At 44.1% G+C, this 72,089-nt stretch overlaps 1 protein-coding gene across 1 annotated transcript; it reads right to left on the bottom strand.

Moving 5' to 3' along the window:
• Window positions 1–13,954: 13,954 nt before the first annotated feature.
• gon4lb (gon-4 like b) lies at window positions 13,955–49,066 on the bottom strand (the record flags this gene model as incomplete). Its single annotated transcript, XM_080540945.1, is given in 36 exon segments — window positions 13,955–14,812; window positions 14,971–15,073; window positions 15,374–15,454; window positions 15,456–15,612; window positions 15,783–16,433; window positions 16,986–17,211; window positions 17,726–17,836; window positions 17,917–18,225; window positions 18,604–18,747; window positions 18,931–19,128; window positions 19,360–19,523; window positions 19,923–20,196; window positions 20,439–22,514; window positions 22,985–23,101; window positions 23,674–23,824; window positions 24,668–24,818; window positions 25,034–25,214; window positions 25,502–25,588; window positions 25,898–26,120; window positions 28,592–28,701; window positions 28,938–28,978; window positions 31,090–31,194; window positions 32,128–32,338; window positions 32,598–32,774; window positions 33,024–33,146; window positions 33,396–33,491; window positions 33,815–33,865; window positions 35,553–35,603; window positions 35,775–35,849; window positions 37,195–37,436; window positions 37,665–37,766; window positions 38,546–38,787; window positions 42,396–43,237; window positions 44,487–44,767; window positions 47,827–47,923; window positions 49,019–49,066. Coding segments are annotated over 36 exon segments (8,412 nt in total). The 3' UTR covers window positions 13,955–14,698.
• Window positions 49,067–72,089: the final 23,023 nt, after the last annotated feature.

Raw genomic sequence — 72,089 nt, 5'->3', positions numbered from 1 at the left:
CTCTCCAAGTGGTGTGCTCTCCGATTTATAGCACTACATCTGGACTTGCATCATTTTGGAATAATGTGTATGCACACTCACAGTATGCAAATTGGAAATAGATCTGCAATTATTTTTTTCATCTGTTCTTTTTGTTTGATGTTGTGTTTTCTTTAATATGTTAAATGTAATCTAAATATATGACATCTAACAGATTTGTTTTGTTGATTTTTTAAGTGCAATATATTTATTTCTGCTCTGAAAAAATAATGTGTAATGTACTATTTTACGCATTTAAAATAGATGTTATTTGTAAACCATGAGAAATATAAACTGTATCACTCCCCCCAAAAGGCTCTCTGTGTTATTTCTTTGATGCAGGAATGACATTCTATGCTATTCACAGTCAAATGTATTTCATATGTGTAAAACTACAACTTCACTTAACTAAAACAACTACTTTTCTAGAACATGTCACTGTGTTACAACATCCAACATTTGCTATGTTATCTACTTTAGTATCTGCTAAGGCATGTAGCGCAGAAGGGTAATATGATCAGATTCAACGATATTAACAAATGAAACATTTGAGTTAATCGGTAGAGCTTTCAGTACCTTTATTCTCCCTCTTGAAGATTATGGAGGTAACGGTCTCAGCCAAGGTGACATATTAACAACCTTATCATTCACCTTCAAATCAAGTATTTCAAACTCACTTGCCCATCAAACACAAAGCTGAGCTGCTCTTCGGAAAGGGTAAGATGTTGGAAAATCCTATAGCACCATCTAGTGGTAGATAGAAAGTATTCACAGTATTGACCCCAAAGACACAATCACCAACCCTATCTTAATACACATTATGTAGTTACAGTGGAATGAAGGATGTGGACTCTTCTTTACTCGGTCTCTTATCCAAGCTACTGCATTAATGACACCAGTTTCATGAGCTCCAAGATAGACTCAGGTTCTGTTAACCACCTGTCCCATTTCTTCTCTCACTCCACACCCTCAGAGGCAGTCAAGCTTTGAGTCAGGCTCAAATTTGTATGAATTCCATTGGGCTTGATGCTGTTCAGGATGAGTATGATGCAAGCTTTATAGTGTTTACAAACCAGATTTTGATGCAGCCATCTGTCCGAGATTGGAGAAGGACAGGCACCCCTCTCTCTACCCTCTCTCCTATATTTCTAGTGAGACTCCACTCCTAGGCCAGAACCACAATGCACCTCTCTCTCCCTCTCTCCTCATATTTCCAGTGACACTCCTAGATTGTATCCACAAAAAGAATCCTATCCTGGCTATCCTCCCTCTCTAATGCCCATCGTGTGCACCTAACTAATAGATAATTAACGGCCCTGTTATTGAAATTTGGGATGTAAAACAGAAACTTGATTCTGAGAAGTATACAGTATTTTGGCAGCACAGAGGCTAAAAAAATAGGTATGGAATACGTTTGACATAAAGGAATGACGAGAAATACCTAATGAACTCAGTAGGCATATCTGCAAGGTTAGGATGCCTTATCTTCACCCCTGAAAACACACCACACACCAGCTTAGCTTCACCCCTGAAAACACACCACACACCAGCTTATCTTCACCCCTGAAAACACACCACACACCAGCTTATCTTCACCCCTGAAAACACACCACACACCTGATTAGCTTCAACCCTAAAAACACACCACACATCAGCTTAACTTCACCCCTGAAAACACACCACACACCTGATTAGCTTCACCCCTGAAAACACACCACACACCAGCTTAGCTTCAACCCTAAAAACACACCACACACACCGGCCTCTCTTGACTTTAGCACACTCAGCATCATCTATAACGCTGACCCTCCAAGTATGTCACTCACCCGTCTACACTATGATGACCCCTCTTTCTCCCTCTAGACACACACACACACACACACACACGCACACACACACACACACACAATCCCTCTCTCACTCCAGAGCCATCGAAGCCACAGACAAACCGACGGATCGATTGCACGACGTTAGTCGCCGTTTCACCAGGAAGACGGGGCCACTTCTACCCCTGATAAGAATCAGTAACATCCTTTGAAAATAAATAAATAAACAAATAAATAACATCCAGCTCACGGCTGATTGGATTAAAGGGATAAGGAGAAGGGCAGGCGAGCCGCTGTGAGGTATGGGCCAACAAATTGGAAGGAGCAGTTGGGCCAGAGAGTCATTTTGGGGCATCGCCGGAATAATTTACACAGTGAGGAGCTCAGGCTAAATCCAATGTAATTTCCATCAATTTTGCATTTTTTTGTGTGTGTTTGCTTTTAGCAGTCGTTTAAGATATTTGGGGGAGAAGAGTGGCCGTGCATTACAACGTCAGAGATGGTTTAGTAGGCTACAGCACTGAGAGGTTGTTTATGGTGTGGTTACTGCGGTGGCTTATCCGCCGCGACAGCGTCAGAGACTACAGTGCTAACTCAGGTGCCTCAGACAAGCAGTATCTGCAGGAAGGAGGATCTCTGACCTCATCCAAGGAGTCAACTTTGTAGGTTTGTACGTTTGTAGGAGTTTGTCGTTTGTAAGTATCAACACATACATAGGAATTATTGGTGAGCATCTCACAATCAAACCAGACACAAAGAGAATCAATGCTAAAAAAAATATGAAAAATAATGTGTCCCTGTAGAGAACCCTTTGAATAACCCTTTTTGGTTTCAAGTATAACCCTTCTGGGTTACATTTTAGAACCCTCTGTGGAAAGGGTTCAACATGGAACCCCGAAGCGTGTGGGGCAAAAACATAATATGTTCAAATACTTTTGCTTCATTTGATTTAGTTGTACCTGGTACAATGGAACCAATTCGTCCATTGTGACTTGGTAAGTATAAACTCCTAAATCAAGAACACCTAAAGGTGCGACACAAGCGGATTAGCCACGTCAATGACTCCACATTCCCTTCTGTTACCATTGCTCAGCATGGTTTCAAACAGAAGCCCATGTAACAGAGTTGGGAATGTATGTTTAGTTGTGGTGAATGTAGATGAGTTTCGCCGTGCTTGAGCAGCCCTGGTTGTTGTTGGAGCCCCCCTTTGGAGTTTGGGTGTACTGCAGGTCTGCACGTTCTTTTGTCCTTCTCTTGTTGCCGTACTTACGGTGGTACTAGAACATGGCCGCCATCTTCATGGGTATGTGCGCTATGTAAAATGCTCCTCGTGTTTTGTTGTTTGTATGGAGAATCTTGTAATGTAGGGTGAAAATGTTGGTGTAGTACTGTGCTGTTTGTTTTTACATGTATTGTGATGATGTTAAACAGAACATTTATTGTATGTTATTTTGAACGCGCAGATTCACAAGAGTTGCAGAACAGAGAAGAATTGTGTTTTATATGTCTTCTCTGCAGGTATGTTGCTTCACATGTTGTTTGTAATTGTTATTTGTAATGTTTGAGGGAAATTTGTGTTCGTTCTGTAAACAAATTATCCTGACGTGAAATATACATAGACGGTGGTACTAGAACATGGCCGCCATCTTCATGGATTCACAAGAGTTGCAGAACAGAGAAGAATTGTGTTTTATATGTCTTCTCTGCAGGTCAAATAAAAGAATTGAATGAAAGAAGTTTGGCTGTTTGACCATCGTTACACTGGTGCCGTGACACGTCGATCTCAAGATCAGCTGGACGCCGATCTCCGTGGATGCTGCGTGGATGCCAGGTCTTAGTGTGATAGATCAAGTGTGGTCAGAGTATTATAGTAAATGGTCATTCAGTCTGAGGTCTGTGATTATATCAGTTTAAAAAGTGCTTTGATTGTTTTGGTTTTTATGTCCTGCTGTAACTTTATATTTTTTTTTAAACATTATTATTATTATTTTTTTTTTCATTCAGTAATATTACACAACGCAAGTCTGTACCACTATGGCTCAGAGGCCAGGTTTTAATGATGAGATTTTTGCCAGTCCAGTGTTGCCTATGGGGAGGGGTGCATGGGGGGCATGTCAGAGCAGAGCAGACAGTGCTGTCATAGACATTGACAGTGACAGTGACATTGACATTGACAGTGCTGTCAATAGTAGGGAGGTGGGGTGTTCCCAGTTGTTTACTGACAGTGGTAGAGGCACAGGGTCAGGTCAGGACCCAGGTTGTGCTGCTGTCGGACAGTTTACAGGGGAGGCTCCTCCCACATCCACACCCAGTGTTAATGACACTGAAGCTCTTCATCACCTTTCAGACATGATGGGTCAGTTAGGTGCTCAGATTGGCGAGTCCATTGTAACCAAGTTAATTTCAGCTGGTGTAGTTCACTCAAGTAGTATGAGCAGTGCACACCTCAACTGCACATCGCCTCCAGATCCTGTAACTGATCCTAATGTTGTTAGACAGGAGGTTCCGCGCGTTACTGTGAATGTAAAATCAGACAGGGAACCACCAATGTTCCGAGGTGATAGTTCTGATAAGTGTTCAGTCCAGGACTGGATTGACATGTCTAAAGCTTATCTGAGAAAGCAGAAATGTCCAATGCATGAACAGGCTGAGGAGATACTGGCAAGGCTGATGGGTAAGGCAAAGGATGTCGTGAGGGTTGGTTTGCGTAGCGATCAGACACTTGATGTGAAGCAGAACCCTGATCTCATCTATGATATCCTTCTCAAGTACTTCAGTGATGTGTCATCATGCCTCCCGTTGTCAGATTTCTATGCCACTCTACCCAGACCCAATGAGAACCCTGTAGACTACTGGTTGAGGATCAACAAAGCAGCTGATGTAGCTGGTGAGGGCCTTCGCAGACAAGGTAGGAGGATGGAGAACGTGGGTGAAGAGGTAGCACGGATGTTTGTCAGGCATTGCCCGGACTCTGGACTATCCCGTATTCTGGAATGCAAGGCTATTGAGGAGTGGAGCTCACGAGACATACAGTTAAAGATTGATAATTATCAGAGAGAGCTGAGAGCCTCTGGCAGGACCGGTAGTTCTGTGCCATTGAAGAGCCATGCCACCGCCCTCCACACTGTGCAGTCTCATCCAGAGCCTTCGATTCAGTCTGTGTCTGAGCAGTGTTCCACCCAGTACCCCCCTGCTCCTGCCCATAGTCCAGTGTACCACACACAGTGTCCGCCTTCTACCCTCATTCCTTCCCAGGACCATGCTTTAGGCCAGCTTCCGTGCCACTCCTCCGCGACTGCTGTGGCCCAGAACACTCAGCAATCTGAAGACAGGATTCTTGCTCGCATTATGGAGAGGCTGGAGCAGATGATGGGGAAAGTGCAGCAGCGTGACAGTGCTCCTCGTGGTGGAAGATACCAGGGTGGCGCCCGTGAGAAGGCCTGCCGAGTCTGTGATGACAGTAGACACACTACCATCTCACACTGCATGTCAGAGAGGCTGTGCTTTGTCTGTTTAGCCCCAGGTCACACAAAAGTTGAGTGTTCCACCAGGTCGTCCCGAGCACCTCAGCCTCAGGGAAACTAGGTGGCCTGTATTCAGAGGGAGAAAGTATAGGTCGCCAAGTAAACTCCCATTGTGAGGACGAATCTAGTGCTGAGACAGTGTATATAGCTCTCAAAAGCTCAAGTGATAACTCTGAAGATATTGTTTATCAGAATACGCATACAATTAGTGGTAGTGACAGCCTTTTCTACACACCTGTGACAGTTGGTAATACAGTGACTCTGAATGCTATGCTAGACAGTGGGTCTATGGCTTGTACAATGAGTAAGACGGCAGAGGGAAAGCTTAGAGAGGTTGGAGTTGCTACAGAACATAACCAGTTCAGTTCAAATGTGGTGCTTGTTGGCTGTGGTGGTCGCCGTGTCAAGCCTGAGTCAGCTTTCAACGTGGAAATGGAGGTGTATGGCTGTAGGATTATGGTTCCCACTCTGGTAGTTGAAGGCCAGCATGATGAGTTGATACTAGGCACCAATGTTATTAAATATATCCTCCGGCAGTATAAGCAATGTGATGGCTACTGGAAGGCTGTGTCTACGCCCTGTCCTGCTGGCGATCCAGAATCTGAACAGTTTCTCTCGATGCTCGCTGGTCTGAACCGTTGGCGAGGTGACGTCATACCTGACAAGATAGGCACAGTCAGGTGCAACTCAGCCGTGTGTCTTGAGCCTGGTCGGGAGTACCTGATGTGGGGCAAGCTACCCAAGTCCACTATTGTGTCTCCTGGTAGCGCTGTGATGACAGAGCCCACATCGTGTCGCTCAGCTCCAAGAGGGGTTCTGGTGGCCAGAGTTGCTACTCCTTTGTGGGGAGACGGATGGGTTCCATTGAAGCTGATCAACTCGTCCGACAGGCCCGTCTTGGTAAGACGCAATGCTAAATTGGCCGACGTCTTCTCCTGCATTGCGCTCGAGGACATGGATGAGACCGGACCTGCTGAGGTCCCACTACTCAGTTGCTGTCAAGTAACCCCGTCCAGTGAAAATGCGGCCCGCACTGTTGATGAGGAACTGAAGTACATGGGATTGAGTGGGCTCGACATACACTCCTGTGACGTGTCTGAACAGTGTAGAAGCAAGATGGCTGACCTGGTTGTGCGCTACAAGGACATCTTCTCACGCCATCACCTGGATTGTGGAGAGGCAAAGGGCTTCATACATCGCATTCACCTCTCAGATCACAGGCCATTCCGGCTCCCATTCAGACGAGTGCCCCCCAGTCAGTATCAGAAGTTGCGCCAAGTACTGAGTGAGATGGAGGAGAAAGATATAATCAGGAAGTCAACCAGTGAATATGCATCTCCGTTGGTTCTTGTATGGAAAAAGAACGGAGATCTCCGTATCTGTACAGACTTTCGCTGGCTGAACAAGAGGACCCTGAAGGATGCTCACCCTCTCCCTCACCAGGCCGACTGCTTAGCTGCACTTGGAGGTAACTCCTTGTTTAGTACTATGGATCTAACCTCAGGGTTTTATAACATGCCACTACACGAGGATGACAGAAAGTACTCTGCCTTTACAACACCTATGGGCTTGTATGAGTATAATCGCCTCCCGCAGGGCCTCTGTAATAGTCCTGGGAGCTTCATGCGTATGATGACTAGCATTTTCGGAGACCAGAACTATCTGAGCTTACTGGTTTATCTGGATGATTTATTGGTGTACGCCCCTGATGAGAGGACAGCTCTGGAACGCTTGGAGATGGTGTTCAGTAGACTGCGTGGTCATAACCTGAAATTGGCCCCCAAGAAGTGTTTTTTTCTCCGGAAATCCGTCAAATTCCTCGGCCACATAATTAATGACAACGGTGTGTTGACTGATCCCAGCAAAGTTGAGAGCATCGCAAAGATGACAAGTGCTGACCTGATGGAAGCGGACGGTGTAACCCCCTCACAGAAACGAATCAGATCTTTCTTGGGGATGATCAATTATTACCAGCACTTTGTGCCTAGCTTCTCCGCTATTGCAAAGCCTCTCTTCTCTCTGTTGACGGGCCAGAAGAGAAAAGGGAAGGTGAAACAGTCCAAACAAAGGTCACAAAGCAGGAAGTTGAAGGTTACTGACTGGACCCCCGAAACGGAGCAGGCTTTCCAGAAGCTGAAAACGGCGCTGGTTGAGACGGCTGTCCTGGCTCACCCTGATTTCAGCCGTCCCTTCATGCTGTCAACGGACGCGTCCCTTGATGGCATCGGTGCTGTCCTGTCGCAGATCCAAGAGGGTGAAGACCGAGCGAGGCCAATCGCATTCGCCAGCAAGTCCCTCTCTCAGTCTCGGTTGGAATTCCTAGCCTTGAAGTGGAGTGTCTGTGACAAGTTTAGCCATTGGTTGAAGGGGCATGATTTCACTGTTTGGACGGACAATAATCCATTGACTCATATCATGACGAAGCCCAAGCTGGACTGCTGCGAGCAACGATGGGTGGCTAAGTTAGCGAGCTATAACTTCGACATCAAGTACGTGCCAGGCCCACAGAATGTTGTCGCTGATGCCTTGAGTCGTGTGCCTTTCGTCAAGCAGAGAGTCAGTCACAGATTACTTGAAGAGCCCTACAAGAATCTCCTCTCCGAAGTCCAGGATGTGTCGAGTGCTTCTGTACAGGACGCCTTCCGGTCGTCCAATGATAGTGGTGACACTCCACGCCAGGCAGAGAGTTACGCTCAAAGTGTCCCATCACCTCTGCATGTCCACGCTCAGTCTATGGAGATGGATGAAGTGTCTGTTGTTCTACAGTCATATGACGATCTGTGGGAGGTCGGAGCAAGAACGCGTGCTGTAGCAGTCTTGCACCATTTGCCTCAGTTAGTCCCAGGTGGTCAGGACTCACTTCCTGCTTACAGTGAGAAGGAACTCCGGGATGAACAGCTCAGAGACAGAACTCTCTCTCGAGTCTTGTACTATGTGGAGAGACATCGGAGACCCTCCAGGAGAGAGAGAGATAAGGAATCAGTCACAGTCATGAGGTACCTGAAGCACTGGGAGAAACTTGTTGTGAGCAATGGGATACTCTACAGAGTCTCGAGGGATCAAGTCGTGAAGTCAAAACGCCGCCAGTATGTGGTTCCTGAGTCTAAGAAAGTTGAAGTTCTGAGAGGTGTTCATGACCATGCCGGCCATCAAGGTCAGTTCAGGAGTCTTGGCTTGGCCAGACAGAGGTTCTTCTGGCTCAACCTCGACAGAGACGTAAGAGACTACGTCCGTAACTGCCAGCGGTGTATTGTCAGTAAGACTGTTGAACCTGCTGCGAGGGCGCCTTTGCAGAGTATCACATCAACCAGGCCACTTCAGCTGGTTTGCATTGATTTCTGGTCAGCGGAGGACTCAAGGAACAAGTCAGTTGATGTGTTAGTTGTTACTGACCATTTTACAAGAATGGCCCAGGCATTCCCCTGCAAAGATCAGTCAGCCAAACAGGTGGCGAGAGTTCTATGGGACAAGTTCTTCTGCGTCTTTGGGTTCCCAGAACGTATCCACAGCGACCAGGGAGCTAGCTTCGAGAGTCAACTAGTGAGTGAGCTGCTCAGAGTCTCCGGTGTCAGAAAGTCGCACACAACCCCGTATCACCCGATGGGTAACGGTAGTGTGGAACGTTTCAATAGAACTCTCGGTAACATGATCCGAGCGCTTGAACCAGAGGCAAAAATCAACTGGCCGAGGCGTTTGCAAACTCTGACGTTTTGATTGATTTTGATTGAAAACTTTATTAGAAGATTTGCAGAAGTAGGTACATGAAAGTACATATTACATACAAGGTCAACTAACAGGATAAAAACCCAAGAAAGCCACTGGCTTATTTCAATTGGGGTCCTTGATTCATGTACAATAGCACAGCGCATGAGTCAACTGGCTATGCACCTTTCTATCTGATGTTTGGGCGTACTCCTCGTCTCCCTGTCGATATACTCTTCCGGACAGTCCTGAATGATCCAGCTGTGGTCAGCTACGACAAGTATGTGATGTCTCTCACGAAGGATCTGAGAGAAGCTATGGTCATAGCCCAGGAACATGTCATAAAAGAACAGCACCGTCACACAGAGCTCTACAACAGACGAGTGAAAGGGCCCACCATTGACGTCGGAGACCGTGTGCTGTTGGCGAACAAGAGAGAGAGAGGAAAGAGAAAGGTGGCTGACCGTTGGGAGTCTACTGTATATACTGTGGTGGATAGGAACTCTGAGACTCACACATATAGGATACAAGACACTGTCACTGGACGAGAGAAGGTAGTCCACCGTAATCTATTGTTGTTGGTGAACTTTCTGCCGGTGTATGATACGAGTGTGATCTCTGACCCAGTTTCATCCCTGTCTGCTGTTCATACATCAAATGAGCCAAGTGACATGTCCGTGTCGGAAGTGGAACAGGATTCCTTGCCTGGGGAAGTGAGTAGAGGAACCGCGTTCGAGTCGGAGAGAGTGGATTCCTGTCCTGGGAGTGAGGGAGGGGAGGTTGAAGACATGGAGTATGGGGGTAGAGCTGTTCGGGAGAGGGATGTTCCCTTGACTGTTCCAGAGCCCAAGGATCCCAAGGGAAGAACCCTGGAGTGGGTCACCCAGTTACCATTCCCTGACCACTCACGGACAGAGGCTACTAACACTGTAGTGTCTTCAGTCTCGTTTGCCCCTCAGAGGGTTCCCGAGCAGATGGCTGAGGAGCAAATGGTAGATCAGTCCATTAACTCTGATTCTAGATTTGTGGTTAGCGCTGATGATTGTACTGATGTTTCTGGTAACACGAATCAGATAGATGATGCTAGTGACACACAGCGTACTGACACTCTAGCTTCTGTTACACAGTGTGAACATCCTAGTACAGTCACACAGGTCAAGTCCAAGTTTGGTCGCCTTATCAAACCAGTTGACAGATTGATTTATACTATGTCAGGACAAGACATTATCCAAGACACTAAGTCAAACATTCGAGCTGTTTGTAGGTCAGTGTTTCAGGATTTCCACAGTTAGATAAGCCGAAGCTCAGTTCAGTGCATGTATACACTGTGCACACTGACATCCTATGACATATAGGTTTGTTCGTTATTCTGATTGTTTCATAAGAGGTTGTGGCCTCTTGAAGGCTAGTAATACACAGTGAAAAAAAAAAAGGGTCTTGTGGGGTGTAGAACGCATCCTACCGCCAGTAGTTGGTTGGAGAGATAGGTTACCTCTCTTTCCACTTCATCCTTATAGGATACTTTTCAAGTTGGCTGTCCTGTCCTTTGGCGGCCCTATGTAATAGTGTAAAAAGTAAAAAGTAGTGTTTAAATGTATAGTTGCTGCTCAAGGTTGGCGAAATTCAGGGGAGGTGGGTGTAACAGAGTTGGGAATGTATGTTTAGTTGTGGTGAATGTAGATGAGTTTCGCCGTGCTTGAGCAGCCCTGGTTGTTGTTGGAGCCCCCCTTTGGAGTTTGGGTGTACTGCAGGTCTGCGCGTTCTTTTGTCCTTCTCTTGTTGCCGTACTTACGGTGGTACTAGAACATGGCCGCCATCTTCATGGGTATGTGCGCTATGTAAAATGCTCCTCGTGTTTTGTTGTTTGTATGGAGAATCTTGTAATGTAGGGTGAAAATGTTGGTGTAGTACTGTGCTGTTTGTTTTTACATGTATTGTGATGATGTTAAACAGAACATTTATTGTATGTTATTTTGAACGCGCAGATTCACAAGAGTTGCAGAACAGAGAAGAATTGTGTTTTATATGTCTTCTCTGCAGGTATGTTGCTTCACATGTTGTTTGTAATTGTTATTTGTAATGTTTGAGGGAAATTTGTGTTCGTTCTGTAAACAAATTATCCTGACGTGAAATATACATAGACGGTGGTACTAGAACATGGCCGCCATCTTCATGGATTCACAAGAGTTGCAGAACAGAGAAGAATTGTGTTTTATATGTCTTCTCTGCAGGTCAAATAAAAGAATTGAATGAAAGAAGTTTGGCTGTTTGACCATCGTTACACCCACACGGACAGCATGCAACATTTTACTCTCTTCGTTGAATAACAGGATGTAACAATAAACTTGAGACTTGAAGAGCAGAGCAGGGTCTGTTAATGTGTGAATGTGGTCACACAGGGTGTCAGATGCCGGTCTTTTGCTCACTCCGACCTCAAGGTAGCATTGGAGGGGCTTCACTTGGATGTTCATGCACCTGATTTCTGATTAACTTCCAGAAAAAGTCATCCAAGTGACCCTAGGACCTGACGCTTATGCCCCTGAGAGCTCATTGATGGAAAAATAATTGTTCCCATTTCTGGTATGAAATGGGAACAAAAGTTAAATAATGAAGAATATTATATTTAATTCCAGTGGGAGCAATTTTGGCAGCCAAATATCACAATGTTCATGTCACTGTTACAGCACTCCATGTTTATTTGTGTGTCTTCAAAAGAGCGAGTTCCACTTTACAAGCATATAACTTTTATGTTTTTGACATGTGTATTTGACCTAGGTCTAAAGTGGTTATTTTCTTGTTAACTTACGGTGGTAAGAACTGTTTTGAAAGGACACTGGTATGTGCTAAATGCTAGCCAAAGAAAGCTCCAGATTAGAAATATGACTCGAAAAAAGTGTATGGATGAACTTAGTAAGTGTAAAATGAGGTCTATCATTGAAAACCTTGAACTATCCCTTTAAGAGTCTGTTGATTACTCTCTGGGGTTACATTGGGATTGTGTAGGCCTAGAAGATGCAACTATCATAAAACTGAGCTGCTGCTAAATAACAATTTTTACAATATCATTGTAAATTCAATGTATGCTACAGTACACTGCATTATTCATGTTATGCTGTCTCCAGGCGTACCTCCATCCCCCCGAGTCACATCCTGGTTAGTCACTACATGTCAGGTTCTTCCTTCTTCCTATGGCAGGTGTCTAGACCACCCACAGGTTCCCTACAGACAACCAGGTCTGATAGGAGAGAAAGAGAAGAGTGCTGCATAACAAGGGGTTATTATGTTGATGAAATGTTGTACAAGCCCCCCAAACACACTCTCTTGGAAATCTATCCCACTGATAAGGGGAGTCCAACCTTGGGGTGGAGTCGAGGGATTGTAACCTGATTGGATCAGCCGTATAACGAAGTGAAAGCCCCGTCAAGCTGCTGTCATGCATAATTAATTGGGCGTCTGCAATGAACTACACAAAATCCATTCTCATTTGATTAGGGTTTTTTGGAGGACTCCGAAGTGCATTGCTGTCTGTGTCACTTCCCACTCACCTCCCTATCTGTGTGTGTGTATCCAAGGAAAGGAAGACAGCCCAGACAGCAACATTATCACGGGCCAAATCTGGCCCACATACACCAGTGTGCCCAACTGTGGCCCTTATCACTCGTATTACGACCCAGAAATGGACCATGCTCCACTTGACATATTTAACACAAATCTTTCCACAAAAAGGAATGAGACAGAAGATGAAATATGAGTTAGGCAGGGGGTGTTTTATCTCCTAAATATATTCACAGGTAAAACAACCTGGATTATGGGATCCAGCGGTGTGTGCTGAGGGGGGGGGGGGGGGGGGTGTTAGGCTCAAATCATTGATGTTATAATTAATGTTTGTGTCACAGGGTGGGAAAACATGAGTTCATTTTGGGAATAACAGGGTATAAAGACACACGCCAGTAGTTATTCTGCTAATTAAGAGCTACACCTGTAGCCAATGATAGATTAAGAGGATGGTTGGATAAAACCTGTTTTGTGTAGTTGGGTCTCTGGGGGCTGATTGGAAAAAGCTATTCTGTCTGTCTGTTCTGACCTGAACCGGTCCACTCCACGAAATCCCGTTTGTATGGCTGTTTGTTTTCACCGACTTGAGACCTGTGGGCCGATCCATCCCTACTGTGGGAGAGAGCAGTGAGGAAGCAGGCCGTACCAGAGAGATGAGTTAGGATCGCGTTCCAGTGGGCGGAGGACACAGACCCTGATGAACGCACTACACAGACCCTTAGCGCCGCCCAGTAAGGAACATTTGCCTGTGAAAAGTACCTGTATTTCTCTACTGTGCTTTGCTGCTTGCCTACATTTAAAGCAACCATTGTCGGCACAGGTCTCGAGGTAGGCGTTTGAGGCAGGGCCATCACCCGGTGGGGGAGCACTGTAGGGAGCAGTCATTCTGTGAGTCAGAGCAGGATTGGACTCACCGTACCACACCAGAAGCAGGAGCGTGCTGAGCCTGATTAGAGACTATTTTCTTTTGGGGATATGGTTCTTGACTGGAATTGAAAACATGTCGCCATTCTCTTTACATTGTTGTTTGGTCTCTTCCCCCTCCCTGTTAACCTCTCGGTAGCCCTGACTTAAAGGTCCCTTAGGCTGGTAGAGTGGGGCCACAGGGTGGGAGACTTATTAAGTGAGTTAAAACTTACATGTCTTTTGGTCCTCTATTAATGACTAATGATGTTTTTCCTCCCTCCCGACCCTTGTATTTGTTTGTATAATTGTGACATTATTGTGTTTCAGTTGTTTGTTGAAAAACGTAATTAATTAAGTTAATTAATTTATAATTATTAATTAATTAATTACAAAAACATCGAAAAGGCACACAAATAAATTAAGTTGGCTTTAATTTGTACAAAATATAACTGGCATGTCTTTTTGTACGCATGTCTCCTGTATCGTGCCATACATTAGCAAGCACAACCTAGGGAATTTAAAAAAAGATGACCCATAAAAAAACCACCCCTGTACATCACTGGCCCCATCCTCAATCTTGCACAGTATTTACAATATTTACACATTTTGCACTGTTAGTAACTAAGGTCTTAGTCTGAAATAGTGCTGTGATTCAATGATTCTTTTAGACACATTTTAAATAACTTGAGCCCACAGAGCCCACTTTTATAATACCTGTCTGTGGCCACATGGAAGAGCTGCCATCTTTATTTGAATTGCTGGTTTTGCTTCAGCTGAGTCAGGGCTCAGGTGATTGAATATGCGTTTGTTTGCAGTTTTTGTAGGCCTTGATGTTGCATACACCTCCAGATTTCACTGGCTTTGACTGGGTTCACAATAATAGCTTAGATATGGTATAAATATACTGCAGTAACAAATAAAACATATCCTGTGCCTCCTCCCAAGTGATATGCCTAATCCCAAACCACTACCTCATTATGCATGTTTAGTTATCAAAGAGGATTAAACAGATGTAAGCAAGATTGTGAAAACTCCACCAAGCTAGAGTTAAGGGTGGTGCTATAACCATGAAGCTGTATGTATACCTATCAAATCCTCTTAGATCTCCACAAACTCATAGTGTGTAAGGGGCTGGGGTCAACCCATCTCTAGTCTGTTTGAGCCAGTTCAGTCCTGCTCCTGGTCCAGGGCTGTCTGCTGCTCCGCTCCCTCGTCCTCTGAGCTGACCTGACGGGCTGCCGTGTGGAATAGACGCATCAGGTCCCGAAACCGGCGAGAGACCTGAAGAAGAATGAGGAGGGAGTCTGAAGACTAGGGTACATTCACAACCATGTTATACCACATGCTGCATAACTGGTCGAATTTCTACATTAACATTAAACTGCGACATAATTCAGATTCCATTTAGTTGTGAAAATGTTATGAAAACAGCCTTTCACCTCATTGGGTGTTTTGTTCCTGAGCTGAGCAGAGATTGCTTGAAAGGTATTCTGGTTGGCTCCTTGCTGCTGACAGATTGTTAAAATGACACGGTCTGCCTCTCTGTAAGAGAACAGGAGAAACGGAAAATATTGGTAAACGTGACAGATGTAATAATCACTAAAGCAAGATAGAACGTAACCACCACCAATCTACAACTTCAGCTGGCTAGCTAACTAACTAGCATAATAAGGTCATTCACAATCTGGAATCTTAACAAGATGCAAAGGAAAAAAACAACAACGTACAAGTCAAAAGCTTCTTCAATAAAACGCTCAATAAAACAGCACACTAACACAAGTGTTGAAGTGGGATATTACTATGAGGTAGTGCAAGTTAAATGTCTAGGAATCCCTCTTTTACCTTGTCCAAAGGATGACCTTCTCCCCACTAGCAGTGAGGGAGATGTTCTTGGCGCAGACGGTGGGGTCAGATGGGGGGCTGGGGTGAGGTTGCAGGAGAGTGGAGGGGGTGAGGAGAGGCTGCAGAGGAGTGGAGGGGGTGAGGAGAGGTTGCAGAGGAGTGGAGGGGATGAGGAGAGGCTGCAGGGGAGTGGAGGGGCTGGGGAGAGGTTGCAGGGGAGTGGCGGGGGTGAGGAGAGGCTGCAGGGGAGTGGAGGGGCTGGGGTGAGGTTGCAGAGGCGTGGAGGGGGTGAGGAGAGGTTGCAGAGGAGTGGCGGGGGTGAGGAGAGGCTGCAGGGGAGTGGAGGGGGTGAGGAGAGGCTGCAGGGGAGTGGAGGGGGTGAGGAGAGGCTGCAGGAGAGTCGAGGGGCTGGGGTGAGGTTGCAGAGGAGTGGCGGGGGTGAGGAGAGGTTGCAGGAGAGTGGAGGGGGTGGGGTGAGGCTGCAGGAGAGTGGAGGGGCTGGGGTGAGGCTGCAGGAGAGTGGAGGGGCTGGGGTGAGGCTGCAGGAGAGTGGAGGGGCTGGGGTGAGGCTGCAGAGGAGTGGAGGGGGTGAGGAGAGGCTGCAGGAGAGTGGAGGGGGTGAGGAGAGGTTGCAGAGGAGTGGAGGGGGTGAGGAGAGGTTGCAGGAGAGTGGAGGGGGTGAGGAGAGACTGCAGGGGAGTCGAGGGGCTGGGGTGAGGTTGCAGGAGAGTGGAGGGGCTGGGGTGAGGCTGCAGGGGAGTGGCGGGGGTGAGGAGAGGTTGCAGGAGAGTGGAGGGGCTGGGGTGAGGCTGCAGGGGAGTCGAGGGGCTCTCCATCTCTCCAGTGAGAGGGGTGGGGGGGCTGGTGGCCATCTCCGACCCATCTCCATAACCCCTGTTCTTCTTTGGTGAAGGGCTGTGTTCTCCCTCCCCGTCCTTCCACTCCTCCTCTTCATCCCCTTCCTCGTCATCCGCCAGTTCGTCGTCTTCCTCTTCTCTCTCCTCGGCGAGGGGGAGTGAGCTCTCCTCAGCACCCTCACATGAATGCACACCTTGCTCTGCTGAAAAGGGGTATGTGTTATCTCAAAAAGTCAACCATGCATGACTGATAGCTGACAAAGATATACTGTAAATTGGGAAGTAAATTGCTTGGGAAATAGGCGAGCGAAATTGGTAAACACCGGTATATCCCTGGTTTCTAATTCCTCACACAAATTGGCGTAGGCACCCTGTCTCCGCAGTAGCCAAAGACAGCTCCATATCCTCTGCTTTATATTGATATACAAGGGTCATGTCTGTGTATGTTTTCTCCTGCTTTCTCCTGCTCTCTAAGACTGTGCCTTAGAAATTGGTGTTATGATTCTGTGTGTAGTCTGAAGCTAATTATCATCACCATTAATGCATTGGAATGTCTCATCCGGGTAAACCCAACTTGCGTCATAGTTATGGAAACAGTGTTTTTTTCTCAGCAATTTCTCTGAAACCGACTTGTTGCGACGCAGATCTTTGATCTGAACTGGCCTTTACAGTGACAATAAGGACACCAAGTCCACTTATAAATAAATAAGTGTTTCACCCAAAAAAATCAATCGATTAATCAATAAACATCTTACCAGGCTGTGGACTACTGGCCCCACTGTCAACTTCTTCTTTGACTTCAGAGTCCGCCCCTTTCTCCTCCTCTCTTTCTTCTTCCTTGTCTTCTTCCCTGTCTTCCTCTCTCCTCTCTTCCTCCCTCTCCTCACAGCCTGTGTCGGCGTGGAGGTCAGCAGCGGGGCTGGCGGCTGTGGGGTACAGGGGGTCAAGACTCTTCATGGCTCTGGAGACGCCGTCAGAGGGCTGAAACAAGAAAACGGAATGCACACATGACTGAATCAGGCAATATAGAAAATTGCATTGACATGAAAATAAAATAACTTAATTTGCTCCTTTGAGTTGCATTTCATGTATGAAAGGCGCAATATAAATAAAGCTACTTACTTACTCCTTTGCAAATATATTTTGTAATGCTATTCTAACCCCAATAATTTGGGGAGAAATGTCACCTGTGTGTGTGTGTGTGTGTGTGTGTGTGTGTGTGAGTGTTGTGCACAAACTGGCTTTGTCTGTGTGGCCAGTTAGCGAAAATATTATAAAAAGCTCAAAATAAAACAGAAGGGACAAAAAATAAAACTCATTATATAACAATAACATGAATAACACTCGTGAATCTACATAACCCACCCTCATTCCCAACACACAGCTTCATTGACAACATAGCAAACACATCCTCATTCCACAAACACCTATGTACCTATGCACAAACACCTTAACATTCCCTTGTTAACCGTCTGAAGCTAGACAATCAAGCTACCTTGTTGCCATGGCAGCGAGAGCATCCTTTCCTCTTGTGTCTACGAAGCTTGGTGTCATGGCTGGCTTCATGACAGAGGCAGGGGCAGTCCTTTTCTGGCCAATCGCATTCCTATGATGGAAGACAACCAACTAATAAGAGAAATATCTGAAGATACAGCTAAAACAGATTTTATTCCTATTTCCTCAAACCTTGTAGATGCCATGGGAACCCATTTTCCTCCTCCGACTTCGGATCGTCAATGGTGGAATCTTATGCCCCTCCTCCTCTTCCTCTAGGTCAGGGAGAGTGACTTCTTCAAAACCACCACTTGCTCCTCCCCCCGACCCCAAACTGACGACCTCGCTTGCTTCGACCCCGACCCCTCCCTCCTCTGGCCAGCATGCTTCCTCAAACTGCCCTGGACGACTCGAGGGTGGGCGGAGCTCATCAAAGAATACCCAGAATTCCCCTTGCAGATGGGTGTGGCCTTTCAGGAGCGAGGACATCTGTGTTTTCAGCTGTCATAGGGTGGAAGGGGAATTTCTTACAGGGTTACTGTGAAATATAACCTCAGAGTAGGGTTGGGCGGTATCCAATTTTTTTACACCTTTGAACTATTAAACTATGAAACTATTATGCAATTTATTATATACAGTATGTTTTTTGTTTTGTTTTATGACGGTATTGAAACTGACAGCGTTGCTAATAAAAAAATGTTTATGCGGTACACGGTATTACCGCCCAACCGTACCTCAGAGTTAAAAAAACGAACTTATTTTTTTAAATAATTTTACTCCTGTTGATTAATTTAACATATACAATCATTCAAATGTGCAGATCTGTAGTGCATCAAGCTGCACAGACATGAAGCCCTTTGTGGTGTGTCCCTGACGTACCTCCTCGATGCTGGTTGGGCTGAGGTCGGGGCCCCCCTGCAGAGCCTTGACGATTTTCTGGTAGTGAGACGGATTCTCCCCAAAACTAATCTCCAACTGCCTCAGGAAACGCCGACTGCGCTCAAACGCCTGCTGTTCCTCAAACTGGATCGGGAGAGAACGACGGAGAACAGGGAGAAAAAGGGTAAACGGGAGGAGGGGATTCGAAAAAGGAAAAGGGAGGCAAGGATAAGAGAGGACATGGATTGAAAGCATCATTTTAGAAATCATTTATCATCTTGTTTTTGGATCAAAGTTGATGGGATACAGCTATAATGACGCCCTTACAAGGCCGCACTCCAGTGCCTGCTCAGGGAGCAGGAAGGCAGCAAAGTCCCTCAGGAGGTCCGGCCACTCCCCCAGGACCGGCCGTAACTGGACAAACAGCTCCACGGCACTACGTCCCTCGCTCCCCCTCTCAAACTCATACAGAAGCCCCAAGACCTCCTCCATCTTCCCTGGGACGTCCTGAAGGGCCTCCCGTACCTATGGAGAGAAGACGGAAAGGTGGAGGGTTAAATGGACAGCATCATCCATTTCACTTCCCACAAATTGCACACTTTCTATGAATACCTTAAAAAAAGATACCTATGGATCCAGAGAGTCAACACCCTAGAGGTATTTTCAGACAGAGGCCGATTCATTTGGATATGAAGAAAAAGGGAGAGGAAGTCACTTTAGACTACGTAGGTGCACCCCAGAGTGTCCGCTCCTCACCCTGTTGAGGTAGGCCTGTGCAAAGGCCACGTCTTTGCTCTCTCTCAGCGGGTCGTTGTCCAGGATGTGGTCATCGTAGAGTAGCAGCAGTTTGGACGTATCTTTGCTGTCTCGCTCTTGCCGCCGACTACGCCTCAGACTTCGAGGTGGAGGCCTGCCTCTCCCTGATGCCACCAGATCGTAGAGGGAGACAACGTTTTGAGAAAGGGGATTGAGATTGGTGAGACCCGAATAGCAGAATGTTTTGATGAACACTGGTTGGGCAGACTACTTTTCAATTGCAAGGCAAAGCGGCTCGGGTTGAGCTGGGACACAAAATAAGTACAGAATGAATGAATGAATGAATTACAGAATGAAAAGTCCAGGGCAACGGTACTGAGTACTACAGGTAGTAAGTGTGAACCGATTTGGATTCCAGAGAACATTTTACTCTCAAGCCAATTTCTTGCCTACTCTTTAGTGTTATCAAATCATGTACAGGTAAAACTTTGCTTCTCATAAACACACTTTGTAATATTATTTTGTTGTGGCTCTCTTCCCTCACCCCTTGACCTCAGACTGACCTCTGCCTCGTCCTGCCCCCTTCCCGCTGGCCCGGGGAGTTCCTTCTTCTCCGGGAGGTGCATCCTCATCTCCAGGCACCTTACTGGCCCCGCCCTCACATGACTCCAGCTCCTCCCCCTTGGTGGGCCCCTCCTCCTCCTCCTCTGAGATCTCCTCCTGGGAGTTCTGAGAGACGGGGGAGTTGGGGGAGGTTGGGGACGTAGGAGAGTTATCCTCCTCTGAGTCACAGAGTCTTCCCTCTGAGGCCAGCCAAGTCAGCTTCTTCATGGTCTCCTGTGGGAGGCAAGAGGGAGGATTTTTTAGTCATTGAAGTGTAACATGCTATATATTCAAAACATTTTGCCAGAATTCAACAGTTAAGGCCTGTTTTCAGCACTCCAGATTATTTATTATGATCTCTAGGCACAACCAAACATATTCATGGATTTCTTTGCTTCATTTCTGTGTTTTTATGAGTAAAGACTATGCCCTGAGGAAGAGGAAATGGACTAGCAATGTTGGGTGTGTAGACATACCTGCAATTCTGGCACTGAGAGAATAGACTCCTCAGAGGCTGATGACATCACCTCTTCCTCGTCTTCATCCTGAGTGAGGTCATCAAAATCCTCCTCTTCCTCCTCCTCACCTTGCCTCTCCTGCTCCCCATCTCCGTCTTTCTCTCCATCGCCATCCTTCCCTGCACCGTTCTGTCCTCCATCTCTTTCTCCATCTTCCTCCCCCTCTCCCTGTCCACTCGGCTTTCCCTCTCCTCCCTGCTCTCTGTTACCCTCCCTTCCTCCATTTCTCTCCTCCTTTCCCCCACCATCACTTTCTCCTTCCCTTCCCTCCCCCTCATTCTTATCTCCTCCTCCTCCAGTTGGTACTTGTGCCGCAGTCTCTCGGCTCATCATGACCGTGCACTGCACAACACATTTCCCCCCCTCTCCTTCTCCTTTCTCATCATCTTCCTCTTCTTCTCCCCTCCTCTTCTTCTTCACTGGTAGGCTATTGGGACTGTGTGTTGATGCAGCTGCCATGCACCACCTCTCTAATCCCACCTCCATCCCTTCCTCTCCTCCCTCTATCTTGTTCTTCACCCCATCTCCACCTCCTTCTTTCTCTCCCATCATTTTCTCCAGGGCATCAGCCTGGCTCTCCAGACTTGAGCAGGGGCTTCCAGATGAAGACTCAGAGAGCGTCAGGAGAGGTCCTTCTGAATCTACCCATCCCTCCCTCTCCTCCTCATCTTCCTCTCTTATCTCCCCCTCTTCCTGCAATCCCTCCACCAACTGATGGAGCTGCTCCTCTAAACTCGGTCCTGGTAAATCTCTGGTTGGAACGCTACCGGTTGGCAACCGGACACTCAGTGCTTGCTGGTAGTCCAGGCTACCACTTGGTAAATATGTGGGCGGCGAGAGACTCAAGGGTTTGCCAGGTGCAACAGTGGCGAATTGTCGTTGGGGTGCAGCCGACTGACCGAAGGGAAGTTTATCGCACTGATGAAATCCATTCTCCAAGGCTTTGGACGGCACGGACCCGTTTGGGACCAAGCAGTTTTTGGGCACCCAGAGCATCTGTGTCGGACCATTGGACTCAGTTTGGACCAGGACATATTGGGAGCTTTCAAAAACGGAGGTTGTTGATGGGTCGCAGCCAAGCTCACCGTTGGCCTCTTCTGGGAGTTGGGAGGTGATAGGTGGGGGGGAGGATGTGTGGGAAAAGAACACTGGGCTGGACCTGGGCTGAAGGCCGCTCTCTGGGGGAGTGGGCGGGTAGTTGGGGCCTGCATCAAATCTTGGGGGGGCCGGCAGGAGGGGCCTGGCCAGAAGGTCCTGCCGTGGGGTGGAGCGCGGGTGCCGCTTGGCCAATCTGGAAGCAGCATAGGTACGACGGGCAGACTTAATAACCAATGGGGAAGATCCGCTGTTTGGCTTTGGGGGAGCCGGCTGGATGGGAAGCAGTTTGCGTGGTGGTACCCAGAAGTTTGTCATCTCTGCTTGGTTGGACATTGTTTGTATTACACATGCTGCAACCACACTCTGACCTACAAGGGGGGCTCCCATGGGGGCGGGAGGCGAGATCTGGACCAGGTTTGGGGTCAAGGAGCATGGAGCAGGTGACAAACCAGAATCAGCAGTTTCTTGTCTGAGGTACTGAGCTGGATGGAGCCCAATAGGATGAGTGGCAGTCAATGGAACAGCTCCGTGGGCAGGAGTGGCAGGGCCCTGGGCCAATGGCAGGGCCGCTTGGATTGGAGTGCAGGGGGCCTGGGCCAATAGGATGACCCCTTGCGAGGGAATGGGTCCAGGGACTTGGGCCAGGAAGCTGACAGCGTCTGTAGGGGCTTTGGCCAGGGGTGGGAGTGGGGCAGCGTGGGTGAACCCGTACAGGGGACGAGGGGGTTTGGGTGGGCGCTCACCTTTGTAGGTCATGATGGGATGTAGGCGCAGGACAGCATTTCTGGGGCAGGACGGTGGGTATCGCATTCCACGGGGGAAGGTGTAAGGGGGTGCTGGAGGAGGATGAGGTTGTGACGGGTTAAATGCTGGAGGAGGCTGAGGCTGTGGCTGGTTAAATGCCATCACTGCCTTGTGTATGATAGGTAGACTCTTCTGCAGAGGAAAACAATTCAATCACACATCAGCAACTTGAACTCCTGGAATATTCTCACAATTTTCAGCTCTATTATATTTAACATCATTCAAATTGTTGCTAAATTATGGCCTGCTGCCAGGAAAAAATGCTTATAACAGCTCTTTTTAATTGTGGTGTCAAAAGGGCGTTATTGAACCCATGCAGACAAACTACCAGCTTCACTTAATGTCTAGGAACACTAAATTGGTTTAACAACATGTATTCCTACTAGAGCTCTAACACAGTCGAATGACAGACTAGACTAAAAGCATTATAGACAACTTCACATCCAGGACTGCTATTTCAACTATGCAGTTAACTATCAAATGTAAATAAACACTTTTTGGGGGATGTTGAGTCAGAGCCATCATAGATGCTGAAATTGTACTTTTGATATGACTTTTCTTGTGTGAATAGTAACTAGTAAAACAGTAAAGGAGCTTCATACCTTAAGCCAGTTGGGCAAAACGGATGGCTCTCTCTCCACCGGGGGGCGCTCCTCCCCTGGCATTACCCTGAGAGAGGCCAACGGGAGGTCAGGGAACACACTGAGCAGACAGTACGACTAGAGGGAAGAAGAAACAATGTCAGACAGTTCATCCAAAATGTCGGTACAAAGAAATTGTAACATGTTTGCATAAGAACAGAGATGCCCTTAATAATCAGTTACGGTTCAGATTATATTTTTATGGTTACGGTTAGGATTACAGTTAGATACCAGGTGGAACACAAGCTCTGCCGATGGGGCACCTTTGAGAGATGACATGATGAGCATCAATGGATTTAGCCACATTTGGGAGCTTCTATTCATTCTATATTTTAGTAGTATATTAATGAGTCCCAAACAGGTATTAATATTATAGTAAATTATAATTATAAATTGCAATTTATAATTAATACAAGCTACCAAATGGGGTTACAATGAATTGGGTGCCTAACCTTGACCATGTTCTCACAGGCCTAAAGCTGGCCATATCTAACCTTGACTATGTTCTCCGGTGCCTAACCTTGACTATGTTCTCCGGTGCCTAACCTTAACTATGTTCTCCGGTGCCTAACCTGGACTATGTTCTCCGGTGCCTAACCTTGACTATGTTCTCCGGTGCCTAACCTTGACTATGTTCTCCGGTGCCTAACCTTGACTATGTTCTCCGGTGCCTTGGGGTAGCACATCTCCCTCACATGCTTGCGTAGCTGCTCCTGCTTCTTGCCACGGATGAGGTAGCGACTGATGAGCTGGTAGGGGAGCTCCGTCTCACTGAAGTGCTTTAGAGCCAACACTAAGAGACTGGAGACAGAAAGGACAGAATGAGGGAAGGATCATTATTCATATTTGGTCTAACATTCATTTGATGGTCTTCATAATCATCCTTTGGCGCATGGTCGTCAGGGCCATAACTACCTCTGCTCTCTGTGGTTTCAATAAGAGTACTCAGGCCTTCAAGTAGAGATGTTTTTGAATATGGATGTTTAACATATTGTTTACAGGGTTTTTCCTGGCTCAAAATAAGGCTTGTGGTAGGTGGAGGTGAAGCAAACAGGCTCAAAAGAGTTTTTGCACGAGCTTACGTGCAAATAAATGTTTTGTGTGCCCGCAAACCCGGTGCTTGTTCTTATAATCTTTGTGCTGACATTATAACAAACATAAAAAATTGGAACATTGTATTGAAATGTATTATGTAACATTAAAATATTAGTAAATATGTGACTTGCTCCATAATTTTCAGTCGCTTTGTGTCAACTTCCAATAATGAGCAAAAAAGAGCCTGGAGAAATCCACTCCTAACATTTACTCAACCGTGAAAGGTTATTTATTTGACATTTGTTTAGAAAAAGTTCTGTCATCACTTTCATAGCGTCTTCAACCACACAGACAGTGGTGCTGGACAAACACTCTTAAGGCATTTATTATATACTGTATATGCGTACATTGGGCGGACACCATTGCTATTTTCAAATACCACGGTATACGGTATTACCGTATTACTGCCCAACTTTAGTGTCCAATGACATCCTCCTTCTCAAAACAAAGCATGTAGCCTACACAGTGACACTGAGTCTGCATGCAAGCGTGTCTGTGTGTGTGAGTGAGTGAGTGTGCAATGTGCATTATGTTCATGTGTATTTCTACCCGTCTTCCCCGCTGGTGAAGCAGTTCTTGGTGCGCGGGGGGTGCAGAGCCGGGTCCAGGCTGCAGTGGGGCAGGAGCTCTGGGTAGAGGAACACTGGTCTTGTGGCCAGCAGCCAGGCCGTCGCAGGGGGCAGCAGGGCATACGTACGCACTGCATGGACACAACAACACAGGAACATCACATACCACCCAACCACTCACTAAAGCCTCACCTCCTAATATATGTTACTGTATAACATGCAAATAAATAAACAATGCAATAAATAAACAATGCAAATGCAAACACACACACACAAACACACACACACACACACACACACACACACACACACACACACACACACACAGCCCGCCTGACCAGTTTACCAGTGTGTGTTGGAGGGGAGGTGGCCTGAGGAGGAGCTGAGGGTTTAGGAGCTGAGCCCTCCTGATCCTGTATCAGAGACAGCGACTCCTGGAGGTTACAGGCCCTAAAGACACTTTTGAAGCCAGGGTTCTGGGAAGACCTGCTCTCTTCCTCCCGCTTGGAAAACATCTGCAGCTCCTCCTGGTGAGACAAGGGTTGAGGAATGAGGAAATGGAGTGAAGGGGGAAGCAATGATACCAAAACGGATGCAACCTATGCGGTGTGCAAGACAACAGACAGAGAGAAACAAAGACATAAAAGAGAGAGGGAAAGAGAGGGGTATAGATAATAGAAGACTGAATAAGGAAGAGATGGTTAGAGAGGGAAGAACAGAGAAAGGGAGAGGAATGGGGAGACCGATACAGAGGACAGAAAGCACAGGAGGGATGGAGAGAGAGAGAGAGACTCAGGTGAAAACTCAAACTCACTAGGTACTCTTTGGTGATGTGGGCCTCGTGGTGCAGGGCCTCCACAGGACTACTAAGCAGATGGACCTGGGTCAACAGCTGGATGTGCTGAGGCGGGGGGAGAGAGAGAGAGAGAGAGAGAGAGAGAGAGAGAGAGAGAGAGAGAGAGAGAGAGAGAGAGAGAGAGAGAGAGAGAGAGAGGGAGAGAAAGAAACTGGTTTAGTCAATACAATAATTATTACGGTAGTCAATAATTTCAATTTTATTTCATAATGCCATTTTTATGGTGAGTTTTGTATAAAACAAGGGAACCATCTAACCAATGTAGAAATTTCGGTGAACTATCCCTTTAACGAGTCTGGGGAAAACTCCCCTAAAAGGTTGCTAGGTTGTTTTCCCCAGTCCACCCCAGGCTACCTGTTGGACTTGCTGCTGCAACTGGAGTTTCTGAGCTGAGTGGAGTGTGAGGGCAGGGAGGGGCAGAGACGGCAGAGGCATCACAGGGAGGGATCTGGAGGCGTTGGCAGGGGTGCTGCCGGGGGGGGCGTCCTGGAGGGCTTTCCTCTGCTGCATGGCCTCCAGCTGCTCCCGCACCGTACGACGGCGCTCTGTTAGCATGTTAGCCAGCGGCTCCTCAAACCTGTGCAGAGAGTGGGAGTGGTCATAGGGGTGAAGGGTGACTATGGGGGGGTTATTCGGGGGGGGGAGGGGGAATGCTATGGCACTACTCAGTACAACACCACCGTTACCGCCAGTGACTTCTAAACAGAGGTCAGAAACATTCTGAGGGTCATTCCCACCTCTGGATGTAAATCCCACAGACTGGTGGGATAGATACAGTCAGATTCCCTAGAGTGCCAAAACTGATCTGGCACAACACTTCTTGAGCTTCCCCGGGACATCGGTCTATCCGACCAGGTGTTTACAGCAGCTGGCCTTACTATGGCTGGCCTAACATGGTAACATGGTAACATGGTAACATGCTAATATAAAAGCTGTAAGCTCAGGGGTGAGTCGGGTGCGCAGTTTGGAGAGGTAAATATATATTAGGCTTAATTATCATTGTTGTAGGTAGGCTATGACGGCGCATAAAATTGCCGCTCTCGTCCAAAGATGTGTCCTATCACAAAATAGAACATTGAATCACGTCTGGATTAGAATTTGTATAGACAAAGAATTATTAAGTATTCAAAATGTATAATTGTTTATCTATGCAAGTTCCAGTGATACACTGTTATATTTTGCACAGAGCAGCAATTTGTCGGCTATTTTAAGCCCTTCATGATTCTGTTTTTGTTTCACTATCAAATGCCTTAGATGTACAAATAATTGAGGAAATTTAAAACTTTGATTGAGGAAAACACACATTTTGTATTTTCTATGTAATAAGCTACAATTTGCTTCTTTTTTCATTTTTATTAATCGACTGATTGATTGTTAAGGTTATTGACTATCGATTAAGAACATTTCTTAAAAAGTGCAACCCTTTTTTGACCACGAATCTGCTGTGAAAACAGCTTCTAAATGTGTTCTGAAGATCAGAAGCTCACATCTGCGGTCTAGTAAGTGTTAAATCCGGGCTTCAGCTACTACAACAGGCCATAAAGCCACACACGGTTAAACTCCTGGTTCAGTCTGACATTGCTGGATTGACATATGAACGTCTCTTCTCTCCTCCTCTCTATCTCTCTGTTCTATCACTCCTTCTCCTAATGCTGAGTCAGTGTTGTCACTGTCACAGAGCTGTTCCTTGACAGGTGGAAAAACCCTGCATCACATTGCCTCTAACATTTATAACCAATCATTATAGAGACACCATGACGCCAACAATCGGCCCCATACACAAACAGACGTGTGCGCCAACACAAACACGCACCTCCGAGATGAGTGATTGATTAAGGGACCGTGGGAGAGGATGATTAGAGTGTGTCTGGTCATTAGCGTGCCTCTGTTCCCGTCAGTTCAGGGAATTGCATTGAATATGACACGTTGCACACACTCAGGGCTCTCCACAGACATCAAACTGGGCACAGGTGCACTGAACATATACACCTGGCATAATGGGTGTGAGTGAGAGAAATAGGTGACTAAGTGTTATGATGTGTTTTCAAGTGTGCATAGATAAATTGTAGACATTAAGCATGAACTCACTAGTCAGCTATATGTTGTGAAACTGCTGGCTAGGCTGTCCCATATCTGGGTCAGGAGGACGGTTGCTCAGTGAGGAAAAGTGGGTCAAGTAGCCAGCGAGGAGAGAGGGTCAAGAGGTCAATATATTTAGGGAAAGGCAGGAATCATATGACTGAGGTTGCCAGGGAGAACAGCCCGTTAAGGGGTAAAGAAGGAGAAAAGGGGATCTCATGTTAGTGAGTTGACAGCAGAATCATGATTGACACTAAACAGCTGATGGCTAACTCAGCAGTAATTTGGGCCATAAGACTGTGCGCAAGGGAGAGAAGGCTCATTCACGTTGTGGTGCATGGACGATGTGAATCTCTGATCAGATGAATAAATATCTTCAAACTGTCCAACCTGAGCTGACCTTGGTGATGTCGATTGATTCATTCATTGGGGACAAAGCATCATCATATCACTAAGCATCGACGAGCGACTTCAGGCGAGCTTTATAAAGACAACAGGGACAAAAAAGCAAAGAGCTACCGAAAAAAAACTGACCACAGAAAGCAATGGTAAAAAAAAAAAAAAAAAAACACAGCCATTCTCTAAACAGCTTATTGAGATAATCATGTAATTGTGACTTGTAGCTCTTCTGTAGGAGTTCTCTCAACCTCCACTCTCTTCAGAGGGAGAGAGAACCCCTCCAGCTCATTTCTCTGCCTCCCTACCCAAACAAGACACAGCACTCCTCTGCTGGCCTGTCCCAAAGGGAGGACTGGATAGAACGTCAACGATGTGAGAAACCAACACATCTGCAGCAGTAGTCATGTAGCCACCAGCACATTACAGTTAGGCGTGTGCAAACGCGCGCACACATAGCAGGCCTTTCGTTAGCCGGTAATATGAAGCTTTTGGTAAGTAAAAACAATGAAAAGCCTATAAATACAATTGCTGCTAACACAGAAACAGGTGGAGGGTGATGGTGGGTTTTACCGGATGGCTTGTGGAACGTTGAACTGGGGAGCACTCGGAGGTGGTGCCTCTTCCTCCCTCTCATCGTCGTCCTCATGCCCTTCGTCATCCTGCTCGTTCACTCCCTGGAGCTGATGGGGGTTTAAGAGGGAGGGGTTTAGAGGGAGGAAGAGAAAATGAGAGGGATGTAGATAGTGAGAGAAAAAGAGAGAGATGGTGTCTCCACTATTCCTCCCATCTTCATCCTCACTTCCTCCCCTTAAATGTTCTCCTCCAATGCTTTTTGAGAAGCAAGCAAGAGCAATAGAGGGAAGACCACTAGGACGCAACCAGATAGACTTGGGGTTTCCCACAATTCCCTACTCACCGTCTCAAAAAGCTCCTCCATCAGCTCGTTGACTTCCTTTTCTGAAAAAGGACGAAAAGTAGAAGTAAGTGAGTAATAATAAGGACAGAGAAGGATGATATTATGTTTCTCATTTCTTTGACGTGGTACATAAATGTTTTCAGTTGGGCTGGTTGCAGTTGAACATGCTGGTGCTGACAGGGTAAGGTGGGCCACAGTCCCTGTGATGGCGGAGGTTCCACAAAGGTGGACAGATGGGGCTTTTCCACTAGAGGGCTGATCCGGGTCAGCCCGGGCTGGCCTGCTTCTTTGGCGCTTTTCCATTTGTCGGCCTGGGTCGGGTCGGGTCGGGTCGGGTCGCTTATTTAGCTACCCATCAAGGGCAGGAACCTTTTTGAGACCCGGAACCTTTTTGCCAGGCTGCGTGTGACGTGTGACGCTGCACACCGTTGATTGGTCAATGGAAATCGTCATCCCATGTTCATAGATTTTTTCGCTAACCGCCATCTTTAAATACCACATTCGCTCTTGGAAAATGTCACTACAGTTTCTGTAATAGCTTATTAATAAAGATTCGAAAAATTATGCTGACCATCGTATTATCTTAGTTTAATGTCATTTCAATGCATCATAGAACTTTTATTTACAACAAGCATAACACAAAAATCGCTATTATGCACCGTCTTTGCCCGTGAATAACACCGGCTGTGAAGGAGGTACAAACACAATACTCCTTTGCTAACTTCACCATCGGTATACGGTCATTTTGAGCCCTGAACCACCGCGCTGACACCCCGAGAAGATATGCTTTTAACCGTAAACTCAATGAACCGGGAGTTCACCCGCTGCTGCTCGCAGCACCGCGCCTGCTGGTTTAAACTCCTGTTGACAGCGGGGGGTGAGAGAAAAGTTTTAACAGGGAATTCGCTCCGCGCTGTGTCGACCGTGATAGGAGTGTAGGATCGACACCATTCAAATGGTTTTGGATTCCCTGTCCTCTGCCCTATCCGGACACGTTTGAATTGTTATCCTAACCCACGGAAATCACAGTTATTAACCCGCAAAGGGCACCGTCTTTGCCCGTGAATAACACCGGCTATGGAGGTGGTACAATCACAATACTCCTTTGCTAACTTCACCATCGGTATACGGTCATTTTGAGCCCTGAACCACCGCACTGACACCCCGAGAAGATATGCTTTTAACCGTAAACTCAACCGGGAGTTCACCCGCTGCTGCAAGCGTATCTATAACGAACGCGGAGATGGAATGAGCCCCGCGTCAGTCAGCCTTTCCGTAGAAATACATCGCTCCGTTATATATCTAACGTTACATGTTTTAAGGCATGATAGTGCTGCATTATGTTGATCTATTTATATCGATCTATTCTTGCCAATTCCTTATTACCAGTGGAAAGGGGGATGGCAAAACACTTTGAATGGGATAGATAGGACTTTCCGTTCAATGAAGCATGATACTCGCGAGTTCATCTCGCTTTTCCCCCCGTTGATGTATTAAACAATCTAAGCAATCTAATCAGAGCAGTTGTTATTATGTAATATTATTGATGGATGTGCCCTTTTTGATGGACAGGAGTGAGCGGATGACTTGATGTGAGCAGACTAATGCCGATAGTCTTGCTCCGAAACCGGAGCTGTCTACAGCGGATTCAAACTATCGTAATTCATGAACTATATGCCCAATCTAAAAAATTCAAAGAGTTTCTGAAAGCAGAGAAGTTGCACTTTTTGAACAGTTGAACTTTTTTAGGCTTATTACGGTAGTTCACCAACAAAAAAAGCACAGTGTGTCAGGAGAAATAAAAATAGAATTGTGTCGGCATTTCCCTGGTTGCGAGATCTAAACTAGTCCACTAGAACTGAAAGCGGCAAGTTACAGGCACTTAACATTACATGTTGTAAGGCTGATCTGTGCACGATAGTGCTGCATTTTGACAATATTCTTATCGCATTTCCCCCTGCTGATCTGTATAGCGGGGGGAATCTTCTGACACTGTTATGACGCGTAACTCCGCCTACTATCTCCTGCTCCTCCTACTCGTTCCTGGTCTGTTGTGTATAGTGGAAAACCAGAACTGTTCAAAAGCGTGCCGAAGCGAGCCGTGCCAAGCCGGGCCGGGCCAGTCAATGGAAAAGCGCCAAGAGAGACTCACTGGAGATGCGGACAGCCCGGTCGTTCCTGTAGTCCTCCCGGTCAGGCTTGTCTAAATCCTCCAGGAAATTATACTCTGGGTCGTCATCATCATCATCACCCTCTTCTAAAAGAGAGAGAGAGAGAGAGAGAGAGAGAGAGAGAGAGAGTCTGTGTTTTTTTTTTATCACACCAATGCACAGACTGTACTTAAAGTTGTCCATTAAATGAATAGCAGGTAAGTATGGACACACTACATGGCCATAGGCACTGCACCAGAGGGAGGGAGGGATGGAGGGGGGGAGAGAGTGAAAAGAGGACAAAGGGAAAGCGAGAACAGGATGAGAGCACTCTGCACTGTGTTCTGTGACAGGAGTTGTGTTGTGCTAGAAGTCCTTAGACAACAGGAGGCGAGGACAAGTGGGGGAGAGGTCAAAATGAGCAAAAACATGACAGGAAACAGATGCAGAACCTTTAAACCTGTGACACACACACACACCTCTCTCACTCACCTAAAGTACATGTACACACACAGAGTGAACGCAGTCCGTCTACCTGCTAGAATGTTCTCGTCTGAAGGTTTATCAGTTTAGTGTACATTTTTTATTAATGTAGCTGTTCTGTAGGAGTTCTCTCAACCTCCACTCTCTTCAGAGGGAGCGAGAACCCCCCCAGACATGTCTCTGCCTCCCTACCCAAACAAGACACAGCACTCCTCTGCTGGCCTGTCCCAAAGGGAGGACTAGATAGGTCAACGATACACACGTCAACGATACACACATACGCACACGATTCCAAGCATTTCCATATATAAGCGAAGTCTGTATTTTACTCATTATCCCCCGGATGTCATGGCTCTGTGTAACATAGATATGCAACAAGATATATATGTAACAATATGTATGCCGTCTACACAGTCCCCTCACACCCACACCATGCCCCAGTGCCGTCTACACAGTCCCCTCACATACCTCAGTCCCAACCCACCCAGTCCCCTCCTGTCCCCCCAGTCCCACCCACACCGTCCCTTCACACACCCCTGGGACGTTCGACCTCTGACCTTCATTGTCCATGTTGGATGTGACGAGGCCCATCAGCCACTCGCTCCAGTCGCGGTCCACTAGGCCACAGTCGTACATGTCGGCTGTAATGTCCGGGGCGCAGAGCTCCGCCTCCAGCTGGCCCAGGGGCACGTCTCGGAGGGTCCGTTTGGAGCGGGTGCGGCACGACACCAGGCCGGCCCCCGACGCTGACGACGCCCCGCTCAAAGGCTGTGGAAATAAGAGGGAGGCTAGATTGAGAGACTAGTCGCTTAAAGCCTCAATAGTGGAGCTTTTCCACCCCTTTATATAAAATCTACAACCCAATGACATTGTTTTTCTTTCATGAAAACATCTTTAATGAGGGCAATATTTGACCAAAGATAAATTGTGATTAACTTAGAACTTATCTCAGCAAACTATGCGATTAACTCAACATGAACATGTTTAATCATTTGACCTGGTATGGTTCTACTCCTAGTCTTAGTACCTGGTAGGGCTCAGCACAGACGGAGCTGAGAGCCAGCTCCTCCTCCACGGCGTGAAGCTTCTCCATGAAGGTGCAGTCAGGGGCCCTGAGGGGCCGTAGGGGGCCGCTGGTGGACGGGGGTGCTGGGGGCCCCATGGGAACAGCCTCCACCCTCAGGTGTCTGGACTGCTTTAGCTTCTGAACACAAAAGCAGGGATGACATCATGTTTAACCCTAATCCCTCACATTCTCATTTAAAGCGTTGCCAGGGTAAAGTCTTTCTACCTTGAAGTTTGATCTTTTTAAAAACATTTTGCAATGAACATGCTGTGTGCGTGCGTGTGTGTGTGTGTGTGTGTGTGTGTGTGTGTGTGTGCGTGCGTGTGTGTGTGTGCGTGTGTGTGTGTGTGTGTGTGTGTGTGAGAAAGGCGGATTGCAGTGTGTTACCTGTCTGGGACTGTAGATCCTCTCCTCCTCAGATTCTGAACATGCCACAGGGGTCCTGGGCCGAGACCCTTGTGCACATCGTGGCGATGAAGCTGTGCTGTCAACGTCACTCTCCAAAAACGACTACAGGGAAAACGTCACAGAAAGACATACTATCTCAGTTATTAAGCCAACCATCTTCCCCATAATACTGAGTGATTCACAATAATTATGAAAACAAGGAGCAAAAACATAAATGTGCAACTAAAACCAGATTTGGTTATGAGCTTTGAGTGTGTCACATGCTTTGTGAGAATCACAGTAAACGATACCACAATACATCGCATTTAATTGTACGAAATACCGATAGAGCAGAGCACCGTCCGTCCTCACCTCCTCTGTCTCGTCCTCCTCATCCTCGTCAGGACAGTACTCTTCATCTGAGGAGTCCTCTTCCTCCTCGAGAGGGATATCCACAAACTGAGGTGGCTGGGGAGAGAGGGATGAAAGAATAACTGAGGTGGCTGGGGATAGAGGGACGAAAGAATAACTGAGGTGGCTGAGGATAGAGGGACGAAAGAATAAGGAGAGACAACACTGACAACAAAGACAGGCGACATGTCAAGGCGACATAGAGATGGATAGAATTGTAAATGTGTTTAATCTATGATCTGAGACCAATCTTACCCAAACTACCCTCTCCAAGACAACTTAAAGAATGTAAAGGTGTTCAGAAAAAAAAAGGTACATGTCCAACTTTATTCAAAGCAAGGTTACTTGACACCAGGAATCTAACAGAGTCAATGACGCACCTTTACTTTCTTGGCCCTTTCGATTGGCGACATGTTCCAGGTGGGGATGACCTGCAAGGGGAGAATAACATCTAATAAATTACATTTTGCAAGGAGCTGGCTTTTATCCAAGCGACTTACAGTACCGTGAGTGCATACATTTTCAGTATGCAGTAGGGATGCACGATATTATCGGCACCGATATTTATCGGCCCGATAATGGGAAATTAATGTGTATCGGTTTTTTAAATTTTTTGCCGATATTGAGACGATTTTTTTTTTTTTTTTTTTTTTTCCCCTAGCACCAGGGGAGCCACCCCTCCCAAATGTCGTTGTTTGGTACCTGTACTATAGCAACGACAATAAATACCATTCATTCATTCATTCATAATATGAAGCCGGAAATATTTCTGCTTCCGGTTTCCGCGCGCATGCTGCTGCGCCTGCGTACAGGCACGCAGTGTATAGACGAGAGCGAAACATGAGAGCTTCCCCGGTGTGTCTGACATTCTGCAGAGTTTCTGAGGCAGATAGTGCATTTGCAATTTGCAACACATGTTCGACAAAAGTTCGGAGAGGAGGGCAAAGGTCTACGAGTTACAACACAACGAATCTCATAAGTCACCTTAAGATTCACCATTGCAAGCAGCACGCTGTATGGAAGGAATATCAAGCAGAAGGTAGCCTAGCCGCAGTGCCTATTGAACAGGCATTTGAATTGTATTCAGTTTGTATATTAGGGAACACCAATGGAAAACGTGTCTATTATTTAGGTGAGAATGTGAATGTAGGCTATACAAGACAAGTTGTTTACAAGGAAAACATGCACTTTTTGTTTTTCCATGTCAGTGCAATTTATTTTGAATTCTTATGCAAAACGTTTGATGGGCTTTATCACAACCTACCTCATCCTCACGCACTAAAAGTAGCATAGCCCAGCCCTTTTCAGTTGCTTTATTAAGCATACTAGTGTAGCCTACTATGTGCCTTGTATCATTCTGTTTATCTGCAGACTAAGCAGCCATTTGGCACTAGTTTCTGTACAAGTTCTATACAACTTTTGGTTCTTTAAAAGTCTTTATTTTTGTATTGACTGATGCACAAGGTGCACTTTATTTTTGACACTTTTTTGATCTAATTACTCTTAGGTGAGCCTTTTTTGTTTTCATAAAAGGAGGCCAGATCTTGGCTAAAAAAAGCATTGTGCACTGTATAACAGATTCTGTTTGTTAGAGGAAATAATAAATGAACATTTGAAGACTCAGAAGTGTTCTCTTTGTTGTGTTAACAATAGTGATGTAAGTTAGATTTGGTGAGATCACTATGGAATATTAAATCATCAATCTTTGCTCACTACATAGCCTTTCTTACCTTCAGGTGTGCATGAACTACAGGTTATCAACTGTGAAATGATATCTGAATGGTCTTTATTGTCATTGATATAGTACAGGTACCAAACAACGAAATTTGGGAGGGGGAGCTCCCCTGGTGCTAGGAAAGAAAAAATAAAATAACAATAATAATATCGGTATCGGTAATCGGCCACAAGAAGCGGGTAAATATCGGTATCGGTTGGAAAAAATGCATATCGTGCATCCCTAGTATGCAGTCTATGGTCCCAGCAGGAATCAAACCCCCCAACCTCAGTGCCATGCTTTACCAACCGAGCCACAGAGGAGCACATACGTACTCCACTTTAGTCAACTGAGATGTACCCAAGAAATCTATTGTTATTTTCTCATGTGAAAGGGACACTCACCACACCTTTCTCTACCACCTCCTTAAGTCTGGACCGTGTCATCTTGGGCTCCTGAGAGAGAGAAAGGCAGTGAGTAAATCACATTGAATTCAAATAGAGCAAGAAATCGATATATAACCCGCAAGTTCATTTCAGTGACAGTAGCAAACGTTTTCTACAGCAAGTATGAGTAGTCATGCATGATGTGATTGTGCATGGTACTTGCAGGAAGTGGACACTCACAAACATGGGCATATCCTGTGTGTCCTGGATAGCAGCTTTCATCATGGCCACCACATGTTCATTTGTGATCACCTCCTGAGAACAAAGATAATCGATTTAGACAAAACGTTTCTTCACTGATTTGTTTATGGAAGGTCTCAGAATACTAATGTACTTCAGTGTTTCCCCTAGGTTTGCTGCCTTGGGGGGGTGGCATGGACCGTGGCATGGACCCCCCCCCCTCCCCCAGGGGGTAAGACCCTGCCTCATACCAGCGTCATGTCCAGGGGTGTACTTGTACATTAAGCCGCCTCACGCTACGGAAACAGGAGATAGGCTCCTGCCCTATGGGCCATTAGGCTGCAGAACCATCGGTTCTCAAGGCTACTTACTTATGTGGTCTTGACTACCTGTCCACTTTCTCACCTGGTTCTTGCTCTCTCTCTCTCTGGTGTGCCGAGCCGACACCATCCTGCTCTCTCTCCTTCTCTCCCTCCCTATCCTCCTCTCTCCCTTTTGCTGTCAACCAAAAGGTAAACAAAACAGCCAGAGTATTTATAATCTAATAAGAGGCATAAATTGATCCATATCAATTTATAACATAATTATAATTGAATATTGGATTGCTGTGGGCAATCCAGTCAGATAATGTCATTTTGACTTTACTCTCTCACCTGAAAAAAAATTGTAAGTCCAACTATAAAAAACTGACATTTCCAATGCTTCAATCAACTGTCCATGTACTGTAAATATGCCATTATGGTATTACCATGAAGCCCAACTCTAGCAGAATAAGAAAGATAGTATATCTACTTTAAGTAAAAGAATAAAGTGCCTCCAGTTAGCTCTTTAGCTGGCAAGTGTGCAAGTGACACTATTTACACTATTTACACTATGGAACTATAGTCAGACACTTTCTAGTCACGATAATAACGACCAATTTTAACCAACTTTCTCTGTCAGAACACTCAGCAATTATATTTGCTAACGTTTCAACTTGCTTACTTTCAATCTGCAGACATCACAGCCGGCAAAAACTCTCGCGTCTCGCGCGCACACTTGCGCAACATCTTGTATTATTCTCCAGCGCTGGCACAGCGCGAAGTGTGGAGATAGGTCTGGCTATGCGAGACTACGGCGGACTAACGTTACCAACGAGCCTATGGGCTCGCCACTCGCCAGATTCGGGTTGGGTGCGTTTAAAAAAACGCGGATATTTTAGCCTGCTTGTCAGATGTTTGGTGTCTCCGTCAGTAATAGTTCCTCTTTCTTGGGGGGGCGGGGGGTTCCGTTGGGAGGGCGGCCCGCCCCCCCAAGGCAATGGTAGGGGAAACACTGTACTTAGCAATAATAGTCCATTATATTATTGGAAATGTCAATGTTTTGACGTTCCCTGGGTAACTTAAGAAAGTTGTTTCTTAAAGTTTCTTAGTATACTCACGTGGAGGATGGTGCGGACGTTGACAGAGGTCAGGTTGAGTTGCTGTGACTTCCTTTCTAGGTCAATGTCCAGCTGCCCCAACTCACTGTCCTCATCCTCACTCTCAGTCTCCTGGCACGATGATAGTTCGGGTGTGTTTCCTGCCCCGGTGTGCCCCTCTCCTCGCCCAGAGACTAAAACTCTCCTTGCCTTTGCACAATTCTTCCTATTTATCATCCTCTGGCCCCCACAACTCTCTCCATCTAGTTTTCAAATCAGAAAAACAAACTAAGTCAAAAAACTACAACTTAAATTCAGACTAACATAACTACTAAATCCCATGTTGCTACTTCATCATTAAAGACCACCATATTAGATTGTTTAGGCCAGACCTAGCTGGCTACTTCTTACCTTTGGCCTGCTATGGTGAATGTAACAGAACATTCACTGTAGTAGTCACTTAAAAATGTGACCAGCATTGGGTAGCTCACCTAAAGTGATGACCAGGCCCAGTTCTGTGTCCTCTTCAGCCTCTGATTCGCTTTGTGAGGGACTCAGAGATCGTTGAACCTCCTCCCCATTCCTAACTTGGCCTGCGGACACAACACAGCGTGAGAATAGACAATGAGAATTTAATTTAATAAAACAGCAAGGTATCCAGCCTCTGATAACAATGTAAGCCAAGATCTTTGTTCCTCCTTCCCCAACAAATTAATTCTACCTTTAGATGGTAGGTTAGGTTTATCAATGGATGTCTAGGCCAGTTCGTAAATACAAATGAGTTAGGCCTAAGTTTTAAAATATGATTTAAGTATTATTATTCAAATATACAGCCACTTTATTAGGTACACCTTTCCAACTGCTTGTTAATGCACATATCTAATCAGCCAATCATGTGGCAGCAACTCAATGCATTTAGGCATGTAGACATGGTCAAGACGATCTGCTGAAGTGTGATTTAAGTGACTTTGAATGTGGCATGGGTGTTGGTGCCAGACAGGCTGTTTTGAGTATTTCAGAAAGTGCTGATCTACTGGGATTTTCCTGCACAACCAACTTTAATGTCAATATGGACCACCAACCACCTTTCGGAGGAATGTTTCCAGGACCTTGTTGATCCGGTACTAGCAAGGTGTACCTAATAAAGTGGCCGGTGAGTGTGTGTGTGTGTGTGTGTATATATATATCATATACACTTCAATGTAGTCCTATCTTTACTAGACAATTCCCACACTGCGTTGTTAAACACATTACACTTAGGGGTACTACACTTGGGGGTACACCTATCAGATATAATCCCTCGGCTCTCCCAGATGTTAGAATCCCACACTCTGTCAATACATTTTCCCTCCATCATCCCATCCCTCCATACCTGGTGCAAAAGGCCTCCGCTTGATCCTCGGAGACAGCCCATCAGGGACCACTATTCCAGAGCCCTTCCCGTTAGTCTGGGTGAAGATGAGCTTCCTTCTTTTAGGTGGGCAGTGCAGACCACCATTGGAAACCTGGGTCTCACAGACAGTTTCAGCTCTTTTTAAGTACCTTTTGGTACGCATGTGCCTCTGTTCTGGAGAGCTGGATCTGTGTTTCCGGGCCATGTTCATGCTTTCAGGCCTAAAGTGAACGTGTGGGAACGTATGCAAGTGGTTTGAATCAGATGATAAGAGGTAGGGTGTTGTTGGGTAGTCAAGTGGTCCGCCAGGACTAGGCCAACACTTCCCAAAGTCCAGGTCGGGACCCCATGTGAGGTCCCTTGTTGAGACAATCAACCTAACCGCTATGATTTGATAAATAAGACGCAAACAACATGTTTACATTTTTGGCATTTAGCAGACGCCTTATTCCAAAGCGACTTACAATCAATACATTTGAATACTAAGCATGTGAATCAGCAGTCCACTATTCGTTGCAGGAAGAGTACTCTAGCTCGGGCCCGGGGCCACTGATAGAAGGAAAAACCTTCTCCCTATTATCGCCTTCTACTATTTTTTTTTTTTTTTTTTTACTGGAGAAACTGAGAAACAGTACAAGGGGGGCAGTAGAAGTTCTTAGGGACACAGTAGAGGGGAAAGCGGGTGTCTTTAGGAGACGTAGTGGTGAGGGTCAGAAGATGTCTCAGGAGGAGCAGTTAAGATGTTTACTAGAAGTAGCAGGCACGTAGCATCATAAGTGGTTGGTTTTCTAGATCGGTCTTAATGTTGACAACAAGGTAGCCTGAACATTATGATTAGGAAAGTCACCTTCTTTGCTGTCCTTATGCTATACTCTTTAGGAACACCTTATCCAGGGGCTCCCAGTCTTGCCTAGCGAGCCCAGATTGACATAAAGAAATGTTCGTGACACATGTATTCTAATGAATTGAAACCCTAAAACACTGCGATATAGGCTACAGTCAGTGGCAATACACAGACAATATTATACTCAATACGGCTTTTATGCCTGCCCTGTTAGCTATAATCAATGCACAACAACAACAGAATCGTTCGGTCAACACCGTCGATGCGATATCCAGAGATGTTGATTAAACCGCTTATGATTACAACTCAACCCTTCAGCTAGCTAGCGTTAGCTACTGTTGTTATTAGCTTGCTAGCTAGCCCTGTCCAGCTAGCAGACCAAACTCAAGAGGTCATCCGTTTTAGTGCCCGTGTCCTTGTCATTAAAGAACCGTGTTTATTTAACTACACAGCGCTGTCATATATATATAAAATACATGTAATAAACAGCGAGAACGATGTCTTACCCGCAAACGGGCATTTGTAGCCATGAGAAGCAAAGACAAAATCTAAAAACAAAAATATTACGGCGCCCTTTAGCGGTGTGTCACACACAAACTCGCCCGACGCTCCTGACTACATGTTTGCATGTATGGTTCCTACTCTATTAAAGCCCTAATGTATGGCGTTGGTTCAGTGGGCTAAATTCAGTACCAGTCTAGTACAGTATCCTACAAAGTTGTTGAAAGGCATAATTTATAAATTAACTTAATTAAAGGAACCTCTTTAAATAGTTTATAGCCCAATTCAACTTAAGAAATAATGCCTATTTGCCTACTATCTATAACCTAACTGTCAGCCTGATATTGATGGCCTAGATATTGACCAATAATCATTCTGACTCTCAACAAAGGCTTTGTGCTCAGTCCCTTGCTGTACTCCGTGTTTACCCGAGACGTTGTGGCCACGTTATTAGTTGTGACTTTTGTGAGATCCACCCCTCATACAATACGGAAGACAATTCCTTGAAACAATTCCAAGAAACTTTGGAGGTTTGCAAAGTCTTCTTTTGGTAAAGGTTAAAAGGTGGTTTGGACTAATAGATAGTCTGATAGATGAATGGATAGAGTGTAAATTGGTCATTACATAAATGAGGGGGCTAAAGTGTGACCTTTGGGTCAAACATTTTAAAGTGGTTTGTTGTCAGGGTCTCCCCTAGGGGTCTAGCACCACGGTCTACAGATTCAATTTAATTGTCATTGGCAGAGTACAGGTACACAGTACAGAGACAACGAAATGCATTCGCCATCCAGCCAGATAGTGCAACGGTATGCAATATGAATGAATGAATGAATGAATGAATGAATGAATGAATGAATGAATGAATGAATGGTCTTTATTGTCATTAATACAGTACAGGTGCCATACAACGAAATTTAGGAGGGGGGGCTCCCCTGGTGCTTGGAAAAAAGACTAAAAACAAGAGGGCCAATATGTACAGACAAGGGCGAAATATGTATAGTAATCCATACAGTAATACAGTAATATATTTGAAAGTATGTGATTAAGGTGAGAATAAATTCTTGTCTACACTACAGACACAACCTGACTATCCATTCTGTTTGATATTTATTCATTCTGTTTATTCATTCTCAGGTCCAACATTTCACCACTAGAGGGTAATGTTTTATCTTACATAAAATGTATGTCTGTGTGAGGCAGCATTGACTCAATGATGTTGCTTATGAGTCTCTGAAGCAACATGTTAGCCAGTACAGGACCTCACCAGCAACAGACAGGAGTGCTATCCCCCTACTATCGCCACAGATGGCCTTGTCACCCTTGTTCTTATAAATGACAATGATGTTTACATCTCTCCATTGCTGCGGGATGTTCTCCTGCCTGGGTGATGTACTGGTAGAGGGTTAAGATAAGGGCTACCACAAGATTTAATGTCTATGAACTGGAGTAAATGGACCGAATGAATGAGTAGGAAGGAAGCCCCCCCCCCCCCAACCCTCCCCGATCCCACCCCTCCCACCCCCCTCCCTTTGTCTCTTACTTTTCTATTTCTATCCCTATAATTTCTCTCTTTTTTTAAAAAATATTTTCTCTCTAGTCTCTATTCTTTATTTTCTTTATTTCTTGTTCTCTCTATAAAAAATAAAAAAACAAACAAAAATGATGCAGGATGAACTTAAACAAGTGAAGAACTTGTAAAGTGTGTGAAATGAACTTGTGAAATGTAATGTAAAGTCCTGCAATAAAGTATTAAAAAAAAAGATTTAATGTCCATCTGTCGAAAGCGCTCAACTCAGACAGACTTATGATATAAGTGCATAACAACTGTAAAGCCGGTAGTTTAGTTTTTAAGTTAGCCAACTGCTTGTGGGCTCTATGAATAAGATAAGATAAACTAGATAGACTGGAATAAATACAGATACTTAAAAGTAGAGATCACACTGCTATAAAAGTTTATTTTGTATGTATTTACAATAAACACTAACCAGCCATATGAACAACATTCATGCTATATCATATTCATATTATGAAGAGGGGAGTCCGGACAGCAATCATTTCAGACAAGTGGTGTAATGCTAAATGGATGCATTTGCTTGGAGGAAAAATGAGAATTATCTAGGTAGGCTATATGGAAAATTACGTAATATTTTTGCAAGGATTATTATTATTATTGTAGCACTACACCTGTTTCATACTGTTTACTGTTAGGCTGGCTGGCACTGGACCCAAGGAGGTGATTCTGAGACAGCGTATGCAAGGAGCCCGTGGGCGCGTTTATTCAAAAACAGGGGAGGGGAATGCGTGAAGTGTGTGGTGCGTTTAGTGGGATGGTTGTGGGATGTGTCACTAACGTGGGTGCGGGAATGGTAGGCAGGTGTGTTGAGTGTGTGTGTGTATCAGCAACCAGTCCAAGTGGAGGGCAGGGGAGCGCGAGCCAGGCTGACTCAACAATTCAGTCTTCCTCTATTTACAACCCTGTCTTGCCAGGACACTTTTCCTTCCCCACTGAAATATGTGGAAAACATGTCCTGCACAGTGTAGGCAGCCCTCCCTGCTCGATCGGCCCCAACAGGTCGTAGTCGCAGAGCCTGCTCCAGCCTTTGCCCGCAATCATCAGCCTCTTGCTGCAGGGCCCTGGCTTCCTGAGGGGTCAGTAGGTAGTTGTGCAAGATGCATGCTGCCAGCACCACCTTGTCTACATGTGCTGGCAGCATGTTGAGCCTTGTATAAAGTGCCCTCCACCTAGCAGCAAGGATGCCAAAGGCACCTTCAACGACCATCCTCGCCCTGGATAATCTGTAGTTAAACACCCCCTTCTCCTTGGGCAGATCTTTCCCTGGATAAGGCCTCATGAGATAGGTCCTGAGGGGAAACGCAGCATCTCCCACCATGACATAAGGCATTTCCCCCAGTTCACCAGAGCCTGGCAGGGGGGTCTTCCTGGGAACATTCAGTGTTCCCGCTTCCATCCCCTTCCCGAGCCTTGACTCGGAATAAATCCCAGAATCACTGTTCCTGCCGTAGCCTCCTACTTGGATGACCCGGAACCTGTAGTCTGCGTCAACCAGGGCCAGTAAAACAATAGAAAAAGGTTTTTTGTAATTAAATTGCTTGCCATCGATAGCTCCTAGGCAATTTGGAAAGTTCCATCTCGACCAAAAACGTTTCGCTATGTCCTTCCAGGCATCCTCTGTTGGTGTGGGCATTTCTGTCTCCATCATCGATTCAATGATGGCGTCACACGTCATATGCTCATTGCCACTGTCTTTCGTCCTAGGCGGTAGCTGTAGGCTAGGCTTGCAAAGGTCTCGCCAGTTGCCAAGAACCTGTGTGCAAAGACAGGATATTAGTACATTCTTTAAGTACACAAATTCATGAACATCTAACCATTATGTTTCAACCAACAGGTGCTGAATGCAAAGACAGATGGAGATCACTCAGGGACCAATTCAGCAAGTTCAAAAACAAGCAAAAAAGTCTCCCCAGTGGCTCGGCTGCAATTGCACAGAGGGAGTGGAAATACGAGAAGATCATGGCATTTGTGATACCTCATCAACAAACTCGGACGTAAGCTATTAGTTAGCCTAATATTATACTTAACTCAAATATGTGTTCATTTAACTTCCATGCTGGCTATTATGTTATAATGTATCCAAATAGTAATATACATGATTTTCCTCCCCATTTGTAGTTCAAATGGCAACTTGAACCTCAATGAACCTCAATGTTCATGGGAGACTGAAACATCGCCTTCCTGTCTCCTTCCTGTGCACGAGTGAGTTCTGGCGAATAGTAGTACACCGTCTTCCTACATTAAATGCAATTATTGTAAGTCGCTTTGGATAAAAGCATCTGCTAAATTACTAATGTAAATGTAATGTGATAGTGATGTAGGCATATCTGCAAGGTATGAAGAACCGGAAACCAGAGGACAGAGTCCACCACCCAGTCAACTCCCGCCCCGGTTCAACTCACAGACTGGCCTTTACAGGACAGAAAAGGCGCAGAGCAACTTCCTCATCAACATCAATGCCAACCCTAGGTGACACAGAAGCCAGGCTGCTAAAGATACTAGAGGAACCATCCCAGCCTCCACATGTGCCTCAAGAGAATGATGAGATGTACTACTTTGCTATGAGTATTGTTCCTATGCTGAATAGTTTGAGCCTCAGGGGGAGACGTGTTGCGCGTTTGCGCATTGTTAGCATGTTAGACGAGTTTGCCCACATAGAAGCACAAAACCAAACACTCCAACCTCTTTCATGTAGAGACCAGTCATCTCACATGGAGGAGGCTTCGGATGGTGGGATTTTATAATCTTAACTTAATTATTTAGTCAATTAAAGGCAATATTCTTTTCTGCTTTTTTTTGTGCTTCTATGTGGGCAAACTCGTCTAACATGCTAACAATGAGCAACGTTTTTAGTCTTGACTTGAACATATTTGCTGACGTTGCGGGCTACAGTGTTCAAAGTGTATTTCACTGCTATATAATCTAAATACCGGTATGTTATGTTCTACCTATTTCTAAGTATTTATTGATAATAAAATTGGCCATTGTTACCTCAAAGTCACTGCCAGCCGTTGCGCTGGCTCTATGGAGTCCCTGTACTTTGTGTTGATTCTTCTAAGTGCAGGGCCAGCTATGGCGAGCAGGTGGTCCATCTGGTTAGGGGTCATCCGAAAGTACTCCCGGTACCTTTGTTCATCCAGCTGGGGCTCTTGGACCAGATGATAGAAAGCTCCCTGCTCTCTTCTCCTCTGGTTCAAGGGATGAACCCACCATCTTCTCCCTCTTCTCTGAAGCCTTTGGAGGAGTAAAAGAAGAGCCAGTGCTTTCCTGCGATTATAAGCAGCTGCCAGAGATGGGAAGAAGAGAAAAAGTATATTCCCAATGTAATTGTAATTGGTGTATTTATTTATGTATTTATTTATTATAACACTGAGGATGTTTAGATACATATCCATTTAGCACACATACACATTTTGTTGTAGGCTATATTCTGTTCTAATGGGTGATGCTTTCCTGAAGTAAAAAAGAAAAAGCTAGCATACACAATTACGTTACTCTGAGGTACTTTTGCTAGAGGTGTTTTTTGTCCTGTGATGGGCTACCTGCGTCAGTACCACGGACAGCTCCAAGTACGACATTCAGCTCTATGTCAATACAACCCAACTTGTGTCCTCAATAAGTTCATTAAAACCGCTAGCATATGTGGATAAATTAAGCTATACGTACCCATAATTGATGAAAGAGATGTTGTAAGAGAATGTAGGTGCTCTCCTGATCCAGAAATTCCCGCTATGAACGTCTCTGTTAATAACCTCGCGCTTCGCGGGCTCCTCTCGCTCGGTGGAGCATAATGACAGTATGACAATTCCTACTTGACTGGGGTCACGTGACTTTATTCCCTTATAGATGATCCACAGCTGCTCAAACTATCAACTGCAACTCTGTTGATGTAACTAGATTTATGGTTAAGGATAGGGTTAGATTTAAGGTTAGGGCAAGGTTTAGGATTAGTGGTTAGTTAGTTGAAATGTTGTTGACAGTTAGTTGAACATCTACTGAACTAGCAACTATCTATTTGGGAATATGTAGATAAAATATTACCCTGATTGGAAAATGTTCTGTATGATGTTGTTATTGTTGTGGACATATTGCAGTCAAGGGTGAAATTACTCCCGTATACAAAAAATGACAGTGGAGCAGGTAGAACGTTGACGGTGACGCAACGCAGCAGGTGGAGCTTGGCCGTAAGTAATCAGTTATGGTGCTTTTCCACTACGTTGCAGACCTGGTGCTGACCTGGTGCTGACCTAGGTCAGCCCGCTTCGGTCCCCTTTTCCATTCGTCGGTCCGGGTCGCTTCAGTCCTAGGTCCCAGGTACCACATCCGAGCAGGGACCTGGGACCTGGGACCTGGGACGCACGCAGTGACGTGTGACGCTGCACACCGTTGATTGGTCAATGGACAATCGTCATCCCATGTCCCATCCCATATTATTTCTTCACAACCGCCATCTTGAAAATACCACATTCACTAGGAAAATGTCACTACATTTTCTGTAATAGCTTATTAATAAAGATTCGGAAAATTATTCTGACCATCGTATTATCTTAGTTTAATGTCATTTCAATGAATCATATAACTTTTATTTACAACAAGCACAACACAAAAATCGCTATTATGCACCGTGTTTGTCCGTGAATAACACCGGCTGTGGAGGTGGTAAAAAAACCACAATACTCCTTTGCTAACTTCACCATCTGTCTACGGTCATTTTGAGCCCTTAACCACCGCGCTGACACCCCGAGAAGTTATGCCTTTAACCGTAAACTCGATGAACCGGGAGTTCGCCCGCAGCCGTCCAGCCATTTTCACCATTCACTCATGAGTCAAATGCCGGTTTTAACAGGGAATTCGCTCCGCGCTGTGTCCACGGTGATAGGAGTGGAGGATCGACTCCATTCAAACACTTTTGAATTCCCTGGCTTCTCCTCTTTCCGGACACGTTTGAATTGTTATCCTAACCCCCGGTAAACCGAAGTTATTAACCCGCAAACGGCACCGTGTTTGTCTGTGAATAACACCGGCTGTGTCAAATTCCGGTAGATTCGCGTCTTGTCGCTGTTTCCCGATGATGATACTACAGTTCATAAAGCAGACAAGTGAAGGCAGTGGTTTTAAGGGTTCAAAAAACATGACTTTATTATGTGTACATAGCTTCCTCTCTCTCTTTCTCTTTCTCTCCAAAAAAATCACTGCTGTTGCTGTGTACACCCGGAAGCTTTTTGCCAGGCTGCGTGTGACGCGTAACTCCGCCTACTATCCTCTACTCCTCCTACTAGTCCGGGTCGGTTTGTGTATAATGGAAACCAGAACAGATCAAAAGTGACCCGACCTGACCCGACCCGACCCGACCTGACCCGACCCGGGCCGACATATGGAAAAGCGGCTTAAGTGAGCGAAGGGTGACTACTTTACAGCCAGCCGCTACACTGGCGGAGGAGTTTGCTCTCATTCACAAGTGTCTTTATTACACGTCCGAAAGTTGTGAGAAAGTGTTTTTTCTGTCACAGGCCGGGTCACATAGTTGCCGACTGTTTGATGTTAAAACAAAAGCAGCAAGCCCCACTTTCACGTTCAGCAGGATCAGTTTCGAAACCACCGAAGGGTGTGGGGTTGATTAAAACTGTGTCTACCAGTGGCCAGCCCACCAAGAAAAGAGGTTCCATGGTCGAGCAGGCTGTCCAGACGGTGCCAGTGGAAAGGGGTGCCCAGAGAAGGGGTCAGCCTGCATCTCAGCAGCAAGGCAGAGAGTCTGCTCATCCTCCCCAGCACCCAGGCCGGGATGGTCCCCAGCCTCAGAGGAGTACAGGCTCTAGTGGTCAACCAACCTCCCAGCGTGTCACAGCCAAGGTCCAAGGGCACGGTAATAACAAGGACGGCAGACCCAGTGTGTGTGTGTGGGGGGGGGGGTGTGTGTGTCAGTTGGTCAGGTGTTTAGGTGACGGTACCTCCTGTGTAAGATTTTGGTAGGCCTCCATGATGCTCTGTCGCTGAGCGTTGTTCCGATTGGTCAGGATTCTCACCAGAGTGTTCACGTCAATGACTACACACACACACACACACACACACACACACACACACACACACACACACATACAATCACATCAGCATTTGAATACAGATTCTAAAAGCCACAGCCGACATGAGGCACTATATCGACCTCTTCCTGTTGGGGGGGTGGAACTACTACATAAAACAAGACATTCTCCAGGGCCTTTCCTAATAAAGGCTGATCTAATATTCATCTCATGAGGAGCATTCATTGACATCATCCTTAAAAAAATCAATGTCCTGTCAGGGTGCAGAGTGCTATGGGGAACTGTGAAATTCATTGTACTGTACCTTTACTCTCCAGGGCCATCTGAAGAGAGCGGGCGTCCTCCTCTGCTCTGAAGTCAGGGAATTGTCGCACCATGCCCAGTGTGCCCCACCACATGACCTGGAACAGGAAGAGAGAGAACTACGTTGCTGAGTCACTTCCTGTCTTGAAGCAGAAAACGTCTTGTCTCCGCCCTTTTCCTTTCACAACTGGATTATGGTGACACAGTATATAGGTTTGCTTCTCTGTCCACTTTATCCAAGCTAGACCCCCTGTATCATTCGGTTCTAAGATACATCACCAATAGTGCCTTCAGGACCCATCACTGTACACTGTATAGTCTGGTTGGATGGCCATCTCTTTCTGTCAGAAGGCTCCAACACTGGTACACTCTTGTGTTTAAAATCATCTCTGGCTTCTTACCGAATTATCTGCGCCTGAAGTTCATCCCTATACCGAGTGGCTCGGGTCTCGTAGATGGCTACAATACAAGGTGCCACTTATCATGAACAATGTTGGAAGGGCAAGCTTGTCTTATTATGGCCCTTGGTCTTGGAATGACCTACAGACTACTTTTAAATTAGAGGCCCTTATTTCCATAAGTATCTTCAAGCGTAGATTAAAGGATGTGGTCACCGCTCGATGTACCTGCTTTGGTTAGACTTCTCAATGTTTTAATCACCTTGTAAATACCCCTACCATTGTTTGTCTATTGTATTGTTGCCACTGTCTTATGTCCTGTCTTGTTATTTGAACTGTTTTTAAGCTACTATTTTGACCCTGTCTTGGCCAGGTCTCTCTTGTAAAAGAGGTTTTAACCTCAATGTGACTTCCTGGTAAAATAAAGGTAAAAAAAAAAAAAAAAAAAAGCAAGGTTCTGAAGTGCCTTTATTACAATTCCATGCTGTATGTCTGCGTCTATATTACTTTATAAGGATAATGTGAAACGGCATTGTTTCAATGCGGCGGCATTGTAAGGAATAGAAAAACAGAAAGCAAGAAGACAGTCCCTTGTGCCCGAATCCAAATTAAACCTATCCCATTGGCACATGTGTGGATTTGAAATAATTGCAGCAAGTCTACCTACAGTTTTGTCACTCACCAGAGGGCAATTTTTCCCTTTCCAATATACCTTTATATCTACATGAAGGCCCTAAATGCTAGAAAGAGTTTGAGAGAGGGAGTTACTGAGACAAATGATTCTGGTTCACTTACGCTGGCTTTTGGAGGTTGGACCTCTAGGGTTTTAAGGAGATCTTCCATAATGGTTGTGACAGAACTGTCACAGAGATAAAGGTCAAGATAAGAGTTTGTGTGAACATTTTCTCCATCTTTATTTTGGTTTTAATCAGCCACCAAATAGAATTCTATATAACATCCTATAACGAAGGGCCAAAGCGTAACTGTTGCTTGCATTAAAAAGAGTAGACACAGCATCCATTAAAAAAATATGTTTGCTGCCCCCTAGTGTCGCATATAGCGCACAGCTAATTAAGTTATCAACAACACAGTGCCATCAAGCAGGGGGCCATTCCACTAAAGGTGGATCAGTATAGCGGCGATATAAATAAATGCGGCGCTCAGGCAACTCGAGATTGGAATTCAAGCCTCAGGTGATTCCTCGAACGAGGATCAGCCTTGTGTGATGAGTGTTCACAGAAGACAGGCTTACAAATCTTCGATATGGGCGCGTGCACGCAGACATAAAGAGCCCCTGATCTGTCGAAATGAAGATACTCCACTCTGCAGGGGTACTACATTTGCGCAGCATTCAGAATTATTGATTTTTATGAAGACGGAAAAATAAGATGTAAAATAGTGCAATACTGCCGCAATTAACAAGGCGAGGGAAATGGTTTGGCAAGAAATTGCTGACCGATTAAATGCGTAGGTCATACTAGCCCCAGTTATTGTTATATGTTCATATTTTAATAAATGAATATTACTACTGTGGTGATATCCGCAGCAGGCTACAAACCGTCATATCGCCACAATGGCCTAGTGGTATCGACCGCTGCCACAGGTTTTATTCGTCATTTTATATCGGTGGTTCAAATCCCTCTTCAGACGCACTTTTTACTGCATTTCGTTGTCTGAATCTAATCTAAAATGTCATCTAAAAAAGTATGTAGGCTATAAAATGATGGTGCAGGCTAATTTACAAGAACTGACACGATTACAATGGTGTTTGAAGCCTTTGCATGAAATCTTCGGTTAAATGTAAAAAAAAAGGAAAAAAAAGAATCACTTAGTCAAGTCTCGAACACGCAACCTTTGGAACTCCAGCCGGCTGCCTTTTTATTTTATTTTTATCTTTTATTATAAAAATATTCTTTTAAATACAATCATAGCTATACATATTCATACATGTTCATTTTATAGCCTTCATTGTATTCTAATTCAAATAAAATAAATTAAAAACCAATAAATAAAAACAAAACACACCCATACCATTTTGGTATGAGATGCATCCATCTATTATTCCGTCAGTCCTTCATAACCAAAATAACCCTTTAACATAAATCAATAACAAATGAATGCAACAAAAAAAACATCTTCAAAAATCTAAATCAAACTCCAACCCTCTATCCACCCCCACCCTTATAAACCCACAATCCCTAATAAACAACTACTCAAAATCTTTTTGCCCTGTCTTGTGCATCAGTCCCACATTCTTCCTGACCAATCCCTCAAAGACTTTCCACACCGTTATCCACTTTTCCTCAAATCTTGCTAAATTTCTCCTCAAATAAATTGCATACCTAGCCTGTGATAATACATAATTTAAACACCATATATTCACTCCCCTCCTCTTTCCCTCCACCCCAAAAACCACCATCCTCCTCCACCCCCCAGTGCTTCTTCACTAGTCCTTTCAACCTTTCTTCGAATCCCATAATTTCTCTACATTCAAAAAGCATATGCATTAAGTTCTCATCCTGTATCCCACACACATCACACTCCCTCGAAACTGTTCTGTCTACCTGATGCAACACCACCTTAGTATAAGCCCTGTTATGCCTGAGCATAAAATCAAAATGTGTACATTCTAAACTATTATATTTTTTAAAATAAATTCCTCCATATGTTCTTCACCTCCAATCCTGGGAACACCTGCCTCCACACCTTCTCTGCCGCAGGCTCCTTCACTCTGCTCTCCAACAGTGCCCAGTAGCACTCCTTCACCTTAACAGCTGAGAAGTCCCGCACTGTTTCCCCTTTCCCTAGTCTTAACCTAGGTAACTCTGTTTGCTCCTTCCCTCTTAACTCCCTATCTAACCTACTCACCCACTCCCCTGGTATACTCTGCTTTATTTTATTATACATGCTCACTATTTCTCCCCTTCTCATCTCCTCATCTGTTTCCCTAACAACTTCTATAATTGCCTGCTCTGATAGGAACCCTGGCACTACCTCATACCTAAAATCCCTTACTCTAATCAGTCCTGCCCTCCAGAAACTCCTAGATTCTAACATTTTCCCCTCTCTTCTTATTACAGGGTTCAATAAAACTGGAACATTTAGTATCTCCCCTCTCTTCTCACACTGATATCCTACCTCAGGCAAAAAACTACCCCAGGCTTTAAACACCTCTTTATAGAATTCCGGCACCCTATCATACATCCGTGCTTTAAAGCACATCAAGCTGTGGTCACGCTGGTTTATGAAAGAGTTAAGCGGGGGAGGAGCTTTGTTATGCAGAATTGTATGGATGAGACAGATGTTTTTGTATTTGATCTTCACCACAGCTTTACACCAGGAGAGGCAGGAGGAGGTAGACATCAGAAAACGGGCTCATTGTCATGTATGGGATGGAACAGGAAATGGTGTCATACCTTACAGCCAGCCCGTCCAACAATTGTGTACACCTGTCCAATCTGCTCAGATCTCAAGAAGTAGATGGGGTCACAGGTTGATGTAGAATTGGGGGAAGTATTTTCTTAACACTAGAAGAGTGAGGGGTCATGGTGACCCCTGTGAGTATTTTTTTTTAAATATCTTTGCACTCGATAACATTTCAGGACCCTCCTTTCATGACTTTTACTAGATATCTGTGTTTTACCACCCAGTATCCTTACATTTTCAAAATCACTTCAGGATAAGATAGTAAAGCTGTTTTGCTGTTTTTTTGTGTCGGAGGCAGGCTAAAAAAGAAGCACACACACACACACACACACACACACACACACATACATACATACATACATACATACTTTTCTCAATACACATATCCCATGCCATTTTTAACAAAAACACAATGCAAGAATGATGAAATGATTGGCTACATGATAGAAGAGACGCTCTATCATAGCCTAAGCCAACAATATCAGAAAAGGACCACCTAAAAGGAGCGCCCTTTAATGATCTTTGTGTGTAAATAGCAGATTTACTTTCTAAGGCGGCTCTACAAGTTGGTAAAATAGGCACGGCTGTCGTAGTGTTAATTCAGTGGTTCCCAAGGCTGCACCCTGAGGAGCTCCTAGTGTGGTCAGCTGCAGAAGTAGACACAGTGGGGGAAATAAGTATTGAACACATCAACATTTTGTCCAGTAAAAGTATCTCCAATGAGCCTATTCAAGTGAAATTTGCACCCAATTGAACATTTGTGGAAGCATCTGAAGATCCAGATTCACAAGAGGGCACCCTGCGATCTTCAAGATTTAAAGACAATCTGTGTAGAGGAATGGGCCAAATCACACCTGAATACTGCAGGCGATTAGTTACTTCATACAGAAAGCACCTTGAAGCTGTCATTACAAACAAAGGCTTCTCCACGTAGTATTGAATTCATTTCAGTTACCATGTTCAATACTTTTTTCCTGTTTCATTCCACTTTATTCTACATAACTTTATTTACGGACTTAAATGTTTAGATTTTTTTGTCTGGATTGTTTGAGTTAATACCAAAGTCTGGTGCAAACTTCACTTGAATAGACTCATTGGAAATACATTTGCTGGACAAAATATTGATGTGTTCAATACTGATTTCCCCCATTGTATGTGACACATTTCAACCAGTTCTCACGCTCTCACGCCGCATCTCTATTTCTCACGGCGAGAAATAACAATTGATTGTTAAGTTGAAGCTTTCGCTCTATTGTTTTGGAAGGACAACGCAGGTGCATTCAAGTGGAAACTTTACGCACCTGCTCGAAAACGTTGTATCTATTGTTTGGAAGGACAACGCAAGTGGATCACAGAACGCGCTATATGACCATCGTTTCGTGAGTAGAACAAAGCTGAAATGCCCAAGCTCTGCTCTGCCCTGGGACAAATTGTTTGATACAATGTTTGATGTTTGATGGAAGCGCTTGTGAAGTGTTGATAACGTGGATGTCTGTCAAAGCCGACAATTGAATAATTGGGGCGGGAAGGAATTCAAGCGCTTACGTACCTCAAGCGCTTACGTAAAAGCGCTGCTTTTCACCGTCAATATAAAACTGTCACGTTGTTCCATGCAATAAAACAACATTACGGCTCTATCTATCTAAATAGAGGACTTGTGCGACGTAATGGACGTCGAAAGTAACACAAAACCGGACGAAGGTCCAATTCAAAATGCAAATGAAACATTAACTAAATTAATTGGGACACGCAGAGGGAATCTGAGTGCTTTGACAAGAAAAATGAAGGAAATAAAAGCTCTGATGCAAGAGAATGATGTTGAAAATGTTGTCAATCGTATGGATGTGTTCAATACAAATCTCAATGAATTCAAACGACTTCATAAATCAGTGCAAGTGCTTCACCCTGAGGAGGAGAAAGGGTACGATCAGACGGACTGGTATGAACCAAAAATTAAACGTTTTATGGAATTTCAAGATGAACTTGATGTATGGATACAGGCTGCAATGGATGTTCAACCTAAACACACAACTGAATCTCTGCACCATGATACTGTTGGGCCTCATGACAGTGTCTCACACTGTTTTTTGTTTCTCTACTGTAACATAATCAGGTACATTAATAATAATTATTAATAATTACAATTTACAATACAAATACAACAATTGGGGGTCCCTCAAAAAAAATGTGGACAAAATCACCCACCAAGCCCTCATTCTGACCCAGGAAAAACCCTGGTATGTACTGTATAACATGATAGCCATCTATGAGAAATGCACTGTATATAAGATGATGACCATGGGTCTTTCTGCTGCTGACCAAGGGGCTGAGTCCTGTTGATGGGGCCAATTTTTCTTTTAGAGTCTGTAGGCTACTGTATTTGTTTATTAAGATTTCATAAATATGATATATTGTCTGAATTGTTTTCTTGTTTTATAAAATGTAAATTATTTTCATTTCTTGTGCTGGTTTATTATGAACAACATGTAAAATTGCAGGAAACTAGCACAAATAATTGGGTGGGAGAGAGGGGCTGCCGCTGCCAAAACGTGCACAGTTTTGGGTCGCTCCACCGCCAAAAAATCTCACTCCAAACTTTTGGTGAAACTTGGCAGCCCTGTTAATCATGTAGATGTTCAGTAGATCAGTCAAAACTATCTTTTTCGGAGTTTACAAATATTAACAAACAAAAAAGTAACCCTACATTATGCTGGCTGGCTGTTGATGTCATAATGGGTGATCATAGTGGAGTTAGAGTCTTGGGTGTGCCAACATTCTGGAAGACAGGCAGTTGCAGAAAGATGGCACCTTGGTAAGTACTGTATCCACTTGTCTTCCTTATATATATATATATATATATTATAACATCTGTGACCAAGCCATTGATTGGATGTTTTTGGGGAAAAAATACAATTCTATCTATTTTGACACTAAACAGAGAATATTCAAGTTGTTCTGTCGGTGTAAATTAACATTCCCAAGACCAAATAATTGGTACACATGAGTTTCTCATGAGACTTTCCTTAACTTAGGTGGCTGATAAGGTTCAAATGGATAGCTGTTTTAAATAAAATAAATAAATAAATAAATGTTTTCAGGTTATTTATTATCTGATATGGCCCATACGCAACATTTAGTTTTACTTTGGGCTGACTAGGTAGGATAAGGAGAAGTTTGTATACTTGTTTGGTTACACATGAGTGGATTACTTGAATACTCTTGTTGGCCTCTAATAGTATTTTTTCAACACTGAAAATGTTTATGTATGTAAAGCCTACTGTAGTTGTACTACATAAGCGTCTTTGAGTGTCTAGAAAAGGGCTATTTAAGTCTAATGTATTATTATTATTATTATTACAATGAATTTGAGGAACTTGTTGCAGTTATGACACTTCCTCCATCTTTTAGCAATAATAACCATGTCATTTTGACAACCCAGAAAATTATAAATTGTGTTTACATTTTGCTGGGTTGTCATGGTAACATTAGGCTACATGTCAGAGTGACATCATTGGAGGGTTCCAAGGGTGCATTGGGTGCAGGAAGGTCCTGACAGAGTGATGATGTCATAATGGGGTTGCCAGGTGATATTCTAGAAGGTGAGAGTAGAACAACAGATGGTTTTAGCAGTTGGTACAGAGACACTGACTGAAAAGGTTACGTGAGTACGATATCTTTGGATAATGATTATGTAACAGGTTGTAAATAGACTAACTAGTTTGGTGATGGTGAAATTCCTGCAAAAAATGTGAATGTTAGTCTCAGGAATGTGTTCAAACAGCGACAGCGTTCTACTGGTAGTAGAACATCTATGAAGTGATAATTTATGAAGTAATAATTTATTACTGTAACTTAGTTGGCACTGTGTCTCGGATGTGATGCTGCTGTTGCTGCAGTGTGAACTATTGATGGGTATATAGGCCCTAGACCTCATGGATTTAAAGATGTTAAAAAAAATGGAGTCTGGGTGTGGCTGCGCGGGTGTGTGTGTGTGTGTGTGTGTGTGTGTGTGTGTGTGTGTGTGGGGCGGGGGTCTGGATGTGGCTGCGCGGGTGTGTGTGCGCGCGAGCGCTGACTCCGCTGAGTGTCAAAGTCTAGCTCGTTTATTGTTTGAAAGTGATCAAAAGTGTCAATGCCAACAGAGATTCTTATATAAAGAAGCTTTTGCTTTACAACCCGACGTCCTAGACATATTTTTTGAAGGTAGAAATACGAAAAGGAGAATGGCTTTTTGGCACGTTGCACCTGCAACTGATGCTTCAATCACAATGTCACATCGCAATATCAACGTCAGTCACTTTGGAAGTTCAAACAGCCTCACAGTCATCCATGAACTCATAGGGGACAAGTCATTCTATAATAATAATAATATATAAATATAAAATACGTCATTTCACATTCTCTTCCTTGTTCAGTTGTTTGTAGAAAGTTGCAGAAATGTCAAAAAACAAGAAGGAGAGCCAGGGAGAGATGGAGAGCCAGGGAGAGATGGAGAGCCAGGGAGAGATGGAGAGCCAGGGAGAGATGGAGAGCCAGGGAGAAGATGGCTTCAATGTCCACAGTGTCCAGTCTTGGCAGCTGGATAATGAGTGTGAGGATGAGGACATGGCGTTCTCCAAGTCTCTGAAGTCATCCCCCCTCAGGGCCGCCCCCGGGGACGACAACAAGGCCCATAGAGCAGCCAGCCCGGAGGACCAACCCGGAGGTGTGGGTGTGTGTGTGTGTGTGTGTGTGTGTGTGTGCGCTGAGTAGAGATCAACGTGAGTCTTGTGTGTAAATTACCGGAGAGTCTTGAATTACAGATTTGCGCTTTAAAAATGTGCCTTGACAAGTAAAAGTCTACGGGCTTGACGGCCCGCCTGTATTAATAGAGTGTTTTAACTTTTTAGGTTAAATTATTCACTTTAATTGGTCCCAGAAGGCCTTGCGGCAAGACGTCATAGAAGTTGACAGTTTAGTTTGTTGGTTTTTGAGAAATGCAAATTGTAACGTCCAGAATTAAAGTGAACATCTAATAACTCGTTTATTGTTTGAAAGTGCTCAAAAGTGTATGCCAACAGATTTTTTTATATAAAGAAGCTTTTGCTTTATAACCCGACGTCCTAGCCATCATTTAGGAAGGTAGAAATACAACAAGGATACAGATTTTTGGCACGTTGGCACGTTACTTACTTACTTACTTACTTACTTACTTACAACTGATGCTTCGATCACAATGTCGCGCAATATCTATACGTCAGTCACTTTTGAAGTTCAAACAGCCTCACAGTCATCCATGAACTCATAGGGGACAAGTCATTCTATAATAATAATATATAAATATAAAATACGTAATTTGATATTCTCTTCCTTCCGTTTCTTATATCGTAGTCATGAGCAGGAGCGCTCAGAGGAAGCTGGAGGAGGAGAAGGAGAAATGGAGGGCCGTGGTGGAGGCCAAGGACTCTGAGCTGGAGGCCAAGGACTCTGAGCTGGAGGCGGAGAAGGCCAGCAGCGCTCTGGCAAAGGCGGAGTTGGAGAGAGCGAGGGAGGAGGTGGAGGAGGGCCGACAGAGAGAGAAAGGCCTGCTCCACGATAAGGAGCTAGAAAAGAAGTGCCTCTACCAGGGTTCGTGTTATAAACTGAGCTTTGTGGGGGTCTCCAAAATAACAGTGCGAAATGTTCTCATGCACGCGCGCGAATCATGCCCACACAGCGTTGGGACCTACAAGTTTTAATTAGCCATAGGCTACTTTCACCACATTTCACCACATCAACAGCACCACATGAAACAACAGCTATAAGTGATAGTCACGGGTATCTCTGCCAATAATTTTGTTGTTTTTGTTATACAGTCCATTCACTTTTCCTGTTAGCACGACACATTGTCCACATCTCCATTTCCAGTGACATCGCACCTGACATAAATAATCATGTATGCTCGTCCATGAATTGTGCTTTCATCTAATGTTATGCTACTACGGGAATCAAGTGATTTGACATTAGAAATGAATTTGTTTCATCTCTTGTGCAATGTGCTACAATCTGGGCACATTAATGATCGGATCGGTGAGCAGGGGCCAACTGTCGTGCCATTCATCTCATTAAGTTTCATAATTGGATTCAGTTTTGTATAAGGCATCCTTTCTTTAGCGACAGTATAAGCTGCTCTGAACGAACTAGCTGTCTCCTTATACATACTGGAGGTGAGTTCTGCTACTTTCTTCGGAAGCACTTGGTTTTGTTTGAGCTCTGCTATTTCAACAGTTTCAACGTTAGGTGTCATAACAGGGCAGCTGAATTCAAGTTTGGTTTCTTGGATGAAAACACGAAACTTTCCAGGCTTGTCGACTCGGTCGGAAGCAGTGGCCTTTTTTGGGGCGGCATGATAGCTAGCTACTGAATGTTTTCTTCTCAATAATCGTGTTTTCACGTTAGCAAGCGCTCAACGATCATATTCTGCTGTTGCACAATATTCTACTGCGCCCCATAGTGTCTTGGTGGTAAAGTGCAGGCAGTCAAAGGCATACTGTCATTCACAATGGATTAATGCTGGTGCGCGTAGTTCTTTTGGAAAACGTGTTTATTTTAGAATATTTCTCATATAAATAAATATAAATAATACTCATTACATTGACATTTTTGATCAAATAATGGTTGTGGTAATGTATTATTAGCGACCCCCACAGATGTATGATTTTACTGCTTTCATGGGAGCTCAGACCTTCCTTATGGGAGCTCAGCTCCCATTGGCTCCCACATAACTCGAACCCTGCTGTACATGCTTCAACTCCAAATGAATGGAAAAGATAGGCACCATATAATTCTGTTTGGATCGACAATCGGTAACTCTGTAACTGTTTTTGAGAAATGCAAATTGTAACGTCCAGAATTAAAGTGAACATCCAATAACTCGTTTATTGTTTGAAAGTGCTCAAAAGTGTATGCCAACAGATTTTTTAATATAAAGAAGCTTTTGCTTTATAACCCGACGTCCTAGCCATCATTTAGGAAGGTAGAAATACAACAAGGATACAGATTTTTGGCACGTTGGCACGTTACTTACTTACTTACTTACTTACAACTGATGCTTCGATCACAATGTCGCACAATATCTATACGTCAGTCACTTTTGAAGTTCAAACAGCCTCACAGTCATCCATGAACTCATAGGGGACAAGTCATTCTATAATAATAATATATAAATATAAAATACGTAATTTCATATTCTCTTCCTTCCGTTTCTTATATCGTAGTCATGAGCAAGAGCACTCAGTGGAAGCTGGAGGAGGAGAAGGAGAAATGGAGGGCCGTGGTGGAGGCCAAGGACTCTGAGCTGGAGGCCAAGGACTCTGAGCTGGAGGCCAAGGACTCTGAGCTGGAGGCGGAGAAGGCCAGCAGCGCTCTGGCAAAGGCGGAGTTGGAGAGAGCGAGGGAGGAGGTGGAGGAGGGCCGACAGAGAGAGAAAGGCCTCCTCCAAAAGCTCCTTGATATGGAGCAAGAAAAGAGGAGCCTCCTCAACAAGAGTCTGCAGAGGGAGGCCCTGGAGGACAAGGACTCTGAGCTGGAGGAGGAGAAGGAGAAATGCAGGGCCGTGGTGGAGGCCAAGGACTCTGAGCTGGAGGCGGAGAAGGCCAGCAGCGCTCTGGCAAAGGCGGAGTTGGAGAGAGCGAGGGAGGAGGTGGAGGAGGAGGGCCGACAGAGAGAGAAAGGCCTCCTCCAAAAGCTCCAAAATATGGAGCAAGAAAAGAGGAGCCTCGTCTGTGACAACTCCGACCTGGAGAAGGAGAAGAAGAAGAGAAGAAAAGAGAAGAGAAGGAGAGGGGTCACCTCCACAGCCTCGGTCACACAGCCTCAGAGGGATGCTAGTGGGAAGAAGAAGAAAGGGAAATTCAGGAAATTCTGTTCAATGGTGAAGCGCAAGGTAAAACAGAAATATACAGTGAATTTATAAGAGAGCCAAATTCCACATAATTTCACATTAAGGAAATGTAATGTAAAGGTAAAGTCTTACCAGTTTATCGTAAAACAACAGACAAGCTATGCATTGCTGTTGTAGGAATACTGGGGTTTTAAGAGATATGTTCTGTCATTGATTATTCTTCTGTAACAACTGATATAGTGCAAGAGGACCAACCAGGCTGGTGTCCAGCCTCCAGCCCCAGGACAGGAGGACATCAATGATGGTGTCCAGCCTCCTGCTGAAGGACAGAAGGACATCAAGGTAGGTGTCCAGCCTCCAGCCCCAGGACAGGAGGGCATCGAGGTTGCCCACGACGATGGACACAGCAGAGGTAAGTCAACATGTAGAACACATAGACCAAGGACATACTAACCAAACTAATGAAGTATTCTATTCTGTAGCTAAGGCCTGGTGAAGCTCATATGAACTCTCTCTCCTCTCTCTAGCGGCCAGCCCAGTGACAGCTGAGACGCCGCCTTGTGAGGAGAGCGGAGCTTCAAAGAAACAGAAGCGTTCCCGCCTCCAGAGGATGCTCACATCTGTGAAGAGCCTTGGGCTACTGAGCTGCGGTCCAGGCAGACGGCCTCCGTCCCCCCAGTAACCGTCTTCACGACGATGGACACAGCAGAGGTAAGTCAACACATAGAACACATAGACCAAGGACATACTAACTAAACTAATAAAGTATTCTATTCTGTAGCTATAGGCCTGGTGAAGCTCATATGAACTCTCTCTCCTGTCTCTAGCGCCCGTCCTCCAGAGGACGCTCACAACTGCAAACAGCCTTGGCCGGAGCTGCTGTCCACCGTGAATAAAAGATAATTTGGATTGCATTCCTTTTGCTTGTGCATTTTTCATATCTTATGAACTTGTTATGCTGAAGATTGTGTAACTACGACAAAAATCTCAAAACTTTACAAAATCATGCAAAAAATCAAGATACAAGAAGATAACACTAAAGAAAAATGGGAAAACGAATTAGCAATAACAATTACGGATGAAGATTGGAAAGAAGCATGCAAAAGAATATTTAAGACAACACAATCAAAATTCTGGAAAGGATTTGCTTGGAAAATAAATATGAAGATCTTCCTAACACCGAAAATGTTGTCAAAATATAGGCCAACAGGCAATGCAGAATGCTGGAGGAAATGTACGGAACGAGAAGCCAATCACACACACATTTTTTATACATGCCCTAAATTGAAAATGTTTTGGGAGGCAGTTCATGTAAAAATAAAAAATACATTTACCTTACAAAATCCTATACATCCAGTCAATATTATACTCTGTCTTATTCCATTAGATATACACAGGGAGGGAGATAAATATTTGTACACCATATTACGTATTGCGGCTTTAAAGCAAATTACACGTAAATTATTAGACTTAAACCCACCATCTGTTAATAATTGGAAAAAAACTGTTGAAGAGATAAAAGAAATGGAAAGAATTACTTATAAAGTGGGAAACCGTGAAGAGCAATTCACTATGAACTGGAGTAAATGGACCGAATGAATGAGTAGGAAGAAACCCCCCCCTCACCGATCCCACCCCTCCCACCCCCCTCCTTTTATCTCTTACTTTTCTATCTTTATCCCTATAATTTCTCTCTTCTTTTTCTGTATTTTCTCTCTATTCTTTATTCTTTATTTTTTTATTTTTTGTTCTCTTTAAAAAATAAAAAATAAAAATGATGCAGGATGAACTTAGACAAGTGAAGAAAACTTGTAAAGTGTATGAAATGAACTTGAAATGTAATGTACAACCCTGCAATAAAGTATTAAAAAAAGATTGTGTAACTAGATAAGTGATCTTAAATATCATAGCTAGAAGCAACTGCGATTACAGCAACAAATATAGTAGCTAAGCATGTTTACAGCTATGCCTGAGGCAATATCCCAATAGAAATGTAATCATAACAAGAATCATATACAAGAATCATAACAAGAATCATGTACAAGACATATAATGAATCATTAGAAATATACATGAGCTAGAAATGGTAGGCCTACTGAAGAAAGATGGTCATCCATTCTCCCTCCCTCCCTCCCTGATACTAAACAACAAAGTAATTACTATTAAAGTGTTTATTACTATACATGTATTAACTTTAACTTTATGAAGCAGTTTAATTGGAGTTGTGTTAGCCACATAAAGAAAATACATATCTAGAACTGAATTATGAAGGTTACTATGGGATTAGGTTAGACTAGAGAGAGAAGGAATGAGGATTGTGTTACAAGCAATATCCCCCTACCTGGTCGTACCCTTAAATGTCCACTAGATGGCAGGCATGTATCAGCATAAAGCAGGGGTCTACAACCTTTTTTCATCTGAGAGCTACTTTGAAAATGTAAGTGGCCGAGAGCTACTCATATCTTATTACTTACATTCATTCACATAACGAATTATTTTGTCTTTTTGTCTCTTTCAAAAAATATTGTGCATGTGTGTAATAAGTGTGTTGACTCATTCCTACCCTTAGTGAGATGACTGTCACTGCATGGAGTCTACTACAGTTGTGTATGCTGGAGTGTATCCACTTAGGTTCACTCTTATGGAGTCATTTAAATGGTCATCTGTCAGGCTTGTTCAGAATGTAGATTTCATTACATTCATATCAGAAAAAGCTGATTCGCAAACGTATGTAGACAAATAAAGCAAATACGTTCAGGGCTGCTTGGTGAATATTCTTATAGTTGTCTGGGTCTACCAGGCTCCAGAAATGTTGTGAATGTTGTTGCGATTGTAGCTGGACATTATTCTGGAGATTTAACCTCCATCTCCATCTCTACAGGATTGACACTGAACAGTTCATCTATCTGCTCTCAGTGTTTCCCCTAGGTTTGCTGCCTTTGGGGGGGTGGCATGGACTGTGGCATGGAACCCCCCCCCCCCCCCCCTCGGTGATGATAACTCAGCATTAAGGGTTGGTTGGGGGTAAGACCCTGCGACATACCAGCGTCATGTCCAGGGGGTGTACTTGTACATCAAGCCGCCTCACGCTACAGAAACAGGAAAATCCTGCCCTATGGGCCATTAGGCTCGAGAACCATCGGTTCACAAGGCTACTTATGTGGTCTTGACTACCTGTCCACTTTCTCACCTGGTTCTTGCTGTCTCTCTCTCTGGTGTGCCGACACCATCCTGCTCTCTCTCCTTCTCTCCCTCTCTATCCTCCTCTCTCCCTCTTTTGCTGTCAACCAAAAGGCAAACATAACGGTGCCGCATCAATATGCCGACGGACCGTTGTGCCGACAGCCCTCCCTGCATGTGAATGCTCTCCGCTTCTCTGTTACGGTACATGTGGGAAAACTAGGGTTAGGGTAAGGTGCTACGTCGACTTGGTACATGCTGGCATGTCTAACCCTAACCCTAATCCTATCCCTAACCCTACCCCTACCCCTAACCCCAACCCTACCCCTAACCCTAACCCCAACCCTAACCTTAACCGTAGCACCCTAGCACCTAACCCTAACCCTAACCTTAACCGTAGCACCCTAGCACCTAACCCTAACCCTAGTTTTCCCACATGTACCGTCTTGTCAGCTCTCGCAGAAATCCGCTAATAAACTGTCGGCATCGTGGTCCGTCGGCACAGCGGGTGGCCCCCAACATAACAACCAGAGTATTTATAATCTAATAAGAGGTATAAATTGATCCATATCAATTTATAACATTATTATAATTGAATATTGGATTGCTGTGGGCAATGCAGTCAGATAATGTCATTTTGACTTTACTCTCACCTGAAAAGAAATCGTATGTCCATCTATAAAAAACAGACATTTCCAATGCTTCAATCCACTGTCCATGTACTGTAAATATGCCATTATGGTATTACCATGAAACCCAATTCTAGCAGAATAAGAAAGATTGTATATCTACTTTAAGTAAAATAATAAAGTGCATCCAGTTAGCTCTTTAGCTGGCAAGTGTGCAGCAGACTAGCTCATCTAATCACCTCTGAGCTAGCTAGTTAGAACAGGAGACGAAAGGAGACCAGAGGGAGAGAGAGGCAGAGAGAGAGAGAGAGAGTACCCGTTCCCAGAGTCCCGTCTGTCTGAGCTCCCCCCCCCTCCCCGGGTGGCACCCCCCCCCCCCCCCCCCCCCCCCCACCTGCCCTCCTCCATCATGACCACCAGAGGAAGCAGTCGCCCCAACGGCACGCTGCCCCAGACCAAGATCTGCCAGTTCAAACTCGTGCTTCTGGGGGACATGGCTGTGGGCAAGTCCAGCTTGGTTCTGCGCTTCGTCAAGGGCTAGTTCGACGAGTTCCAGGAGACCACCATCGGAGGTAAGGGGGAGGAGGGGTTTGGTTTGGTTTGTTTATTTGGATCCACTATTAGATACAGCAAATATGCAGTAGCTATTCTTCCTGGGGTCCTCATACCATACTTTCAAACAATTGTTCATCTTAAACACTTAAATACAGACAATACACTTCCATAACATTCATACATACATACATACATTAGCTCTATTATTTACATTTAACCACTACGCCAGCCAGACCGCTGTGATGACAGCAATGCAAGTTGAGACAATTACTTCTTTTTTTTTACACTCTTTTCTTTATTGATCTATCGATCTATCTATCACACTTTCAAAATATCAAGTTATCTATCACACAATCAAACTATCTATCGATCGATCACACTTTAAAAATATCAAATTATCTATCTTTCACACAGTCAACCTATCCATCTATCTATCTCGTGTGAAGTGGGAACTAATATTTCCTAAAAGAGGAACTGTCGTTCGGGATGTAGTTTCCGCCTGTGAGCCTTTTTTGACGCGCGTCTTACCATAGCCTGTGTTTTAGCCTGGTCGCGACCAGGCTAATTATATCTGACTCAGAAGGAGCTCAACCAAGCAGCGAATTATTTGAGCCACATTGATGGCACCGAACGCAAGCTAACATTTTCGAGGCTTAGAACTTTATCGAGGCTTAGAACTTTATCGAGCTTCGTGGAATACCCCCCAGAAGTGAACAGCTGACTCAAGGAGAGGCAAGCAACAGTGTTTCAGAGAAGAAGAAAACAGATTAAACATGAGTCCATGAATTTGTTGGAATTGTTCAGAAGCACTTTTTTATTGCCTTCGCTGGCTCTCAATTCCTGAGATTCCAGGTGACCAATTCAACAAGTGCATCTGAACCTGGGTATTCCATCAACGTCGCTAAAAGTGTCTTGCAAGACTAAATAATACTGGATTTCCCTTTACCGACGTTGATGGAATACCCCCCAGAATGCTTATTTTTTTGTTGCATGTCAATGTAGACCAGTGTAAACAATGACATGCTTACGCCAGAGAAAGCTATAACCAAGCCAACCATACTTGTACCAGAGAGCCCTATAATGTATTTTATTCTCAATTTAGGCTATAATTGCCCATTGCGCGAGATTCTCCAAAACGAAAATCCAGTTAGAAAATTACTGAAATAGATTTGATCATTCTGTCTTAAATATTTGAAATCGAGTTCAATAATGATGGGTTAGGGTTAACATCTCAATGTTGATGTTTTAACGCGACCAAATTATGCTACCCTATCTAGAGCCTACCTCGCAGAATTGCTAGGTGGTTAGTAGGCTATTACAGAGACACATTGTGGTTTCGTTTATTCATCAAGAGCGAATCAATAGGCTACTGTAATATACTGTGTTGTCCACCGGGTGGAGCCCTAGGTTTCTCCTGAGTAGGCAACAGGCTGCAGACACTATTCCAAGCAACCCCTGGACTCTGTGTCACTACTTTGGGGTTATCACAGCTACATAGCTTGATAAATAAACAAACATAACTCTTGCCCACCGGCAGCTCAAATTAAACAACTTCTTGTCCTGTCTGTGTCACTTCATGCATTAGAGAACACGCACTTTAGAACACGAAATAGAAGTCGTGAGCTTAGAATGATAAGGTTCTATCTCCGTTTAGGGCAGTTCAGAGATATTGAGCGTCAACGTTTTTACATTTCATTAAGTTTTGTGAGATGGAACCTTTGTATTTTATGAATCACTAACTCAAAAATGTCAACATTTATAAAAATAACACCACACAGGCATTAATAAACCCCTAATGGATCAGATTATGTAAAAAAAAAACTCAATTTTTACAAAATTGAGATAGAACCTTATAATTCTAACGTCACGAAGTTCTATTATAGAACACATGATCGAGGGCCGTGACGCTTCTGTCCCACCTTCACATTCCCAATTCAACAGGCGCACCCACTCACCCCCGCATCTCTTTAAAAACCACGTACAGTCTCTTATAACAACACTGCAGTTGAAGAGGGCGATACAAAAAAAGGTGGGAGCATTTTTCTGTGAAATACTGTAACTGAGATAGATAACAATTAGTAGGCTATTCAAAATGTGTGCTGTAAAATCTGATGCAAAGATTTACTTTCGTTGAGTTAGAATGGTGAAAAACACGATTTAATGTGAACTAATTTAAATTGAACACAATATCGATTGATGATTCTAAAATGATATCAAAAGTTGCCTCCAATATTGTTTAAGGCAGATAAAAGAAAAACCTGTAATAAGAGATATAGTATACATGGCACTGATAGTCATTCAAATAATTGATCAGAAATGGGTTCAATCTCTCCACTCCAATCTAACACTAACCCACGTTTTGTCAATATTACATTTGTCATGTTTTATTTTCGCGTTGAAATCAGTAGCTTCCCAATGTTATATAACAGGAGAACCTAAACCCCTCGCAATGTTGGACTGGATCCTGAGTGTGCGGAGACTTCCTTCAATTACATTCTTGCTTTTCATCTCTTGCACTTCAGCTCAATCAAAGATCCTCTAAAGTAGGTAAATCATATATAGAGGCCTAAAACCAACTGTATTTCAATCGTCGACAGCGTATCGCCAAACAACGTCAATTTAAAATGTTTAATCAAACTTACAATGTTAAATTAATGTGCACAACAGTGCCTACTCGTCGCTTGCTCAATGAGGCAACACTGACTCTCTCTCTCCAAGTGAAATATGCGCCCTTGATATGACACTAAATTGACGCAGGATAGGCGAACATAGATTTCAAAATGTAGATGTGGAATTGCATTAAATGCGCTTACAAATTAAACAGGACTGCCAGACCCTTCACCCATGCACCAACGATTCTATTACAGGGCGGCTATAGGTTTAGCTGAAATCATATCATATTCATACCACTGTCAAGACACCTCAGGTGAAACAATCTCTTGCGCTCACTTTTCCAGCAAAAAAGTTCCAACACCTCCTGATTTCCAAATTAAACAATGACCCAAAATGATTAAACTCTGCCGCAACTGCCATGGAGCCTTAATTCCGCATGCAAAACAAGTTTGACAGTAGATGTCTTTGTTTGATGTAAAGACAGTAGATGTCTTTGTTTGATTTTTTTGAATAAATAGCTGTTAATGCCACTGGTATTGGGTCTATCTGTGTGCGTATTGTTGACCATTGTTGGACCATAATAGGTTGTTTCGGAGTGAGCACTGTAGGCGCTCTGCTCTCTTCTTGTGTGTTTGAATCAGTATTAAAAAAATAAAATAAAATAAAATCATCAAAAGATGATCTGTTTTGATATATCATATATAAAAACAGAAGATCTAATACTTCCTCTTCCTCCCTCCCTCCCTTCTTCCTCCTGGATAGCCATGGCTGTCCATCAACAGGTCACCACAGTGATCACCACCACGACCAACAGCAGGAAATGGAGTTCAGATCTGTGTGACATCTGCGGTGATATGAGCACTTGTAAGTCATGACAGATTGGAAACATTCTGTCCAATGGATTGTAAGTTGTAACCATAATGTTATGGGATCATCATATCCTGAGGGTCACATGATCTTTATAAACGTGTTATAACCAGTGGTTCAATAGTGACGATATCTCTACAGTACAATTAATACGATGGTTGTACTTACAGCGGTACAGCCACAGCAGTATCAATTGAACACTGTTGCATTGTTGAGAAATTCTAATGGATGGGTTTGATGTGAAACTTCAATTACTTCTAATTGTAATTAATGTTTTTTCCCCCCATTCTGAATTAACAATAATGGCACGAGGAGTAGCCAATGAGTTTCAATTTGGAAAAGGACAAATTATTTAATTGTTTGGTTAGAGAATTCAAAATGATGTCCTTGGATAACCTTCATTTAAAACAAATCTTGTCTTCATGGACACTCGATAGAATTATGTCAGACATGGAATATACAGTGCCCTGTATATGCGTAAGGTATAGTAAGTCATGTTTTCTTCTTTTGGCTATTATTGTTTGGATTTGAAATCATCAATCTATTGTGTATACGTAGAGATGATATATTTCGCTCTGTCTGTCTTGTAAAGCTTCATAGGTATACTGTAATTATATGACTTAATTACAGTAACATGTACAGTAACATGTACAGTAACATTACAGTAACTTGTATAGTAACATTACAGTAACATGTACAGTAACACTACAGTAACATTACAGTAACATTACAGTAACTTGTACAGTAACATTACAGTAACATGTACAGTAGCATTACAGTAACATGTACAGTAACATCACAGTAACATTACAGTAGCATGTACAGTAACATTACAGTAACATTACAGTAGCATGTACAGTAACATTACAGTAACATGTACAGTAACATTACAGTAACATGTACAGTAACACGTACAGTAACATTACAGTAACACGTACAGTAACACGTACAACAACATTACAGTGACATTACAGTAACATGTACAGTACCATTACAGTAACATGTACAGTACCATTACAGTAACATTACAGTAACTTGTATAGTAACATTACAGTAACATGTACAGTAACATTACAGTAACATGTACAGTAACATGTAATGGTAGGTACAGTAACATTACAGTAACTTGTATAGTAACATTACAGTAACATGTACAGTAACATTACAGTAACATGTACAGTAACATGTAATGGTAGGTACAGTAACATTACAGTAACATTACAGTAACTTGTACAGTAACATTACAGTAACTTGTACAGTAACATTACAGTAACATGTGCACGCCTCTCCCCCCCCCAGGTTGCTTTGCCTGGTGGTGCTTTCCCTGTATGCAGTGTAAGACAGCCGCCGATTACGGATGGTGTCTCTGCATGCCACTGCTGGACGTCTTCTGCTTGGCAGTCTCCTGCTACCTCCGCCCCTCGTTAAGGAAGCGCTACGGCATTGAAGTAAAATACACATATAATCAATGCAGTAATTTATGTGATGAGTTGAATGACAACCTTATTGGAGTTAGGTTTGGCAATATGACATGTTTATTGGGAGTGTGGCAGTTGCGGGAGAAGTCAGGGTGTTTGGGAAGTAAGTGTTTGTAGGGTCAACTACCCCTAGCATGCACTTTGGCATGTCAACCTTTGAATTTCACAATACGAGACCGAAGCCTTCGTCATCACATTCTAATACATTGGTGAGATAACAAAATGCTAGTTTTGAAACATACACCACTTTGTAGATGGAAATGCCTTTTGGAACCACATGACGTTTCAGAGTAATGTGTGTGATCAGGTGGGAAACGTAAAGGGCGACTGCACTGGCTGATTGGCTGCCCAACCTTATCTTTACAAAAGTCTGTTTACTTAAAAGCCCAGCCTTAAAGTTTGTCAGGACAAAGAGGTGTCACAACTGTCTGCAAATCACAGCCTGTTCTTGGACTGACTAGATTTAAACTGAACATGAAAATACTGGGTTTATGTCCTTTGGGGCTAGAATTGATGTACCGATGCTACATATACAATTTTCTTTCTTTCTCAGGGCTCGTGCTGTAAAGACGTCTGTGCGCTGTGGTGGTGCTACCCCTGTGCTTGGTGCCAGATGTCCAGGGAGATCAAGGCCAGGAAACATTCCCATACTACTGTGATCACTCAATCTTAGGACCCCCAAGGGTATAGTGGGGCCTAAAGGGTATAGTGGGGCCTAAATACTAACCGGAGATCCGCGTACATAACACTAAATCACAATTAAGAGATTTTCACCAAACATTGAGCGTGCTGATCTCAAGTTTTTGAAAAAAATCTCAAGCTTTTTAAAAAGCAAAACATTTTTGCTTCCTTGTTTTAGACCTGGATACCTGCATATGTACGTATCTGTGAAGTGAAGTGTATTTCTAAGTGTATTACTTATCATGAAAACATTTAATTACATTAAGAAAATAAAAAATAAAAGAAATAAATCAATTTCTTTACAAAAGTCTGTTTATTTTGTATGTTTCTTTCAACTATTAAATGGGTTATTTTGTATTGATACTCTATTCTTCCTATCTGTAACAGCACAACATCCTGGTGACCAGGATAGTTAACAACACATAGTCATCCACATCAGGTATCAAGTGTAAACTCCGGTCTTGTAACTCTTGCGTGGTCATAGTCATAGCATATTGGGATTCTAACTGTAAATCTAGGATCATAGTGGAGCAGATAATGGGAAAAATCTTTGATTTTGTGATACAAGCATGACATTTGGCATGAACATCCTTCTGGGTCAACTCTTTAACTTTAGAAGCCGGGCCATCCAAAACTCCAATATGGCGGTAATTTTTTCAATTTGTTTGGCTAGAATATGTCTCAAAATGTAATTGTTTCCAGGTCAAGTCAAAAGAACTTCATTATAGGCTTCTTAGTGACATCACAGCTGCACAATGCTGTACAAGACAGAGTCAGATGAAAACATTTGCACCTGCCATTAGTACAGCTGGTTTAGCCTATCACAGCAAAAGTCACGACAGGCAGAAAACTCACAAACAACTCGCTAATATCTGATGGTGAAAAGCTTCTAAATATTCTTGTCATCTTTAAAAGACATGTGTATTACTTGCTGTGGTAAATCAGAAATCAAATGTTCCATCTCCCGCCATTGTAAGTCATTGAATGCCATTCAGTCAGTCGGTCAGTCAGTCACTGTCAGTGAAGCGTTGTTTGTTTGTCCGAGTTTTAAAAGGGGCCGTGGCTTAGCGATAGGTCCTGTTCACCAACCACCTTTGTCCTTCCAGTTTCCATCCCCATTCTGCAGGACTTGGTATATCTGGCTGAGTGACAGCCAAACAGTTGCTTGGCCCCAAACAGCTCCTGCTTGGTAGGCTGCATGTTTATCGTGTTCCATGAGGGCAGCACTTGTTGGTGTTATGGCATCATATGGCCTTTGCTTTCGGGCGAACAGATACAGTCGTGCGTCATTCACAGATGTGGCTGCACTTGATTATGACCACAAATTTCTCCAGCATTTGGCGGTCATCATTATCAATGGTTGTGGACCAGTGACTGAGCTTTTTCTGGCCCAATTGTTGAAACAGAGTAATGGATTGGAATCCATCATGAATGGGCTCGTTGACCAAAAGCAATCCACAGCTTCTCCAAACCTATTGCTTTGAAGGATTGGAAGGATGATATTGCTATAATAATAACATCAGTCTCGTTTGCTTTGATTGTCACTTTGGTACTCCCGTTTGCTGTTGCATGTCGCGTATGGATGAATATTCTCGTATCCGCCTCTTCTTGGGAGCAAGGGGCCAGGTCTGAAGATTCTGTGATTTCACCCTTGTTGCTGACTATCTCTTCTCCAGCACAATAGTGCTTTCTGCTACTACTTGACATATTTTGCTTGCCAGAAATCTAAAGAGTTCTGTCTTGTTGGCATCATCTCATAGGAAGTGTTTCCAGTTTGATGGAGCCTTACTAGATTCTGCTACCCTTTCTGACTTCAGGCTGGACTTTTTGTAAATGTCGAAGACTATGTCAACTCACTTGTACTTCGAACAATATGCCTCTACTTTAGGAAGGATGTCTTCTGCAGCATTCTTTAAATGTTTTTGATCCATGTGGATTGTTTTTATTGTTGAAGTCTGACCCATCAACAATGATAGTGTCAGCCTGTGGCTCTACATCAGGTTTGGCAATTACAGATTCCAGTATTTCCAGAAGTTCTGACTCCTGGCATGAGTGAAGCATTCCATTATCAGGAAGCAGGAGCTGACTGGTTTTTAATGCATGAAGAATTCTGCCAAGTCACACTGCCTTGTCTGGCAAGAGATGAATAGTCGTGAAAACAACTGACAATCTGATTTCAGGGCATTCTCCTTGGAAACAATGGTAGGTGCTTTAGGCTTGAAGAAAGCAACTGGATTGTTCTTGATTGCTTTGTAAAATGCTGATTGATCGTGATTTTTAAGTCCTTCCATAAATGTCCTGAACTGTTCTTTTCCATTTGTGTGATGAACAATGACCATTGTTGCATTGGCAATATCCTGTGTCCAATAGCCTGTGTCCAGCAATATCCTGTGTCCAACACCTGTGTCCAATATTCTGTGTCCAGCAATATCCTGTGTCCAACACTATTAGGTCAGATCTCTCAAACCTCTAGGAAAGGATTTCCACATGCCTGAAGAATTTTGTGAAGAGCATTCAACTTCCCAAAGAAAGATTTTTGAGCACTCAGACCTTGCTTGTGATGCTTGGTGACTGCT

The sequence above is a fragment of the Nansenia antarctica genome (genome assembly GCF_963989245.1).
Source record: "Nansenia antarctica genome assembly, chromosome: 10".
Classification (NCBI taxonomy): Eukaryota; Metazoa; Chordata; class Actinopteri; order Argentiniformes; family Microstomatidae; genus Nansenia; species Nansenia antarctica.
The sequence above is the reverse complement of the archived record's forward strand: the minus strand, read 5'-3'. Positions and strand labels throughout refer to the sequence as shown.